General features: G+C 46.8%; 1 protein-coding gene across 3 annotated transcripts; it reads left to right on the forward strand.

The window, feature by feature from the left end:
• Window positions 1-5,628: 5,628 nt before the first annotated feature.
• Window positions 5,629-51,146, forward strand: LOC144764064 (uncharacterized). 3 transcript variants are annotated; one of them, XR_013596305.1, is made up of 3 exons: window positions 5,629-5,753; window positions 45,556-48,157; window positions 49,865-51,146. XR_013596305.1 is itself a non-coding variant. In XM_078650217.1 (2 exons), exon 2 carries the CDS (start codon window positions 46,060-46,062, stop codon window positions 47,782-47,784), a length of 1,725 nt encoding a protein of 574 aa, XP_078506343.1. In that variant the 5' UTR covers window positions 5,629-5,753; window positions 45,556-46,059; the 3' UTR covers window positions 47,785-51,146. The 3 variants fall into 3 exon arrangements, 2 of the variants coding, with proteins under 2 accessions (XP_078506343.1, XP_078506344.1); XM_078650217.1 differs by having other exon boundaries at window positions 45,556-51,146; XM_078650218.1 differs by having other exon boundaries at window positions 5,652-5,725; window positions 45,556-51,146.
• The last annotated feature ends 20,943 nt before the right edge of the window (window positions 51,147-72,089 follow it).

Raw genomic sequence — 72,089 nt, forward strand, 5'->3', positions numbered from 1 at the left:
ATGGAGTAAAAGAGAGAAACAAGTTGTAGGCTTACATCAAACCTCCAGCGAGACATTGCTCATTGGCATTTATTCTAAGTAATCACTCACCCAAAATCTACTTGGGAGTGGCCTCACCTCGCCTGGCACTCGCTCAGGTAATGAGGCCCCGCTCTGAAGAAAAATGGAAACAAGGAGAATACCAAGTATAGTTATATTACCGGTAAACAAATCCATTTTATTAAAATCCCCAAATGTACATAGAGTGGACAACAGCCAAACTGCGGTACTCAGCTGGCAAAGTCAGGTGGTGAAAACAAATGTAAAAAGTCCACATGTGTAGAGTTGTCATAAGATGGCCCTCAGGTCATTACACATGTCTGTTTTCTAAAACAAGGGATGGTGTTTACTAAAGTACTTAGACTTCAACTGCAGTATATAATTTAATAAGTTTGCAGGAATCAGATTGTCCAGTCAAAAAGAAATGGCTGAAAAAACAAGTGCAGTCGAACCACAGGCTGCCGCATCAGCCTCCCTCCCTCCTAATTGCATTTACGGCCGCACAGCACATCAAAGGGCTTCGCCCAGCGTGCGCTCTGCGGCTTCTCCTCCCCTAATTAATCATGGCTGGCCGGCCGTACTTTTTTTTCTATGCACTCTAATGCCGTTCCTTCCTTTAGCCACTTTCTTCCCCATACCACGTCTACCCCATTCCCCGTCTCTCTTCTCTCGACTCTTTCTTCCGGATTCTCCCCCCTTCCTGTGTATCCTCTGCCTGCATTCATCCTCATATGGCATCTCCTTCTGATTGGGTACAGTCCATGGTATGATATCTGGTGTGTATTTACCGTCCCTGGTATGGTAGTTTGCAGCTCTCCTCACTGAGCTGGCCACAGATGGTGTTGTGTTCTATGCCTCATCCGGTTGTTGACTCGAGGCTCCCACGGCTTCTAGGTTACGCACTACCAAGTTTGTTTATGTCGATAGTTGAGTTACAGCCAGTGACACTGACACCTCTTCACACTTGTGTACATCCCCCCTGTCCTGGGTGGCAAAGCCGGAAGTCTCCCGACAGTTTGCGATCTTGAGCACAAACAATAAACATAACTAACAAGTACACAAAACTCAGTGCATTTCCTGCTGGCCTCACTGATCCCAGAGATGCATGTGACCCCTGATTCCCAACGCTCTGAAACAACAGCTACATCAAAATATAAAACGCCAAAAAGGTCGCTCTTTCTGTTGCTCACGAAGTTTGCTATGCAAAAAAGTGCACAGTCCCATAGTAAGGCCAGACTTTCACCGTGCCTTGAACAGAAACCCTCATGTTTGACATTTTGGACACCGTATACCACAACAACACATACTTCAAGTGACAAACATGTTATAGTGATCTTTTGTAATCCCAGAGTTAACATAGACACATTCATTTAGCAAGAAGCATTGCTCTCTTAGTAGCCTGTTCTTAACTTTCACTTTACAAATGCTGTTTACTTTCATTAGGGATAATACAGCACGAGCTACTCTTGATACGTGCGTATGTAAGGCATGGGGACGATATTAGGATTTTTGTTTACCATAGTAGGGTTACCAGACAAGATTAGACATGTTGATCACGTTTTACTTATATAAATTTAAACGTCTGTAAAGCAATAGTTGATAAGTTTAAACAGTAACTCCTTGTTATTAGACAATTGGGTCTCCTAAACAAATACATATGTAACAGAACTAATATATGTAGTTGCGCATGATGCCCTTCATAAACAAGTGTTGCACAATTAAGGAAACATACATATCAATTATACACTCAAATTGTGTATAACATTCAGTAACCTCGGTTGCACTCTTTGCCAATAGGTCTCGCAGTAGGAAAGTTGGAGCTATTGGTTTTGTAAATGACAAAGCCCTTTATGTTTTTAAAATGAAAACAAAAATAAAAGGCATTGTTATTTGCAATTGTAATAGCTCCAACTTTCCTACTGCGAGACCTATTGGCAACGCCAGTGCTTGTTACCTTTGATACTTGCACAAGTGCCACCTTTGCCTACGTAACGCTTGTTTTGGTGCCTGAGTGTCTAGCACCTATTGCAGTATTATACCTCAAATTATACTTTGTTTTCTCTTGTAACTGCACACTTGTCACTTTTTCCTCTTGTGCACTTTTTACTACCTCATGTATTTTTGGTTGCTCACAATTTTTACTACCTCATGTATTTTGTTTGCTCACAATTGTCACTATTACCTTATGTAACGTAACGTATGCTTTTGTAATCTGTTCTTGTGTAATGTTTCTCATTATGTTTCATTTCTGTTCCTATTGTGAAGCGATCTGACGCCTTCGGGTAAAGTCCGCGCTATATAAAAATGCATAAATAAATAAATAAATAATAAAAAAATAAATAAATGATAAAACGGATGGAAAAGTCCTCAAATCTCCCTTTCTGATGCTAGATACGCTAACCGGCTTCTGAGATACTCGAAACCTTAACCTTAACTCTTCTAATTCTCCTTGACCTGTCTGCAGCCTTTGACACTGTCAATCACAATACCCTCCTCAATATTCTTCAACAGAGAATGGGCATGGAGGGCACTGTGCTTAAATGGTTTGCATCGTTCCTCTCGGACAGATCTCATATGATCAAAATAGAGAACAGTCTTTCTTCTCCTGTGGCGGTAGGTCAAGGTGTCCCCCAAGGCTCTATTCTTGCACCCACTTTGTTCAATCTCTATTTAGAACCACTGGGAAATCTCCTAAGCAAATCCGGGATTCACTATCATCTCTATGCAGACAACACTCAACTCTACCTCAAGGTTGCCTCCACTCATGACCTCTCCATCCTAAGTTCGACTCTCGACTCCATTCAAAACTGGGTGTCAACGCATCAACTGATTCTGAATCCCTCCAAAACTGAATTCCTCCTCTTCTCCTCCTCACTCTCTCCTATCGGTTCAATCGTGGATGGATCAGATGAATCTACTAAACAATAAACCCATCATTGTTGACAACGCAAAATCCCTTGGTGTCATACTAGACAAAAAACTCAATCTAACTCCCCACATCAATTCCATTGCAAAATCTGCTCGATACCAACTGCGCCTTCTTTGGGGAATCCGTCGCTTCTTCCAGGAGCAGGACCTTATAACCCTGGTACAATCGCTGGTCCTCTCCAGACTAGACTACTGCAATTCTCTTCTTACTGGCCTCCCCAAATCTCACCTGTCTCCACTTACGTCTGTTTTCCACTCAGCAGCTCGGTTCATCTATGGGGCCAAAAGAAGCGATCACATCACACCGATGTTATCCACCCTCCGCTGGCATCCCTTCGAGGCTAGAGCTTTCTACAAGACCGCTTGTATCACCCACAAAGCCTTGCACTCCTCCTCTCCTCGCTACCTTGCGAATAAACTGAAACTCTCTGGAGGCTCTAGACCTTCACGCAATGCGGAGATCCTACTGCTTGAAACCTCCCACTTTCAAGAAGGAAAGAACGATGGCCCAATCCTTCTCAGGCAACGCAGTGAGAATCTGGAACTCCTTTCTACCTCAGCTCCGGACCACTGCCCCCCTCCCAGGCCTTCAAAAGGGACCTCAAAGTTCTCCTCCTCCAGAGACACCTCCAAAAGTAATTCACGTCCTCTTTGTTATTTGAAGGAAGACTTCCCACTACTGAAAACTCTACTCTCCATGACCATGGAAGTGCCTTCCCAGTGTGTTCTTGTGGTTGGAATGCCTGCCTTTGTTATGCAGTATTTTCCATATACTTGTGTTTGGTGCCCTTGTGTAACATGCACACACCACTTGGCCCTTGTAACACACGGTTTGCTACCTGCCTTAGATACTTGCACAAGGGCCTCCTTTGCCTATTTAACGCCTGTGCTTGTGCCTGAGTGTCTAGCTCATATTGCAGTATTATACCTCTAACTATACCTTGTTTTCTCTTATATCCTGCACACTTGTCACTTTTTCCTCTTGTGCACTCTTTATTACCTCATGTATTCGGTTCCTGTGTAATGTTCTCATGTATCAGTTCTGTTCCTTTTGTGAAGCGCTCTGACGCCTTCGGGTAAAGTCCGCACTATAGAAAAATGCATAAATAAATAAATAAATAAATTAATAATCAAACCCCCGCCCGCCGCAGGAGCATGTGACGTCAAATGAGCTGAACGCCCGGACTACCACGGCCACGGACATTATATCGGATGCGGAAAAGATTACCCGAAGATCCTCGGGTTTGAATGAAGTTGGCCCGCTCCGACTGGGCTCTCACACCCTCTGTGTACGCGACGACGGTCGACCGCTGGGAAAGAAAAACTATAAAGCCAGAAATACGCCCGAACAGTGCCTGTTTTTACTGCATTAACAGCTGGAAGGTGTTATAAGAAATTAGCCCGTGTATCGTAGGGCTCGTAGAGCGTCCATGAATGTGCATTACTGTTCAACTAAATAGACGGTTTTTCACCAAAAGTACGAAGAGTGTTCAGCCGGTGCCACTCAAAATTCAAGAGCTGGCACGGCTCCAATAAATTGAATTGCCCCGTGGTGGCCCCCCCTTCGCATACATGCCCTGATGAAGGTGCCGCCGCAGATCGGGCTTGGCACCGAAACGCGCGTTGGCGTGGTGAATATCTGTCCTGTGAAAAAGACCATATCTCCCCCCAGCAAGCTGCTGAGAGGATATTACAGGACAACCTCAGTGTAATTGTCTGCGATAGGCTGTGAGGTCCTTGGATTGTGCGAATGCGGATGGATGAGCCGAATGTGTGAGTATGGTTTAGTGGAATGAGTCTGTAAATATGAATGATAGATGAGAGGGTGCCCAGGGGCGCTGTATTTTTTTCAATTGTTAGTGTAATTTTGTGTGATATATATTTTCAAACGATGATGTCTCTGAACACGTTTTTCATCACCTTGTTATTTTGAAAAATGAAAATAAACAAAATAAAAAAATATTTATTCTGAAGGTATGTTTTAAAAAAAAATGTTTTATGTGTAGTTCGTGACAAGTGAGCTCTAAGTGGTGCATGCTACTATCACAGGACTCTTTCTGAGCCTACCAATTGAAACATATAGGGCAGACATTTCGTTTTCTATTTTTGGATTGACTTATCCCCTGCTAGTCTGCCCTTCATCTGTCTCAGGGGGCCCATAATTACATTGGTGTCAAATGAGCTGAACAAATAAAAAGGAGTTAAGCGTCCATCAAGAGCCGAGTGTGGCTGCATGTTCAAGTATTAGTATAATTATGCCTTTCCCCGCTCCCCCTCGTGTGTGCGCATGCGTGAGTGACCTCCGTGCACGAGTGCACAGCCAGACGGGGGTGCGCCAATACACAGGCACAAACTGCATGAATCAGCACCCCTCCGACGTAGGGGGTGTACAAAACGACGGGGGTGGAAATCTAGTTAGAACACCGGCTCTGCAGTGTCTGCAGCAAACCCTGGGTCAGCGATCCACGCCACGATCACTCACACTGCGCATGCGCGGCCGCCTCACCTAGTGTTTGGCCCTGTGCGCATGTGCGGTGGACGGCAGCACCCCAGACCCAAACAGGAGCACCGGATCCTCCGCGCATGCGCGGATCCTGCACCTCAGCCCCAAACAAACCGAAGGATCTGAGCGTGGTGACGAGGCTGCCGCGAGGACAGCTGACCCCTGACCCCTGACCCCAGTGACAAGCAGGGCCCCCGGTGCGGGGGTGAGTGCAGCGTCATCACTGTTTGTGTTGATGGGATTTCACGAGCACCAGTGAGTTCTGAACCAGACCCAGACTGAGGTAAGTCACTGGTTACATAGAATGCGTTAAAAAGAAATAATTAAGAGGAGGGGGTGGAGGTGCAGAGGTGAAGCTGTGTGTGGGCTCCTCGGGGAGGGGCAGGGGGTGATGGAGCACCTGGGAGTGATGCAGAGGTGAAGCTGTGTATTGGGCCTTGGGTGGGGGGAGGGCAGGGGTAACTAGAGGAGCAGGCTAGGCCGGTGCAGAGGTGAAGCTGTGTATTGGGCCTTGGGTGTGGGGAGGGCAGGGGTAACTAGAGGAGCAGGCTAGGCCGGTGCAGAGGTGGAGCTGTGTATTGGGCCTTGGGTGTGGGGAGGGCAGGGGTAACTAGAGGAGCAGGCTAGGCTGGTGCAGAGGTGAAGCTGTGTATTGGGCCTTGTGTGCGGGGAGGGCAGGGGTAACTAGAGGAGCAGGCTAGGCCGGTGCAGAGGTGAAGCTGTGTATTGGGCCTTGGGTGTGGGGAGGGCAGGGGTAACTAGAGCAGCAGGCTAGGCTGGTGCAGAGGTGGAGCTGTGTATTGGGCCTTGGGTGTGGGGAGGGCAGGGGTAACTAGAGGAGCAGGCTAGGCCGGTGCAGAGGTGAAGCTGTGTATTGGGCCTTGGGTGTGGGGAGGGCAGGGGTAACTAGAGGAGCAGGCTAGGCCGGTGCAGAGGTGAAGCTGTGTATTGGGCCTTGGGTGTGGGGAGGGCAGGGGTAACTAGAGGAGCAGGCTAGGCCGGTGCAGAGGTGGAGCTGTGTATTGGGCCTTGGGTGTGGGGAGGGCAGGGGTAATTGGAAGAGCAGGCAGGGGTGGTGCAGAGGTGAAGCTGTGTGTGGGCTCCTCGGGGAGGGGCAGGGGGTGATGGAGCACCTGGGAGGGATGCAGAGGTGGAGCTGTGTATTGGGCCTTGGGTGTGGGGAGGGCAGGGGTAACTGGAAGAGCAGGCAGGGGTGGTGCAGAGGTGAAGCTGTGCATGGAGTTCTCAGAGTGGTGAGGGCACGGTGATCAACCGTCCTGAATGTGTGAATGAATACCGCGCTGGGTCCCTGTCATGGGCTTTTGCCCTCTGTGTGTATTGCTTCGTTTAGGCTTGTTGCAAAATGCTGGCGCACTGTGGTATCTGTGAACTGAGGCAGAGGAAGAGCACGAGCTGCACAGGATCACACAGTTTATTACACCTCAGGCTCTCGTCAGGGGTGCTAGTTATACTATTCAAATTACTAGACCTGAGACTATACTACTTGCTGCAAAGGCTACACTTTTACCATTATATTGCATTTTGATGAATATACCACAAGACAGGGCACTTCTCCATTCCACCATGTAACATCGAGTCCATTTTTCATCACATGCCTACTAGTGGTTTTTACTTTGCTTCTAAATACTCTTTATTTTGTCAATAAGGAAGCAGAGAAATATATGCTTAAACATTGCTTATCCTAGAGCATGCCATTTGGCCAAATGGGAGGCCAGGATTTGAACTTTGTCTTCTGGTTCCAACTTTCCAACTAGTCCACTAGCCCACAATTAGAGTGGCAATGATTCTGATTGTAAAGCTAAAGTGCTTCCTTTCCCTAGGGCAGTGTTTCCCAAACTGTAGTCCGCGGACCCCCAGGGGTCCCTGACACATTCCCAGGGGGTCCGCAGGCAGCAGTTTTAAAAGCACTGCAAAGTATCTTGTTTAATTAGCAGTTTTCAAAGAACAATAAAAGTGTCAAGATAACAACAGTGATTAATTTCCCTCTCTGGAGAGACATGAGAGTTGTGTCCAGTGGCAGCTGTGACTGAACTAAATGATGTAGCACAGAGGGTTAAAATGCCTACTGCAAAGAACCTGTACCATGCGTTTTAAAAAACAGTATTTGATATGCATAGGTCAGTGGGTTACTGCTTTCGTCAGAGAGATTATTTTGTTACAGTGCTGTTCATAAGTGACAATCGTAATCTAGCACAGTGATAAAAAAACTGTCATCAAACAGCTGCTTGCAAACTGCAAGGTACAAGTTAGTGACTTATGTTTTTTTCAGTCTTTCAGTATCCTGATGCTTCTAAAAAGGTTTAAATACATTTTTATTGTTAAAGTCAATGCTAATCACTGTGTTATGTCCTGAATCCTGAGTTTGTGCTTCTCCAGACCAGCCTCCTCGGCTTAACAACACACTCCACTACTTCAGAAAAGCAGGGCTGCACCATATTTACAAGAATATGGTGCAGCCCTGCGTTTCCCCTGCGCTGGCGCTACACTTAACAGGGGAAGATTGTTTATGTACAGGAAGATCCCCCTTCCTGCACATAAACAATCTTGAAATGTCATTTTGTCACTTCTATGTGTGCTGCTTAATGCATCACACATGGATGTTACAAAATGCCATTTTTTTAAAGATTGTTGAGGTGCAGGAAGGGTCGCCTTCCTGAACATAAACAATCCAAAGCGTTTTTGCAAAAATGAGGAGAAATGAAGCATTTCTCCTTGTTTCTCCAAGTTAAGACCAGGTTTTCCCTGGTCTTAATTTTGGCGCTGCTTCCCATTTATGCTGCTCTTGTAAATAGGGGGCAGTGTCAAAATCAATGGGTGTTACCGGGGAAACGCCCACCGCAACACCCACTGTCCACCGCTTTCACGCTAAGCATTGTGTAAAAGGGGGTCTTATTTATAAGGAACTGTTAAGCCGCGTTCAGTGGCTTAACGTTGCCTTGTAAATAAGGAAAAGCCTCTATCGCCACGGGAACGTCTCAAAAAGTGATGTTCCCATGGTGATAGGGGTTTGTAAATATGCCCCTAGAATCATTAGTAATTTGAGTATTTGTTTTGTGTGCACATGTGTGTTAATTTTTTTCCGAATTACTGTTTTAATGTTTGAGATGTAATTCCTACAAATTGCTTGGGGGTCCCCGGCTTCCAGTGGTGACTCAATGGGGGTCCTTAGGAGTCAAAAGTTTGGGAACCACTGCCCTAGGGAATGTCAGTGTGGTGGGCCTGGCCAACTTTAGAATACAGTGTTTGTTTCAAGCATAGTTGATGAAATTGGAAAGCTGAGATTACCCCTCGCTGAAACATACTCAGTGGACCAGATCCTGTGGCAGTAAGTGGTTACTGGACAGAATCATAGTACATAATACTTTACATTGGTATTTCGAAGCTTAAGACTATTTTATTCCACTTGGATACCAGAGTTGTCATTTTGTTTATTGTCTCTCGAAATAGCAAACAGCCAAGACTTACTCTAGGAAGTGGTAAATACAGTGCAGAGTAATCAGACTCCATTAACAGCCAAGACTTACTCTAGGAAGTGGTAAATACACTGCAGAGTAATCGGACTCCATTAACAGCCAAGACTTACTCTAGGAAGTGGTAAATAGAGTGCAGAGTAATCAGACTCCATTAACGGCCAAGACTTACTCTAGGAAGTGGTAACTACAGTGCAGAGTAATCAGACTCCATTAACAGCCAAGACTTACTCTAGGAAGTGGTAACTACAGTGCAGAGTAATCAGACTCCATTAACAACCAAGACTTACTCTAGGAAGTGGTAACTACAGTGCAGGGTAATCAGATTCCATTAACAGCCAAGACTTACTCTAGGAAGTGGTAACTACAGTGCAGAGTAATCAGACTCCATTAACAGCCAAGACTTACTCTAGGAAGTGGTAAATACAGTGCAGAGTAATCAGACTCCGTTAACAGCCAAGACTTACTCTAGGAAGTGGTAAATACACTGCAGAGTAATCAGACTCCATTAACAGCCAAGACTTACTCTAGGAAGTGGTAAATACAGTGCAGAGTAATCAGACTCCATTAACAGCCAAGACTTACTCTAGGAAGTGGTAAATACAGTGCAGAGTAATCAGACTCCATTAACAGCCAAGACTTACTCTAGGAAGTGGTAACTACAGTGCAGGGTAATCAGACTCCATTAACAGCCAAGACCTACTGTAGGAAGTGGTAAATAGAGTGCAGAGTAATCAGACTCCATTAACAGCCAAGACTTACTCTAGGAAGTGGTAACTACAGTGCAGAGTAATCAGACTCCATTAACAGCCAATACTTATTCTAGGAAGTGGTAACTACAGTGCAGAGTAATCAGACTCCATTAACAGCCAAGACTTACTCTAGGAAGTGGTAAATACAGTGCAGAGTAATCAGACTCCATTAACAACCAAGACCTACTCTAGGAAGTGGTAAATACACTGCAGAGTAATCAGACTCTATTAACAGCCAAGACTTACTCTAGGAAGTGGTAACTACAGTGCAGAGTAATCAGACTCCATTAACGGCCAAGACTTACTCTAGGAAGTGGTAAATACAGTGCAGAGTAATCAGACTCCATTAACAGCCAAGACTTACTCTAGGAAGTGGTAACTACAGTGCAGGGTAATCAGACTCCATTAACAGCCAAGACTTACTCTAGGAAGTGGTAACTACAGTGCAGGGTAATCAGATTCCATTAACAGCCAAGACTTACTCTAGGAAGTGGTAACTACAGTGCAGAGTAATCAGACTCCATTAACAGCCAAGACTTACTCTAGGAAGTGGTAAATACAGTGCAGAGTAATCAGACTCCATTAACAGCCAAGACTTACTCTAGGAAGTGGTAAATACACTGCAGAGTAATCAGACTCCATTAACAGCCAAGACTTACTCTAGGAAGTGGTAACTACAATGCAGAGTAATCAGACTCCATTAACAGCCAAGACTTACTCTAGGAAGTGGTAACTACAGTGCAGAGTAATCAGACTCCATTAACAGCCAAGACTTACTCTAGGAAGTGGTAAATACAGTGCAGAGTAATCAGACTCCATTAACAGCCAAGACTTACTCTAGGAAGTGGTAACTACAGTGCAGGGTAATCAGACTCCATTAAAAGCCAAGACTTACTCTAGTAAGTGGTAAATACAGTGCAGAGTAATCAGACTCCATTAACGGCCAAGACTTACTCTAGGAAGTGGTAACTACAGTGCAGGGTAATTAGACTCCATTAACAGCCAAGACTTACTCTAGGAAGTGGTAAATACAGTGCAGAGTAATCAGACTCCATTAACAGCCAAGACTTTCTCTAGGAAGTGGTAAATACACTGCAGAGTAATCAGACTCCATTAACAGCCAAGACTTACTCTAGGAAGAGGTAAATACAGTGCAGGGTAATCAGACACCATTAACGGCCAAGACTTACTCTAGGAAGTGGTAAATACAGTGCAGAGTAATCAGACTCCATTAACAGCCAAGACTTACTCTAGGAAGTGGTAACTACAGTGCAGGGTAATCAGACTCCATTAACATCCAAGACTTACTCTAGGAAGTGGTAAATACAGTGCAGAGTAATCAGATTCCATTAACAGCCAAGACTTACTCTAGGAAGTGGTAACTACAGTGCAGAGTAATCAGACTCCATTAACAGCCAAGACTTACTCTAGGAAGTGGTAACTACAGTGCAGAGTAATCAGACTCCATTAACGGCCAAGACTTACTCTAGGAAGTGGTAAATACAGTGCAGAGTAATCAGACTCCATTAACGGCCAAGACTTACTCTAGGAAGTGGTAAATACAGTGCAGAGTAATCAGACTCCATTAACAGCCAAGACTTACTCTAGGAAGTGGTAACTACAGTGCAGGGTAATCAGACTCCATTAACAGCCAAGACTTACTCTAGGAAGTGGTAACTACAGTGCAGAGTAATCAGACTCCATTAACGGCCAAGACTTACTCTAGGAAGTGGTAAATACAGTGCAGAGTAATCAGACTCCATTAACGGCCAAGACTTACTCTAGGAAGTGGTAAATACAGTGCAGAGTAATCAGACTCCATTAACAGCCAAGACTTACTCTAGGAAGTGGTAACTACAGTGCAGAGTAATCAGACTCCATTAACGGCCAAGACTTACTCTAGGAAGTGGTAAATACAGTGCAGAGTAACCAGACTCCATTAACAGCCAAGACTTACTCTAGGAAGTGGTAAATACAGTGCAGAGTAATCAGACTCCATTAACAGCCAAGACTTACTCTAGGAAGTGGTAACTACAGTGCAGGGTAATCAGACTCCATTAACAGCCAAGACTTACTCTAGGAAGTGGTAAATACAGTGCAGAGTAACCAGACTCCATTAACAGCCAAGACTTACTCTAGGAAGTGGTAAATACAGTGCAGAGTAACCAGACTCCATTAACGGCCAAGACTTACTCTAGGAAGTGGTAACTACAGTGCAGAGTAATCAGACTCCATTAACGGCCAAGACTTACTCTAGGAAGTGGTAAATACAGTGCAGAGTAATCAGACTCCATTAACAGCCAAGACTTACTCTAGGAAGTGGTAACTACAGTGCAGGGTAATCAGACTCCATTAACAGCCAAGACTTACTGTAGGAAGTGGTAAATAGAGTGCAGAGTAATCAGACTCCATTAACAGCCAAGACTTACTCTAGGAAGTGGTAACTACAGTGCAGAGTAATCAGACTCCATTAACAGCCAATACTTACTCTAGGAAGTGGTAACTACAGTGCAGAGTAATCAGACTCCATTAACAGCCAAGACTTACTCTAGGAAGTGGTAACTACAGTGCAGGGTAATCAGACTCCATTAACAGCCAAGACTTACTCTAGGAAGTGGTAAATACAGTGCAGAGTAATCAGACTCCATTAACAGCCAAGACCTACTCTAGGAAGTGGTAAATACACTGCAGAGTAATCAGACTCTATTAACGGCCAAGACTTACTCTAGGAAGTGGTAACTACAGTGCAGAGTAATCAGACTCCATTAACGGCCAAGACTTACTCTAGGAAGTGGTAAATACAGTGCAGAGTAATCAGACTCCATTAACAGCCAAGACTTACTCTAGGAAGTGGTAACTACAGTGCAGGGTAATCAGACTCCATTAACAGCCAAGACTTACTCTAGGAAGTGGTAAATACAGTGCAGAGTAATCAGATTCCATTAACAGCCAAGACTTACTCTAGGAAGTGGTAAATACAGTGCAGAGTAATCAGACTCCATTAACAGCCAAGACTTACTCTAGGAAGTGGTAAATAGAGTGCAGAGTAATCAGACTCCATTAACAGCCAAGACTTACTCTAGGAAGTGGTAAATACAGTGCAGGGTAATCAGACTCCATTAACAGCCAAGACTTACTCTAGGAAGTGGTAACTACAGTGCAGGGTAATCAGACTCCATTAACAGCCAAGACTTACTCTAGGAAGTGGTAAATACAGTGCAGAGTAATCAGACTCCATTAACAGCCAAGACGTACTCTAGGAAGTGGTAAATACACTGCAGAGTAATCAGACTCCATTAACAGCCAAGACTTACTCTAGGAAGTGGTAACTACAGTGCAGAGTAATCAGACTCCATTAACGGCCAAGACTTACTCTAGGAAGTGGTAACTACAGTGCAGGGTAATCAGACTCCATTAACAGCCAAGACTTACTCTAGGAAGTGGTAAATACAGTGCAGAGTAATCAGACTCCATTAACAGCCAAGACTTACTCTAGGAAGTGGTAACTACAGTGCAGGGTAATCAAACTCCATTAACATCCAAGACTTACTCTAGGAAGTGGTAAATACAGTGCAGAGTAATCAGATTCCATTAACAGCCAAGACTTACTCTAGGAAGTGGTAATTACAGTGCAGAGTAATCAGACTCCATTAACAGCCAAGACTTACTCTAGGAAGAGGTAAATACAGTGCAGAGTAATCAGACTCCATTAACAGCCAAGACTTACTCTAGGAAGTGGTAAATACAGTGCAGAGTTATCAGACTCCATTAACAGCCAAGACTTACTCTAGGAAGTGGTAAATACAGTGCAGAGTAATCAGACTCCATTAACAGCCAAGACTTACTCTAGGAAGTGGTAAATACAGTGCAGAGTAATCAGACTCCATTAACAGCCAAGACTTACTCTAGGAAGTGGTAAATACACTGCAGAGTAATCAAACTCCATTAACAGCCTAGACTTACTCTAGGAAGTAGTAAATACAGTGCAGAGTAATCAGACTCCATTAACAGCCAAGACGTACTCTAGGAAGTGGTAAATACAGTGCAGAGTAATCAGACTCCATTAACAGCCAAGACTTACTCTAGGAAGTGGTAAATACACTGCAGAGTAATCAGACTCCATTACAGCCAAGACTTACTCTAGGAAGTGGAAAATACAGTGCAGAGTAATCAGACTCCATTAACTCCAGCTGAGCTATGTCTGTTTAATGACTGATTTACAGGAGGGGAAATTTTGAATAAAAAATACTCAAAAATGAGCTCCATGACCGCGGGCCACCCGCTGCGCAACAAACATTTTCTGATGTCTCAGCACATGCAAAGTGCCAATGCATACTCGCTGTGACTGCAGACTCCCAAAGTGTTGTGTGACGTGAGAATGGAAAGTTGGCAATTGCTTGCAGAGGTTTAGCCATGTCGTGTGGCTTCTCTTGCTCTGCGTGTTGTGGGGGCCTAAGCTTCCCTCTCCTCTGCAGTGTTATGAGACAGAAAGGATAGCAATGGAGTGTCTGGGGATTTGGGGAACAGGAACTGGCTGCCCTGGGGTGATCTAGGAATCACTCTTGCCCTCAGTATGTTGTAGATCCTAGTCGCCCTCTCCCCTGCAGTGTTATGGGGCTGGATGGAGACTCTTGGGATTCAGGGGACAGAGGTTGGCTGCTGGGTGATCTGGGGCCCGCTCCTGCTTCACTGAACTGTTCTTGGAGCCTTTCTTGTCACGTTATTTTATTAAAGCTGTCCCAAAAGATAATTTGCACCCAATGAAAATGGATTACAAAGAAAAATACCATCTTGTAGGATTCCTGGGATTTCCAGAGAGAGTCATCTTGTATCACCAACATACTGTATTGTCATCAGAGGACGTTTGTTTCTACACAAAGACAATATATTTGGGGTACAACCATGTACTTTGACATACAATTTATTGTATTTTGACAGTTTTGCAATAGCGGCAATGTTAGCAGACTGTGTTCACACAGATATGAAATGTGAAATGGTATATCCTGTTCATAATTGCACGTTGTGTATTCAAGCAGTGATGGGAGTTATGATATTTGTATTTATCTGCATTTGGTTTTGTTGCAGTATTAATGGCACACTAGCATGGTTGTAGTATTTCTTTTGTGTTTACGTTTGGGTGGGGTACTTAAGGTCACGTGCTACATTAGAAGGTGTGTGGTAAATAAATAAATAATACCTCTATTTTTGACTGGATATACAATAACAGATAGCTCAATAAAATAAGAGTCAAGATTCGAGGTAGCTGGAGTTTGCAGGTTTAATACAGCATAAAGGACAGGAACAGGACAACCTGCACGGGAACAGGATGGCAGGGCCCGGCAGGGGGGCCCGACAGCTGCCGGGCAGGATCTGGGATGAGCGTGCTAACTTTTAATAACAGTACACAAGCATATATAGTTGAACAAAATACATGGTATTCAATACAATATGCGTAGCAGTGGGCAGGGCCTGTAGCAGTCGCGAAAGATAAGGCTGAAAGTAGGTGTAACAAGAGGCGTGTACATAGACATGTGATGCAAACGTAACAGAATATGTCATAAAATGGGGCGGAAACATGGAGGGGGCTACCTGAGGAGCCGGGACCTCTGACCTAGAGGTGCGCGCAAACTGGCAGTGACGTGTTACTAGGAGAAGCTGGGGGCTATGACTTCTGCGCTAGAAGAGGAGACGAAAGTCTGGAGAGTCAGGGCGACATGTACCTAAACACTATCTAGTATCTGATGTTTAGAGAACACGTTGATAGAATCCAAAAGTTATCAGGGCTAAGGCTAACAGACACTAAGACTGGTGCATGCATTATTCTACATGTAGTGTGTGTTGAGGAATATTAAATGACCATTAATACAGTATTTCTCTTACATGGAGACGTAAAGGCTAGACGATGACTGAAACTATTGATGCGATTCAGTAGCTTAGGAATGCAGAGAAGGAGAGCTGGACTGATAACTAGAATCATAACATACTCTTGGCAGACTGGCAGGCAGAGCCAGGCCGTGCCGGGCACTGAGAGGCAGGAAGTAAGTGAAGGGTCATGGATGCAGGTGGGGGCTGTATCGCTCCTCAGCGAGGGTTCAGGAGACAGGAGCTGAATCTGGTGTCCAGGCCCTTTTGAGGCCTAGAAACGGGGACTTTTACTGAATTAACGTGCACACTGTGAAACGTGGCAACATAACTTTACATAGGCCTAATACTCGTAGCTTTCACGAGAAATGGAAACTGGCATACTAGAGTTGGACACAACTAGAATTGCGTCTTTAATCGATCATAAGGGAATACATATGCATATTAATCATGCACATATAACATAAGGTGGGGAACACGTAGGGACACAGAACATGGCAAAATTTACTTTTCCACATTCCCTCCTTGTCACTACGTTTCCATCAGGAAACATCAATATTCATGATACCATCTATCATTTCATACAGTATCATTTGCTCGTCTCGAATTGTCTTGGAACGGGACTTAGGACGGGGACTTGGAATACAGGATGTAGCACAAATGCCGCAAATCGCAGGGCCACATTGTAAACAGAGGCAGCAACTGAAAATGATCATTACTGCTATACCTAGGAATGACAATACTTTCCATCCCCAGGCAGAAATTATACTCCAGAGCCAACCGGACCATGTCCAGGTGCCTGGATTCTGGTGTAACAGATGGGCAATTTTATGAAGTCTGGTTATAGCTGAATAAACAGACGGCGCGTTATTAGGAATGAAAATGCAGCAACTAGATCCGATGACTCTACATGCCCCGCCCCTATCGGCCAGTATGACGTCAAGGACGAGACGATTTTGCAAAACTACAAATCTCATAGCAGATTGCTCTTCGGTTAAGTTACCTAGAGCAGAAGTAGTCTCATTCACTACTGCTTCAAGGGTTCTGGTTAACCTACGGATTAGCTTACTATTCTGGACGGGGCCTAAAAAGAAGAAGAATCCTTTATTAAAATCTTGAGACTGTTCTAGAGTAGTTTCAGTTTGATCGCCAATCGGGGACTCGATCTCCCTTCTATGTCTAATGTGTACTAGATGGGTGTTTCTATGATAATCGGATGGGGCTAGAAAAACTGGTGGCAGTAGGAAGGCAATGTAACAGGTTCCATCCCAATCGAGGGGCAGACGAACATATGCGGTCTGACCACAAACAAAATATGAATGACGTGAAGCTTTGAAAATAGATTCCCTACTGTCACTATACTTGACAATAGTAGTACAATCACTATGTCCTACATGTGCAGAACCATTCTTTCGGACACATAATTCGCCTTTGACTGGTAGTACTGAAATTGCAGGTAAATCTGGAGTAGTATCAGACTGAACATTCAGGACCATAAAATTCGAAGAATAATTACCTAAATTATAAACTTCATTTTCTAGATCTAACCCGGTTCTATGGGAAAGACCTTGCTTGTCTGGAAAACATGTACTGTTTAGAAGGGACATATCAGTTGAGGATGACGTTAACGTGGACCATGCTCCACACGAACCATTATGTGAGAATGGATAAGGAAAGAGTGGCAGAACTCCCTTCGGTGTCTGGAAAGGGGGGAGTCGACCACACACCCAACAATTAGTGGCATTGCTGGTCTGGTGTGAATAGTGCAACATTCTTTTAAATGTAATGTTTCGCATTGCAAGACGATAGGATAGCTTGTGAGGAGGCAGATCACTAAAGGTGTGCTCTACTGTAACATTAGAAGACTTATTTACATGAGAAATTGGAAAACATAAATGCAATGCATAACTAGTGCAGGTAATCATCAAACTCAAAAATAGAAGAAAACATAAAATAATGATACATCTGATAGAGTTTTGACTAACTCTCTCACTATGGGGGTCTATCTTATACATGTCAGAAACCTGTCTAACCGTTTCACCTAGGGGAGGACTTAGACAATTAAACTGGCTGACTTATTTTACTAGACCGGAGCTTCTTTTTATACTCCTGTTGCGGAGTTTCCTCTAACAGGGAGGGCTTGGTATCAATGTCATTTGCGGGACAGTCCTTGAGAATAGTATTTTGGCAGTCTTTAGATAAAATGTAGTCCTTGGCAAAAGTTTTAGGTTTGACTCCATGGAACTTCTTGACGTGAGACAGATGGACCCACCCCTTACGGCCCTCCAACTTCACGGCCGTACGGGTGGTCAGAAGGACTTGCTTCGGTTCCTTCCAACGAGGCTCCAGCGGACTTGAACGATCGAAATTTCTCACAAGGACCAAACTTCCTGGAACGATTTCATGCGGTTTCACCTCGGTATTGTCTGGAAATGCGGCGGCAACCTGTGAACGACAAGAGTGGAGGGCAGACATCAAGGAAGCTAGGTAATCTGTCAGCATATTACTGGAAACATCTGTAATACTTCGGGGTCTAGGTGTACCCCACATATTAGGGGGGCGGCCGAATACGACCTCGTACGGGGACAGACCTGATCTGGAATGTGCAACCATGCGCATATAGAATAGGGCGACCGGCAGAGCTACTAGCCAGTCTACACCTTTCTCTTTACAGACTTTTGCAATGCGGATTTTCAGGGTCTGATTATGTCTCTCTACGAGACCTGCTGCTTCAGGATGGCGTACACAATGAAACTTCCACTGGTACCCTAACAGAAGGGAAACGTGCTTCATTATCTCTGATGAGAACGGCTGGCCGTTGTCTGAATACACGACCCTAGGAAGTCCATAGCGGGGGAAGAATTCACGAACCAGCTGCTTGGCAGTGGTCGCGGCTGTATAATCTGGGACTGGATATGCCTCTGTCCACCTGGACAAAGCGCATACAACTACAAGGACATACTTGAAACCTCGACATCGCTCCATCTGAATGTAATCCATTTGGAGGACTTCAAAAGGGTGGTCAGGAGGCTGGAATCCCCCTTGTTCCACCGGGACACTTTTACCTGGATTGAACTGACAACATATCATACAGGTACGGACTTTCTGCTTGGCTGCAGCTCGTAAATGCTTGTTGAACCAAATGTTCTGGATACTGTCTAACATGGCTTTTTCTCCTAAATGTGCAGGACTATGTGCGGTATTGATAATGACTTGAACAATTGAGTCGGGGAGAAACCATGTGGCTTTTCCCTTCGTCAACCATCCTTGATCTGTCTGGACCCCTCCTTGTTCGGACCATTTCTTAATTTCATCGGGAGTAGCATGTGACTGGATATCTATGACATCTTGAGTGGGGTCCTTAACTGTCATACATTTAGTCTGATCTGGAGTGGATGTCTGTGTCCTGTTAACTGGAATGTCTGGAGTCTGGGCTGTGAGCTTGGCTGTTTGGTCTGCTAGATCATTACCTTGGGAAATAATGTCAGTAACTTTCGTATGGGCTTTGCACTTCATGATAGCGATAGCTGTCGGTAAATGTATTGCATCTAACAGAGCTTGAATGAGGAGACCATGCTGAATCTTGGTTCCATGAGAGGTCATAAAACCTCTTTCCTGCCAGAGCACTCCAAAGTCGTGTACGACTCCGAATGCGTAACGTGAATCTGTGTATATATTAACCTTCAGGTTCTTGGCACGTATGCAGGCTTGGGTCAGAGCGACTAGCTCTGCTGCTTGAGCGGACAGAGTGTCAATACGGTGTGTCTCTACAACTTCAGTGTCAGTAGTCACTGCATACGCGGCTACTAGATCTCCTGTACTTGTTCTCATACATGAACCATCCACATAAAGTGTCAGGTCGGGATCTGGTAATGGAATATCTGTCAAGTCTTGTCTTGGCTTTGTCATGGTGTTAACTACTTCCACACAGTCATGTGTGGCAGGATTTGAAGTAACTGACGGTAACAGTGTAGCAGGATTTAAAACGTTGCAGCGTCTGATTTCTATGTGTGGCTGGAACAGTGTCAATTCATAACCTGTTAAACGTGCAATTGTCAAGTGCTGAGTCTGTGTTCGGTTTAAAAGAACTTCCACGGAGTGTGGAACTTGTACTGTCAGGGAATGTCCTAATACTATGGAATCACTTTGTCTAATAGCTAGTGCTGTGGCTGCAACTGACTTGAGGCACGCAGGCAGAGCCTGGGCTACTGGATCTAGTGTGCTCGAAAAATAAGCACAAGGCTTGTATTGTCCTGCTTGATCTTGTGTGAGAACTGATAATGCTGTACCTTCGCGTTCTGTGACGAAAAGTGTAAAAGGCTTACTGTAGTTCGGTGTAGCTAGAACAGGTGCTTGACATAGGGCTTTCTTTAATTCATTAAAAGCAAGTGTATGTTCAGATGTCCAAGGGAGGACAGTCGATACGGCTGCCTCCTGTGTCGTTAACTGTATCAGTGGCTTGGCTAGAAATGCATACTGGGGAATCCATTGTCTGCAATAAGAAGTGAGGCCGATAAAAGCTCGTACCTCCTTCTGGGTCTTGGGCTGAGGAAGACTCGCTATTAACTGGATACGATCAGGTGTCAACTGCCTACCCCTCTTGGACAGTAAGTGGCCTAAATAGATCACTTGCTGGACACAGAATTGAAGCTTCGAAGGGGACACCTTGTGCCCCATCTCGGCTAGGAAATACAAAACTGTAAGTGACGCTCGCTCGCAGTCACGTTCAGAACGGGCTGTGATCAGTAGATTATCGACATACTGGAGCAGGGCAGTGTCAGTTGGCATGTGAATATTGTCTAGTTGTCTTTTAAGTGCTTGACTGTAAATGCTAGGACTTTCTGTGAAACCTTGAGGAGCTTGTGTGAATTTATAGCTCCTTCCATTTAAACAGAATCCGAAAAGGAACTGGCTGTCTGGATGAATGGGGACACTGAAAAATGCATTTTTAAGGTCTATGACTGTGAAAAACGTAGCTTCAGAATCAATGGCTGTCAATAAGGAAGAAATATCTGGAACAACTGGGTACTGGGGAATGATACATTTATTAAGTTCTCGAAGGTCAATCACTAATCGATATACTGGAGGTGCATTTGGATCAGTACGCTTCATGACTGGAATGATAGGAGAATTACATACATTGGAGTCAGTTTCTACAACCACTCCTTGAGCAATGAGCTCGTCAATAATTTTGGATAAGGCTGCTACAGCCTCGGGTGGCAATCTGTACTGTCTGATTCGTGGTAACATACACCTGGCTTGAGAGTCACACGATGGGGTGTGATTTGCATAAAACCAATATCAGTTGGACCTTGTGCCCATAGGTGCTGCGGGACATTCAATAGTCTTGGATCAAAATCACGTAATACATAGTGACCCTTAAAGTCACGTAAAAACAAACGTATTCCCTCTGGGGAACAACATATGACTGCACCTAATTCTTTCAGTGTCTTAATACCTAACAAATTTTCTGGACATGATTTCGTAAGTAACAGGTCAGTAGTTCGGGACAATGGACCTACTTCTAGAGTAACTGGTTTAGAAATCTCGTTTACAATAGGCTTTCCTGAAAATCCAAGGGAAACATTTCTTGAGCCTGAGAGCGGAGCCCCTGGAACCTCGTCGTGACTTATGGTAGTCCTACTTGCCCCTGTATCAATCAGAAACTTTCTGTCTTTCCCTAGTACTTGACTGTGAACATAGGGACCCTCTTGATCTACAGGTATCTCGATGAGAGGCAAGCCTACCTCCCTCTCTAGGCTGTTTCATGAATACTGCTGGTACTCTGGATACTCGGACTGTGCATACTGGTACATCTGCTGTGTAACATGCTGTGTTGCAGCAATAGGCTGCGGTGCTGTAACTGTCTGTTGTGCATTCTGTGGTGACTGAGAAGTCTGTGAAACTTGTTCTTGTCTAGGCGGACGTGGTCTTTCTTTAGTCTTACCGGTAGCTATGTTGTGTTTCAGAACTGCACACTCGTTTATAAAATGACCTGGTTGCTTACAATAATTGCAGGTCCCTTTAACAGGAACTGCAGGATGACTGGCTTGATTCGTACCCCTCTTCTGACTGTCTTGAGGAACAGATTGTGCAACTAATACTTTCATTTTCGTGTCTTTCATACGTTTCCTTTCATGGTCTTGCTCTTCTCTGATTCTATTCTGGTGATACTGAAGCATCTGAAGCATTTGGGACGGAGTATTAGCTTGCCAGGTACTTTCGACTTTCAAAACTCTGTTTTTAACTTGTGGACTTGAATTCTCGACTAGTTTAGTAACAAAAAGATGAGGGTATGACTCACTACTCGTCTTGAGACCACTGTTAATGCTAAAGCATTTCTCGAACCTAGAATAAAAATCACTAGTATCTTCGTCTGGTTTCTGTTTACAGGCTGAGATTGCATCCCAGTCTTCCTTTTTCGTGGCTAGTAACCTTGGCAAAACTTGAATTAACAGTTCGGGCAATTCCTTACATTTGTCTCCTAGACCGGTACCTGGTACACGTATATTATCTTCAGCTTCTAAAGCTGCCCAATCTATCTTTTTCTCTCCCACCTCCCATTCTTTTTCCTTGAGTTTTTCATATGTGCCCGCAGGCAACAGAACCTTTAACATTTTAATTATATCTGGATACGTGTATTCTCCCATACGGAGCATGTCTTTTAATTCACGGTGGAAGCCTGCTGGATCTTTATCATGACAGGGAATTAATTTCTTCATCTCTAAGAGTTCCATCTTTGTAATCGGGGTGTAAACAAATACTCGTTGCATTTCACCACCCGGTGTCCTGACTGGGTGTACTTCTCGTAACGGATGCTGTCTGTCTATGTAAAACGGTTTACTTTCTGGGGGTGAGACGTGAACAAAATGCGGGTTCAGAAACGTTCTATATTTGTGGCGCTGTTCTAGAATGACACTAACTAAATCGGTACCTAGACCTTTCCATCTATACTGGAGTAACTCGTTCAGGACATCATGTAACGGACCTGGATCGGAATGCTGACCCTCATACAGAGTAATGAGGTGCTGGATCATATACATACCCACCAGTCGCTGCTCGGCTGGGGGTAGTTTCAGAAACATTTGTGCCACTATTTCGTCTGGAAAAGTGGTAGAATCAGTAGCCCATCGGACTGCTGATCGGGCTAGTTCTTGTTCATGCATAGTACTAAGTTCACTATAACCGATTCGTGATTTCAGAATGTGATCGGTAGCTTGAAATACTTGTTCTAGAGAACCTTGTTCTGGTGCTGGAAGAGGAACAGTTTTCTTGTAGTCTAGACGTGAATGTCGGTCGGAAAGTCTAGTTCTACCTACATACGCTATTCTGGTGGGATTCTCGTCGTCTACCTCTTCGGTATCAGAGTTACTTTCTTTCTCGCTTACTAGTGCTTCTTTGCGTTTGTCGTGTAACCTTATTATCTCTTTACGAATTTTCTTGTACATACTCTCTATACTACTGATGGTTCTGTGTTTACCCTCGGCTATATTATCACTCCACCTTGTCAGAACTTTCATTTCGGTCTGATCTTTAGTCGGAGAATCTTGTTCCCTTATTAGACAATTAATTAGAAACTTTAATAACATGAGCTGAATCTCGGCTTTCCTTTGAGACATGGCTTCGCCAATACTTTCTGGATCTGTTCCTGTACGAATAAAACGATACATTCTGTCTAGATCTTCTTTCATATTCGGTAGGGTGACCAAATACTCGGACACCTGCCTTATACGTACGGAATATATAACCATACTATCCTCGCCTGGGACTGGATCATAACAGCATTCGGTAAGAGCACGCCTGATTTCTGCGATGGACTGATATTTGGGCGTACGCTGTAACGCACGTTCATGTAACTCGACTGACGTTACACGTTTGTGTGGCGGCGGGGTTCCCGGGGGTCCTCCTCCCGCGGCCCCTAAACTGGAATCGTCGACTGATACTCTTCGTGCTGGCAGAGTGACCGATGTAGCGGGTACTTGTAATATAGGCTGGAGCGGGGGTACCGTAACGGGTACTGTAACAGGTGCCCCGGTGACTGGAGGAGCAGGAATTGCATTATTTACAGGAGCTGGCGGAACAGGATTTGCATATTCTGGGACTGTGTCGTCCAAGAAGGACGAGAGAAAAATATCAGCTGCGGTTGGTTTGTGACGTAGCTTGGTCGGAACTAATGGTGGCGGAAAATTACTGGATGCCTCCGGGGTTGCTTTTGGCAAGCCCTCGGCAAGAAGAGGGTACATACCCTTGATAAGGGCATTCCTCTGTCTGTCTGACTGTTCGGTTTTAACTCGTTCACCTATTTCAATTAATTCCTTTTCTTGGGCTCTTTCTGAGGATTCTCTACTTAATTCTGACTTTCTGATTTCTTTTTCTGTTCTTTTATGAGATTCTTTGCGCCATAACTCGATGGCATCTTTCTGTGACTGTCTGGCTTTCTTTTTCCATAATACTTCTTCTACTCGCATGATGCACTCGGCATCCCATGTGCCTGATACAGGCCATCTATATTTTTCTTCTAATTCCTTGGTATACTCGACCCATAAATCTAGATACAATATGGCACTTATGCCATGCTTGTGATACATAAAATGACCTGGACTGTCCCTAGGCGGGACAGGAACTGCTTCTTCGAGCAGACCTTTTCTAGTTTTTAACTGACGTAATTTCGAGAACAAAGGCATAACTAGGCTGGAGTTCGGACACAATACAATACACAATGAACACAATAATTACTTGAATACGAAGCATTCATACCACGACACTGAAAAACACATGAAATAACATTTAAAAATAACAGTTCGGACAAGATACTACCTGAAATACTGAGAACAGAACACATGAATTTTCTCGAGAACAGAACTGCCTAGAATTACTAGATGCACTGCTGAAACAGTACGAAACTTACCGGTCTCATAAAGAGACACGTCAGGACCCGCACCCACCTAAGTGGACACTTCGTGTTGGATCTGTGTACCCAAACCCACGGACCAGAGACAATTAAATTGACCCTGTCTAGATACTACCCCAGCAACGGTACTCACCGGGCAGCAAGAACGGAAGGCCTCGGACTGGACTGGACTGCTACGACGACGGACTACGAACTTCGGACTTCAGTTACAGGTGGGCCTCCGGATACCTCGGACCTTGGACTCTCGGCTTGGGCTCTGGTCGGGACTCGCCGCGTTCCTCCACCGCCTCGTCTGGATGCTGGACCGCAACCTCCGTCTCCTCCGTGGGCCTGAGGGATACTTGAAGCAGAAATATCTGCACGTGCATGGTATGGTTCCGTCACGGCTGCAGAGGGTCAGGGGGCTGGCGTGGCTTCTCCGGCGCGTGGGGAAAGGGCAAGTTCCTGTTCGGGCGCCATTATGTGGTAAATAAATAAATAATACCTCTATTTTTGACTGGATATACAATACCAGATAGCTCAATAAAATAAGAGTCAAGATTCGAGGTAGCTGGAGTTTGCAGGTTTAATACAGCATAAAGGACAGGAACAGGACAACCTGCACGGGAACAGGATGGCAGGGCCCGGCAGGGGGGCCCGACAGCTGCCGGGCAGGATCTGGGATGAGCGCGCTAACTTTTAATAACAGTACACAAGCATATATAGTTGAACAAAATACATGGTATTCAATACAATATGCGTAGCAGTGGGCAGGGCCTGTAGCAGTCGCGAAAGATAAGGCTGAAAGTAGGTGTAACAAGAGGCGTGTACATAGACATGTGATGCAAACGTAACAGAATATGTCATAAAATGGGGCGGAAACATGGAGGGGGCTACCTGAGGAGCCGGGACCTCTGACCTAGAGGTGCGCGCAAACTGGCAGTGACGTGTTACTAGGAGAAGCTGGGGGCTATGACTTCTGCGCTAGAAGAGGAGACGAAAGTCTGGAGAGTCAGGGCGACATGTACCTAAACACTATCTAGTATCTGATGTTTAGAGAACACGTTGATAGAATCCAAAAGTTATCAGGGCAAAGGCTAACAGACACTAAGACTGGTGCATGCATTATTCTACATGTAGTGTGTGTTGAGGAATATTAAATGACCATTAATACAGTATTTCTCTTACATGGAGACGTAAAGGCTAGACGATGACTGAAACTATTGATGCGATTCAGTAGCTTAGGAATGCAGAGAAGGAGAGCTGGACTGATAACTAGAATCATAACATACTCTTGGCAGACTGGCAGGCAGAGCCAGGCCGTGCCGGGCACTGAGAGGCAGGAAGTAAGTGAAGGGTCATGGATGCAGGTGGGGGCTGTATCGCTCCTCAGCGAGGGTTCAGGAGACAGGAGCTGAATCTGGTGTCCAGGCCCTTTTGAGGCCTAGAAACGGGGACTTTTACTGAATTAACGTGCACACTGTGAAACGTGGCAACATAACTTTACATAGGCCTAATACTCGTAGCTTTCACGAGAAATGGAAACTGGCATACTAGAGTTGGACACAACTAGAATTGCGTCTTTAATCGATCATAAGGGAATACATATGCATATTAATCATGCACATATAACATAAGGTGGGGAACACGTAGGGACACAGAACATGGCAACATTTACTTTTCCACAGGTGTCGTGCCTTGTGTCGCACGTGCGCAGAGCCGCTAGCGCTGCGCTTGACATAAGGACCCGGGGCACCAATTTGCTGGTCCGCGTGGTCCGAACTAACCTCGGGCCACGCCTCCTTTATTTTTATATGATACGCGGTGTGACGTATCACACCCGCGTATGCGCACGTCTGCGTGCGCGATCAACTGGACTGCTAACCCGCAGTCCACGGACATTACATTCCTTTTAACCTTTATTTGAACAAAATACAAATGTCGCATGAGATTCATTATGCAGAGTTATACTGATAAAATAAACAAGGGCCGTGCGGCCTGTTACCAGTCCGGTGGCTGGTCATCCTGGCCTCAGTCCACAGCAAAGTCCGCCAGTTGTGAAGATGGGGCCGGGTTCCTTCTCAGTCCATAGCCTGCTGCTTCTCCGCGGAATAGTGCTCTCCGCGAGGCCTCTTGTTGTGGTGTTCCAGCAGGCTGGGGCCCCGTAGGGAAGTGGGGGCCGGTGGTTGTTGGTGTCCCCACGGCCAGGGGACCCGCTGGTGGGCTGTTCGCTTGGGTTCCGTGCTCGCTTCCTGGCAGACTGTTGTTTCCTTCCGGTGAATTAGGTAGCTCTTGGTCTTGCTCTTGGTATGGGTGATCCCCTGGTGGAAGGGCGGCTTTCTTGAAGAAAGAGACGTTTCCCGTGACGGTTTCTCCACTCCTTTGAGCTGTCACCATGGCGCCGGTCCGTCGCGTGACTGTCGAGGGCCTCGGTTCGAATGGGAGCCTGAACTTGCTCCCAGGGTATCTTGATCTCTTTCCCGAATGGAGGGTTCTTTGGCTCTGCGTCGGAAGCTGGCGTAGTCATTTAATCGCCTCCTATTGATCAGAGTCCGTCGGGGGCTTACTTTGTTTGGTGTCCAGGTATGATCGTTGGGGAGTGTGTCTCGGACTATCCTTCCCATTGCTGACGGGCCTGGGGCGGCTTCAGTAGTGCGATGAGGCGTGAGCCGGTACTCTCTCAGGAACGTGTAGATAGCCCTCTCCAACGGGGCTTCTTCAGCGTGGGCGATCCGGAGGACTTTATTGAGAGTGCGCATAAACCTCTCGACTTCCCCATTGGCTTGAGGCCACCGGGGGTCACCTTCCGGTGTTGAATTCCCCACTCCTTGAGGTAGTCTGCAAACTCTTGTCCCTGGAATGGCGGTCCATTGTCGGTCTTGACTCGCTCAAAGATGCCGTGTGTGGCGATGATTTTCTCAAAATTTGCTACGACTTCTTTGGCGGTGAGCGTTGTTACAATTTCTACCTCCGGGTACTTGGTGAAGTCGTCAATTATGACGAGCATATATCTACCATCTGGAAGGTGCCCAAAGTCTGCGCTGACTTGTTCCCATGGCCTCTGCGGGTTGTCCTCGGTGATTACTGGGGGCGGGCATTCGGGTTGCCCGGCCGCTTGGCACCATTGGCATTCTTTGACAGTTTGTTCTACCCGGGTGTCCATGTCCGGAAACCACACTTTTGCACGAAGTCTGCTCTTGGTTTTCACCATCCCTTGGTGCCCGCGGTGAGCCAGCTCAATTGCTTGTTGGGTCAGGCTCGTTGGCATCACGATCCGTGGTCCCCTCAGTAGGCACCCTTGGCTGTCCACGGACAGTTCCTCCCGTACCTTTAGAAGGGTCTCTAGGGCACTCTTCGCCTGGGGTGTTCTCTTACTTAACGATGCCTGGAGAGCTTTCCACTCGCTGGCCTGTACCGCGTGTAGCACTAGTTGGAGGACTTCATCGCTGCGGGTTGCTTCGATGATCATGTCTATGCTCATGGGTAGGGGCCTTGATCTTTCCAGTACCACCTGTACGTATTCCTCCGTCTCTTCAGCGTCTTCCTTTTCCTTGCTAGTTGCTGCTGTGGGATGCCTCGAGAGGTAGTCTGCCGGGTTCGTCGCTCCCGGTTTGAATTCCAGCTGGTAGTCGAACTCCTGGAGTTGCAAGATCCATTTCTCTATTCTGGGTGATGGTTTGGAGACAGACCCTCGGATTAGAGGGATTAGAGGCTTGTGATCTGTGGAAACGGTGAATGGATGTCCATACACGTATACATGAAAGTGCCTGCAGGCCCAATGTATTGCAATCGCCTCTCTCTCGATCTGGGAGTACCGTTGTTCAGTCTCTGTCAGTGACCAGCTGGCATAGGCAATGGGTGCCCAGTCTTCATCTCCTTGGCGCTGTGTCAGTACCGCTCCCAGGCCGTACGGGCTGGCATCCACGGCTATGTTGGTCGGTTTAGCTGGGTTGAAGTACGACAGGGTCTTATCCGCCGACAGTGCTGCCTTGGTGTTCTGGAATGCAATGTTTTGTTCTTCTCCCCACTGCCAGGGGGTGGTGGACTTGGTGAGTTCCCGGAGGGGCCTGGTGAGGTTGGACAAGTCTGGGATGAATCTCCCGCAGAAGTTTACCATGCCGAGGAAGCTTCGTACCTCCGATATGTTTGTCGGCGCTGGGGTCGCTTGCACGTCCTTCACTTTGTCCGGGTCCAGAGCGATCCCCTGGTCTGAGAAGGTGTATCCAAAGAAACTGATTTTATTTTGGAGGAATTGGCACTTCTCGCAGTGTAACGTTAGGCCTGATTCCTTGATTCTCTGCAGCACGCCCCTCAGTCTTTGGTGATGTTCCTCGACTGTGTTCGCGTAGATGAGCAGGTCATCTCTGACGTTTAGGACTCCGGGGAGCCCGCTCAGGACTTCCCTGATGGTGTTTTGGAAGACTTCAGCGGCGCTCGAGATCCCGAAGTTGAGTCGTCGGTATCGTCGGAGACTCACATGGGTGGAGAAGGTGGTTATGTATCGGGAGTCCGAGTGCAGGGGCAGCTGATGATACCCTGACCGGAGGTCCATTTTGGAGAACCACTTCGCTTCCTTCAACTCTCCCAGAATGTCGTCGATGGTGGGCGTCAAATGTCGTTCCCTCTTTACTGCTGCTTTGGTCAGGCGCATATCGACACAGATGCGGACCTGTCCCGGCTGTTTGGGTTTTCGCGCCACCACTATTGGCGATACCCACGGGGTGGGCCCGCTGACCTTCTCGTTGATGCCCTGTCGCTCGAGAGCTTCGAGTTCTTGTTCCACCTTCTTCCTCAGGTGGAACGCTATTCTCCGGTGCCTGAGGGCTACCGGTTGGATGGATGGGTCAATATGGAGAGTCACCTCTTTGCCTTTTAGACACCCAATACCTTGGAACGTGTCTCCGAATTCTTCGAGAATTGTGTCCAATTCCTCTTCCAGCACGACCATCGCGAATGATATCAGTTGTAGATCTTCAGCAGCCTGTCCACTGAGGAGCATGCCGCTGCCCTCTGTGGTTACGTAGACGGTTGTGGGGACCTTCCGGTCCTGGTGCTGTAGTTCAGTTTGGAAGCATCCGATTAGAGGAATTGGGGTATTTTGTCCGTATGCGAAGACTCGGATCTTGGCCGTCTTCAGAGCCGGCTTTTCTCGCAGTTGGTTGTAGACATTTGCCGCCATGAGCTCAATCGAGGCTCCTGTTTCGATCGTGGCCCTCACCTCTTGGTTGTGTATTCTTATGCGGCACTTTGGGAGACGCCTCTTTTTCCTCAGTAGCTGGTCGATGGCAAATACGTAGTGGACTGGGTAGTCATTGGAGTCGTCGTCCATATCTTCACTGTCTGGGCTTTCTCTGATGGCATGGGCTGCTTCGGGTTTCTGCTTGGATGACCTGCAAACTGTTGCAAAATGGTTCATTCGCCCACACGAGCCGCATTTCCTCCCCCGCGCTGGACAGTCTTGAGCATGATGGGGCGTGCCTCCGCAGTATCCTCATTCTTTTCGGCGCTCTTGTGGTTTTCTTCCTCCAAACTGGCGTTGTTTCGGTCGGACAACGTTGATCTGTTCGGCCGTGTTTACTTGCTCCGCTTTGACTGGTCTATGGAGTGCCGCTTCCATGTGTGACGCTCTCGCTTGTGACAGTTCTTTGGATCGCCCTAGTTTCAAAATGTCCGCTAACGGTTTTCCGTCTTCTTGGAGGATCTTTACCCTCAGGTTGGAGGAGTAGCATCCCTGTATTATCTGGCCACGTATCTCCTCTTGCTCGTCGCGGAAACCACAGGTGCTGGCGAGTTCCTTGAGCCTGCCGTGGAATGCGTCAAGCGATTCTTCAGCTTTTTGTCGCGCCTGCTTGAAGATGAAACGCTCATAATCCTTACTGGCCATCGGTTCGAAGTGCGCGTTGAGCACGTTGAGGAGCGTGACGTAGGTATGTGGAGTGGCCTCTACCAGGGTCTTGTAAATTCTGTGTATGTCCTTCCCACCGAGATGAAGGAGAAGTGCCCTGCGCCTTTCTCTCGCCGTTCCAGCGCCCTCGAAATAGAATTGCAACCGCTCCGTCCAGTCCTTCCATCGTGGCGCCAGGGACGCCGGTGCGCCGTCAACCATAAATGGCTCGATGGGGGGAATTGCCGCCATTTTCAGCACGTGGGGTCTTCCTGCACCTCAATGGGGATGCTGGAGCAGTGGCGCTGGTGGCGGAGCCTTTCTGACTCCCCTCACCGATGGGTCGCTTAAACGCTCTGGAGCAAGAGCAGGCCGGCGATGACTCGGCCACAGATAGGGTGATGCGCTCTCTGAAATGGGCGGACGGGGTGCGGGGGCTTCTCAGGCCAGCTGTCGGCCGCGCTTGCCCTTACCCTGTTTAGCTTGTTGAGAGCCCAGACTCTGTCCTCCCCGCCTTCCGAGGGCTTCACTCGCCGCCACTCTCCCATGTCCGGGCACTGCTGCGGGGGCTGCCGGTAAAATGCGCCGCCATGCGCTGACTCTCGCGATCGGGACAGACAGTCCTGATCAGGCCCACAGCACACAGGGCCTCCAACGATGTATGCGCATCAGCGCGCCGCCGTAGGGCAGACTGGAGCGGCAGGCGGGGTTGAGCATGGGTCCGTTCAGACCCTCGTCGCCATTGTCGTGCCTTGTGTCGCACGTGCGCAGGGTCGCTAGCGCTGCGCTTGACATAAGGACCCGGGACACCAATTTGCTGGTCCGCGTGGTCCGAACTAACCTTGGGCCATGCCTCCTTTATTTTTATATGATACGCGGTGTGACGTATCACACCCGCATATGCGCACGTCTGCGTGCGCGATCAACTGGACTGCTAACCCGCAGTGCACGGACATTACAGAAGGCACTGGTTCACTTATGGCGTCTTTCCAGGTTTATTTTCCGATAAGTTCGCTGTGAGCACAAGTTCATTGACTTCACGGGAGCTGATAACAGCAGCCATGGGGCTGCCATCGGCACAGATACATTTGAAATATGCAGGCACACGGAGAGCAAAGAGTTACATTTAAGTTTGTTCAAGCAAACTGATCTTTTTCTTTTTGAGCATGATTCACCAGACGTGATTTGGGGCCCTGTTTGACACGAAGTCGCAGTATTTTAGGCACTTACTCATAGAGCACTAGTGAGTTTGATTTTTCATTTCCGTTTTTTACTTCCACTTTTTATTCCTTTATCTGTTTCTGTCTCATGGTTTCTTGATTTATTCCCAGAGCACAATTTGAATGAATGGAGCATGTGTTTAGGATTCGAAAAATTTACAGCAATGTGGACACTGAGTCAGGCAATCACTTTTTCGTAGTTTTACCAATTTGTAACGTGAGTCATGGTCTTGTTGCATGTAGTCTCTTACAACTTTTGATGGGCTCTCCTTCCGTTTTACCTACCCCTGACAAAGGGCCAAACATGCCCAAAATGCATTGGGTTACCCAGGATGTACAGTGCATTCCAATATGCCATGAAAAACTGCCTGGATTGGCATTTCTTGACATGTAAAGATAGGAGTTATGCTGTTCCTACTATGAATGGTAAAACACATGGAGAAAACTGATTATCAAAGACTATGGAGTAAAAATATTGGTTTCTTGTTTGTTGTAATTTTTTGCAAAACTCTGCAGCTTGACCATGGGGCGTGACAACGCACCAGATACTTTTGTGATCTTACAACTTTCCCACACAGAAAAGTGAGGAAAACATGATTTATTTTAGCTAAATTTGAGGTTTGCAGGGGATTCTAGGAAGGAAAATGTAGAAAGATCCAGGTGAGCTGCACCTCCCTGGACTCCACTCGGTTTCTAGTTTTCAGAAATGTTTGGGTTTGCTAGGTTTCCCAAGATGGCCAAAACGCAGATGACTCCCTCGCAAAACCAGGTAGTTTTGTGATAGATATGTGGATACCTGTGTTTTTGGTCCCGGGCTTGAAGACATCTAGGGGAATCTAACAAACCCAGACATTTCTGAAAACTAGATACCCGTGGGGGTCCAGGGAGGTGTGGTTTGCGTTGATCCCTCAACATTTTCCCTCCCAGATTCCATTGCAAACCTCAAATTTAGCTAAAAAGTCACATTTTCCTCTAATACCTGTGTGGGAAAGTTGTGGGGTCACTGCACAGCACACATTTCCTACCACTCAGCGTTTCCCTCATTCTCCCGATAAAAATAATACCATACTTGTGTAGCTGGGCCAAGTGAGGTATAATTTTTCTCGCCAGACCTCGGGGGAAGGCTGGGTGGGAGGAAAGTTGTGCGTGTGCTGTGATTCTACAACTTACCCACACAGAAATGTGAGGAAAATGTGACTTTGTAAGTAAATTGGAGGTTTGTGGAAGATTCTGGGTAAGAAAATGCTGGGGGATCCGTGCAAGCCACACCGCCAGCCAAGAGTCAGTACACGTACACCACCATCCACACACACTGCCAGCCAAGCGCCATCCATGCACACCGCCAGCCAAGCACCAATACCTGACTCCTCCAGCCAAGCGCCATTCCCTGACTCCTCCAGACAAGCGCCATTCTCTGACTCCTTCTGCCAAGCGCCATCCATGCACACCACCAGCCAAGCACCATCCATGCACACCGCCAGCCAAGCGCCATCCATGCACACCGCCAGCCAAGCACCATCCATGCACACCGCCAGCCAAGCAACATCCATGCACACCGCCAGCCAAGCGCCATCCATGCACACTGCCAGCCAAGCACCATCCACGCACACTGCCAGCCAAGCGCCATCCATGCACACCGCCAGCCAAGCACCATCCATGCACACCGCCAGCCAAGCGCCAATCCCTGACTCCTCCAGACAAGCGCCAATCCCTGACTCCTCCAGCCAAGTGCCATTCCCTGACTCCTCCAGCCAAGCCCCATCCCCGCACTCCTCCAGCCAAGCGCCATCCCCGCACTCCTCCAGCCAAGCGCCATCCCCGCACTCTGCCAGCCAAGTGCCAATCCCTCACTCCGCCAGCCAAGCGCCATCCCTGCACTCCACCAGCCAAGCGCCATCTCCGCACTCCGCCCGCCAAGCGCCATACATGCACACTGTCGGCCAAACAGCAGTCCACGTTAACTGCCAGCCAAGTGCCACACCACCAGGCAAGCGCCAATCTACACACACCGTCATCAAGTGCAAGTCCACACACACACACACCATTAGCCAAGTGCAAGCCACACACACCGCAAGTAAAATGCCAGCCAAAGGTCAGTACACGCAGACCGTAAGCCAAACTCCAGTTCATACACACCAACTCTCCCTGTTTCCTAGTGGTTTTGAGACCTCCTCTTGGGGGTAGATGAGACTAAAAATATAATTGAAACAACCAAAATGTGTGTCTAAAAAAAGGGGAGCAACCCGTGCCTACTGGGCTCCTCCCCGACATGCCCATAAATATATCTCTGGTTCCTAGTGGGCTTTCTGCCCTGCCCGGAGGGGCAGAAAAGGGGCTATTGCTCCGATCTGCCTTCTGGGGGTGGGCAGTAAGACTGTGGCATTTTGGGGGGGGGGCATTGGCATGCCCATTTTGGGCAGTCCCCACCCCATACATATATTTTTAAAAAGACAATCCCTGGTGCATAGTGGGCTTTCTGCCCTCCTGGGGGGGGGGGGGAGGGCAGAAATACTGTGGAATGTTTTTTGAGGGGTGGAGGCATTAGCATGCCTATTTTGGGCAGCTTCCACCCCTATATTCACTATAAAAAAATCCCTGGTTCCCAGTGTGCTTTGATCGGGGCTAATGCCCCATATGCCTCCCGGGAAGGGGGGTGCAGAAAGACTGTGGAATTTGGGGAGGAGGGCATTGCCATGCCCATTTTGGGCAGCCCCCAACCCTATATACATAAAAATAAAACATCCCTGGTGCCTAGTGCGCTTCCTGCCGCCCGGAGGGCAGCTTGGGTGCTACTGCTCCTATCTGCCTCCTGGGGGAGGGCAAAAAACTGGAATTCGGAGGGGGGGCATGGGCAGTGCCATGCCCATTTTGGGCAGCTCCCAACCCTATATACATAAAAATAAAACATCCCTGGTGCCTAGTGTGCTTTCTGCCCCTCTGGGGGGGGAGGGGCAGATTGGAGGCTATTGCCCACCTATGCCTCCTGGGGGAGGGCAGAAAGACTGAATGTGCCCAAAATAATGGGGGGAGCAAAAGCCCTTGCCCAAGGGGCACCTCACCCCTTCCTGGTGCCTAGTGGGTGGACCCCTGCTTGGGGATAACCCTCCTGAGGCGATCCCCAAGAAGGGATCCACTAGGGATGGGTACCTTTGGAAAGGGGAGAGTCTCCCCTTTCTAATGGTACCCCCTCCCATCTGCCTCGGTGCTCAGGGTGCTGAGATAGCCCCCTGAGCACAGAGGCACTGAAACTGATTTTCTGTTTCTCCGAAATGTCGTTGATCGTCATTTCAGAGAAGTTGTCAGAACACACTTGGTAGCCGGGGAAGCTCTTCCCCAGCTCCGAAGGGTGTTTTGGCCTTTCCTGTGCCATGTGCGCAGACAGCCGGGAGCCGTCTGATGGGCATAAGCACTGGTGCGGCAGACAGTTCCGGACGTCCGACGCACCGAAAAAAAATGGACAACATGTCATGGTGTATTTGCATGTATATGTACCGCAAATACACGCTGATGCCTGACACTTTCCTGGAGTTTGCAGGTTTCACAGTCTAAGTGTGTTTTTTTGTCTATGTATTTTTATTAAATAGTAGGTAGTCCCTGTCACCTGCTATACATTCCATCCTGCATTTTAACATCTTTTTTTGTATTTTCATTCATACCCCTTTATGTTAACATAGCTATAGATTTACTGTAGTGTTGCGATAAAAGCTTATATGGTATAGCATTCATTTTTTCAGTAAATCACTCCATTGCAAACAAAAAAACAAAAATAAAAACATTGCCATTTACAATGCCAATAGCTCCAACTACAACAAATGTGAGACCTATTATGTTGCAAATGCTTGTTTTAAAGTGTATATTAAGTGAATCCTTGTGTTTTTTTTACAACATGCCCTCTTTGCTGGCACCTGTCCACAGCGTAGCTTCTGAGTGTAGAAGACTTTAGTGAGGTACCACCCCTCTAGAAACACCTTTTGTCTGGGTGAACATGGTGTGTGAATGGGCTAATGAATAGCAAATGCCATAATAACATGTCTGAACAGCGTAAAGGGCTGTGTACAAGATTTCAGAAAAACACATAGCCCTGTGCCACCACAATTTAACTACATGCACAATGTGAATGGTACAGTTTAATGAAACACCTCCCCTTGTTATATCTAAGTGCATGGAGTATATGAATACATTTCGTGACAGCATGCTCTATAGTAAAACCTGTTCAATCACATATCCACAAGGTGCAGAATCTCTATGTATGGTAGAGTTTGGTAGGAAAGCTTTCTCTTATAAGTAGAATCACATTGAATATTTCAGTTGTCAGTGTTCTGTGCATTAGCAGTGGTAGAGATGGATGAACCAGTGATTCTATCTGACAGTACTCTATAACTGCACCTTCACTACTCACCCCTCACCACAGTTAAAGCTCTCTGTGCAAGATTTTACAGAAATATTAAGACTTGTGTTATTGCATTAGAACAGCTTGAAGATTCTCTATGGTATAAATTCATGAGAGACTTTCTCCTTTCCTTACATCTCTATGTTGAGTAAATGCTTCTGTTTTCTGGCAATATGGCTTCTTCACTGACATCCCTCTACAGCGTCCACGTTGGCTGGGAAAGGCTTTACTGACAAACTCACCCCTGTGCAACAATCTTTTCTCTGAGTGTACAGAGTATATGGTTTACTTTCCTAGCTGCACCCTCTCTAGTGACACCCCAGCACAGTGCTATTTTGTTCAGTAATTTATTTGTATAGAATGTATTAGTTAATCTAGGAGGGAAACATGGGATTGGGCAGTACAAGACACTCCTAAAGGGAATTAGATTCGGGAGGAGAACAACTGTGTGTTTTGTTTGTGTGTTGTATTTGACTTTGTTCATTTATTATTTATTATTTATTTATTTATTTATTAATACAATTTATAGAGCGCATACGTTTGCCCGTGGGGGTCTTGGCGCTAAGATTACTATAAAGAGTCTCTGAGTGATGAAAGCGTTTAGGCCAAGGAGTGTTACTGGTTAAACAGCCATGTCTTCACCAGTTTCCAGGACTGGAGCAGAGAGCGCGCCGATCGAATGGTTAACGGGAGCGAGTTCCAGAGTCTGGCTGCAGACACTGTGAAACGCCTGTCTCCCCAAGTGACCGTTCTGGTAAGGGGTACTGCTAACTGTCGTAACTGCATCGATCTCAGTTGTCTGGACGGGCAGTAGATGGAAAGCTGCTCTTGCAGAAACCTTGGGCCTAGGTTATGAGTAGCCTTAAAAGTTAAACAGAGTGATTTGAATCTGATGCGGTTTTTAATTGTCAGCCAGTGGTAGTTCCTAATTATGTGACTGACTGATTTAAATTTTGGAGTCCTTGATAGTAATCTGGCAGCCGCATTTTGGATCATTTGGAGTTTGGAAATTACCCGGGATTGTGCATTGGCAAATAAACCATTACAGTAGTCCAGGGAGGAGAGCACAAGTGTGCTCACTACTGTTTTGCCTGCACTATCAGAGAGAAATGGGATAATTTTCCTTATGAGTCTGAGTTTGTGGTGGGCATTTGCTACTGTCTGGTTGGCATGTGCTGCAAAGTTAAGTTTTTCATCAAAAACTATACCCAAGTTTCTGACCTTAACTGACGGTGTAGGTAGAGTTCCCAACGATGGAGGCCACCACTCGGGGGACCATTGCGGGGTGATCTTACCAAAAATGACTACCTCCGTCTTTTCAGAGTTCAACCTCAAGCAGTTGGCCTGCATCCATTCTTTGATGGCCAACATACCCTCTTGAAACAATGCCGCTACCTGCTCCCCATCATTGTTGATAGCGAGCACCAGCTGGGTATCGTCAGCGTAGGAGGTAAGGCTCATGTGATAGGATTTAATCACTCTCGCCAAGTCCAACACGTAGATATTAAACAGTGTTGGACTTAGCGATGAGCCCTGGGGAACTCCACAAGGTAAGGCAAGCTCTGGTGTCTTGAAAGGTCCTAGCGTAACTGCTTGAGTTCTGCTCGAAAGGAACAAGGTGAGCAGTTCCTTAGCGCTGGATCGGATGTCCAAATTTCCGACACGGTCAATCAGGATGGAATGATTGACCGTGTCGAAGGCGGCCGATAAATCCAGCATTATAAGGATAGCTGTCCCTCCATGATCTCTGATTGATCTAATGTCATCTGCAGCTTTAATGAGAGCCGTCTCAGTGCCGTGGAGCTTACGAAACCCGAACTGCGTGTCATCCAGCAGTTTGTTTTGCTCGAGATAATCAGCCATCTGGGTGTTCATTACCCTTTCAAGCACTTTGGCGAGAAATGGGAGGTTGAAAGTATTTGTTTTACAATGTTCAGTATTTGATGGAAGAAATGCAAGACATGGTCTTTGGCGTGTCTTATAATGAGGTCCTACAGATCCTAAGCATTGTGTGGATCCTTATGTCGATATTCAGCTAGGAGGCAAAGTTGTTAGTAGACTCCGGTGCCAAAATGACTATGCCCACACAAGAATCATTTCAACAGAAGTGGGGTGAGCGTAAATTGTTGCCACCAAATAGGTATCATATGGCGGAAGAAAGATTGAGTTGCAAGGTTATTTTGAAGATATCAAGGAAGGAAGATCTATGGTAAAGTGTATGTGGCAGTTAAAGACCTAAACATTTTGAGATGGTTTCATCAAGGACTGTTTGGCATGATCTTATGTACAGGAACCACTGAACAGCTAACTGTAGCATGAGATAACAGTGGGGTAGAGGAGTTATTAAACCAGGTCCCTAAAGTCATTTCAGACAAACTTGATATTCAATTTATTAAGGTATGGAACTCAAAAAGAGGTCCACTTAAAAATTACAATTGAATCACACGATAAGAATACAATTTGCATTGTGCAAATAAAGACCTTTACCATAAAATAGTATTTGTATAAGTCAAAAGAAAAAAAGTCACTCACTTTTAGAGTGATAAAAAGTATAGCAGCATTTCATGAGTACAAATTTGTACAGATTAAATCACAACCATATAATCAACAGAAGATATAGCTAGAAAAAGAGAGAAAAAAGAGCTTATATTGTTATACAGAAGAACATCCTTCGACCAAGCAGCAATAATTAAGTGCACAGTTTTGCAGTTAATAAAAAGATACTAGTAAAACGACATTAGAGAAGAAGACAAATATCACAATGAGATTGGTTTATAAAATACAGTTATAGTTCCTTTACCACATCGAATATGTGGACTAATTATGCACACTATACAAACAATACAAGAAAAAAAAAATGAAAAGTATGTAATTAGTCAAGCCAGCAATAGAAAAACTTTATTCAATCTGGCAGCAACAGTTCAGAGTTCCAGAATTAATTTAGGAACACTTTAGAAATGAAGGGGAAATAACGAACAATAATATAATGAATTGGATACAGTATAGTTCCTTTACTGCAACAAATGAATAGAATTATTTGAGTACACAATTTAATTGAGTACCAAAATAGAATAAGTGGCATATAATCTAGTAGTTGGACCCGGAGGTAGGAGGCAATATGATTAAATATGAATAAAACGATTGCTCCCATACCCCTTGTCAAAAGCAACAAGTTTTAAAACACCGTAAACTTGAAGATTTTCTTAGGGAAAAGGAGAAACTCATGGGCTGTAGCTACAGTTTTAATACTATTCTGTATGAACAAAGGACGTAATTAGCATAGGTGATAAGGTAGTAGGACTGGGCATACAAACTAAATATGATCAATAGTCTGAGGGCCCAGATAACATAAGACACAATATCTTCCTGTGCTCGCATGGGAAGACCAACTTGCCGTTAAGTCATTTAAGGTAAGCGGTTCAAACAGAATAAAATAAGAAAATGGCGGACCCTATGATCTAATTCCAGGATAAATATTTCTGGGCAACCCCTTATACTAACTAGGACTCCAACCACTATGTAGATAGACACATCCTGGAAGAATCCCCCCCAGCGATGGAGCAGGAGGGCAATATCGATGCTCTTAGTGGACAACTTCAGCAGAGACTGGGGAGAGCCATTGATTTGGTGGCACCCCTTCGGAGGATGAAGAAGGTGGAGAGAGGAGCTGGTGCTCCGTGGTATAATGATACCTTACGGGATTTGAAACGTGCGGTGAGAAGGAAGGAACGAGCATGGCGGAAGGAGTATGACAAGAAACCTGTAAGTCGAAAAGTACAGAGAAAGATACGCTGGCATTGGAAGAATTGCACAGAGAGAGTAATTAAACTAGCTATCAACAAAAGCTGTTAAAGTCCTATCAGACCACCCAAATGGCGGAGCCTCATCACGTAGGACTCCTAGACCTTGGTTTGTGTGCAAGTGCCCAGACGTATTTTGGCATTGCATCACTCAGCCATGGTCTAGTCACCAAAGTTGTTCATGTGGATGGTGTGTCTGACATGTGCAGTGCAAAAAATCAAGTGGTGTGTATAAAATGGCTGAACAAGCAAACAAATAAACTTTAATGGCGTTTGCCTGAACGTCAGGTTAAAAATTAGTGAGGTGACAGTGTGACAAAATCACTGTCTAACTTGCTTGGTAAAGATCAAAAATTAGGGCCAACATGTTTCTGCCATAACGTGAAAGTCCACTGGCATTCTTCAGGGCCAAGCTGGAATGCTACTGCAAGTACACTACTAATTGTGTTCTAATTAATTGTGGGAAAGAAAATTTTTCTACCAAAATTTTTCTACCATTCTTCAGGGCCAAGCTGGAATGCTACTGCAAGTACACTACTAATTGTGTTCTAATTAATTGTGGGAAAGAACATTTTTCTACCAAAATCAAATCAAATTGGTCATACAAGACCGTCCTACCGCATCTTCTTATGTAGTCCACAAGATGCAGTTGGTCTTCCCCATCAATTTTTGGGAAGTGAGCCTCACCTCACCCGGCAACTGCTCGGAATGATAAGGCCCCGCTCTGTCCGTCGGTACCTTCGGCTCGAGTTCCCGCCGTGAGGTACCGACGGACAGAGCGGGGCCTTATCATTCCGAGCAGTTGCCGGGTGAGGTGAGGCTCACTTCCCAAAAATTGATGGGGAAGACCAACTGCATCTTGTGGACTACATAAGAAGATGCGGTAGGACGGTCTTGTATGACCAATTTGATTTGATTTTGGTAGAAAAATTTTCTTTCCCACAATTAATTAGAACACAATTAGTAGTGTACTTGCAGTAGCATTCCAGCTTGGCCCTGAAGAATGCCAGTGGACTTTCACGTTATGGCAGAAACATGTTGGCCCTAATTTTTGATCTTTACCAAGCAAGTTAGACAGTGATTTTGTCACACTGTCACCTCACTAATTTTTAACCTGACGTTCAGGCAAACGCCATTAAAGTTTATTTGTTTGCTTGTTCAGCCATTTTATACACACCACTTGATTTTTTGCACTGCACATGTCAGACACACCATCCACATGAACAACTTTGGTGACTAGACCATGGCTGAGTGATGCAATGCCAAAATACGTCTGGGCACTTGCACACAAACCAAGGTCTAGGAGTCCTACGTGATGAGGCTCCGCCATTTGGGTGGTCTGATAGGACTTTAACAGCTTTTGTTGATAGCTAGTTTAATTACTCTCTCTGTGCAATTCTTCCAATGCCAGCGTATCTTTCTCTGTACTTTTCGACTTACAGGTTTCTTGTTGTTTGTGCATTCATACTGGGGGTATTTACCTGTTTTGTCGTTAAATAATTTCCCTCTGACCCTCCCCTACGAGTAGTTGTTATAATGGAAGGAGTATGACGCCATTGCCAAGAAAGAATATATTTCTTCCTTGTCGACGTATAAATTAGCCATTCAATCTAGGAAGGCTGTGTTCTTTGAGGAAAGAATAGTTGCGGCTAGAAATCCGCAGAAGGAAATCTTTCGGGTCCTTGCTGAGCTCAGGACAAATGAAGGGCAAAGCACTGAGTTCACCCAGGTGGACTGTCAGAGGTTCCAGGACTTTTTTGTGAATAAGATCTCCAACATCCTGGGAGAAATTGCCGCAACTATACCCCTCGATTGTCCTTGTCCACCCGTTCCCCCCATCCCATTGGACACCTTACCGTTGGTTGAGTTCCTCCCAATGGCAAAACAGGAGCTACGTACGATCATGGATCGGGTTAAATCTGGCTCTAAGGTCGATCTTTGCCCTCCGGATGTGTTCAAATTGGCACTGCCAGGCATTGAGAATGAAGTTCTACATCTGCTGAATGCCTCTCTTCTCACAGGACAGGTGCCTTTAGCTTTCAAAGAGGCTCGCCTGATCCCTTTAATAAAGAAACCTGGATCAGACACGAAGTGTTTAAAGAATTTCCGTCCTATCTCCCAGCTGCCTTTTCTGGCTAAAGTTATTGAGCAGCATGTGCTGGCCCAGCTCTCGGGACATCTGGAGAGCAACAACCTGCTGGAGTCCAACCAGGCAGGGTTCCGTGCTGATCATAGCACGGAACTAGTTATGCTCTCTATTTTGGATGAACTGAGGAGTCGCGCCGATATAAAAACATCGAGTGCCCTGGTACTATTGGATCTCTCCGCGGCATTTGATACCGTGTGTCACGAACAACTACTGTCGCGGTTGAGGTCCTTTGGTATCAGGGGTACAGCGCATGCATGGCTCACTTCATTCCTGCAGGGCAGGACACAGAGAGTACAGTTGGGGGATTTGCTTTCCACTTCCTCCTCTATTACTTGTGGGGTTCCACAGGGCTCCGCCCTGTCACCCCTACTCTTTAATGTATACCTGCAGCCTCTAATAGCACTCCTGAATAGGATGGATTGCTTAGTGTACAACTATGCTGATGACACCCAGATAATCATCCGGCTGTTGACCTTTTTTTTGTATTAGCAACCACTAAACATCATGTCCGTGGGGTGTGAACCCTGATTTTAACTGAACTAGTAGACCCACAGATTAAAACTACAAACTACTTCATCTCCTTTTTTATTTTCCTTAACCCATTCACACACTTGATACACTCATCTTCACTCCACGGCCCTACACTCGCATTTCACATTACTGCTTGGAAACAAAAGATCTCTGGTAAAGAGCCTCTTAAAGCATGTCCATCAGGCATAGCAGCAACGGCTCGACGAGGAGCAAGCCCTATGACGAAGCATGACACCCAGCCAGGTGTGTGAGGGACCTAGTTCAAAAAGGAGGAGACTCCGGCACCAACCTTTGGACATGTATATCTACCGACTGATCCTCCAATTCTCTCTTCCTGTATCCTTAGGAACTGCCTACTGTTTTGATGGAAATGGCATATGACCTGCCACTGGGGACTACTTGCCCCTAAGGCCTATTGGCCACTCCTGTAGAGGGCCCACCAGTGTGTGCTTTCCTTGGGCAAGCAGTCACCCAAACTGGGATCACTCAAGGCAGTAGAATTGAAAATGGGGTGCCCTGAGTGACTGTTCACCAGAACCACCCCATTTCTCAGATGGGGCATGGGTACCCTTTCCTTTCTCCTTACTCTGGGACTTGTCTGGGTCATCTTTAACCTCCCCCAAACTCTGCTGGAGGGAACCCGCAACACCCTTCTTGGGGTCACTACCAGGTACCTTCTTGGACACTCTGGTACTGGCCCAGAGGTCCATCGCCCCAGCAAGCTTCCAGAGGTCAGTCAACTTACTGTCAACTAGGTTCTGGGACAACACTTCTGGGGAGATGAGGCATCAGGTCTTGGATGCTTGCGCAGGCAGGGGAGGCGTCGGTTCCGGACCGGAGAGGAGATGACATCACAATGGCGCCGAAACCACGGTTCTGTACGATGTCACAATGTTGATGGATTCTTGACTACCCACGACGACGATCGGCTCCGCGATGATGTTGTGTTCGGAGTCGCTGTGGCACAGCAACAGGCATTAGGCCGGCGTCGCAAGTCTGAGCAGCGCTCACGGCTATGGCAGGCTTATGAAGTCGTCTCTGGCATCGATGTGGCACGGCGACTGGGGTTGGGTCCACGTCGCAAGTCGGAGCAGCTCTCACGACGTTGTTGCAGATAACGGCGTCTTTCGCCGGCGTCGGTGTTGCAGATTCCCTATGTAGCACTAGAACAGCAAGTTTCAGATGCAGGCAAACAGAAGGGGGTGAAGTCTGGTATCCCTGAGACTTCGGTCAGGAGGCAAGCTCAAATCAAGCCCTTGGAGTAATATTCTGCAAGATGATGAAGTCCTTAAAAAGTTCCTTCTCCTTTCCTTGGTAATGAAGAGACTACGGCAGGCCAACTCAGCAAACAGCACACTGGCAGAGGGGCAGTCCAAACTCCAGCAGCTTCCTTGGTTCTCCTTGGCAAAAGGTTTGTCTTGTTCCCAGAAGTGATCTAAAGTCTTGGGGTCTGGATCCCCATATTTATACTACTTTTCTCTTTGTTCTCTGAACGCAGAGAGGCCAAACCAGTTCTGGTCTGTCCTGGAGCACTTGTTGACAAGACTGCTTCTTTATTTCCACAGTGTAGTCTAGGGACAATAGACACACCACAGGAGGTGGAGCCAGCATTGTAGAGGGAAGGCCCAGCCCTTTTCAGGTCCCAGGTGCAACTCTTCTCTCCCATCTAGAAGCAGATCTCTCTATTCAGCGCTGGACTGACTCACCCTGTCTCCTGGAATCCTCCAGCCCCTGTCACTCAAACTTCAGACACGGAATACACAACCTAGCAGAGGCAGGCTTGGATAGTTAGGCAAGAAAATACCAACTTCACTAAAAGATGTATTTTTTCATTCTGAGTTCAGGCATACTAAACTCGAATTTCTACCATTTTTCCTGGGTCAGTTAGGATTATAAGTTCTAATAATCAAACTGCCCATTGTGGCCTATGGGAACACATAGCCTTGCAATAGTGAAAAACAAAAATGGCTGTAATTCACTATTAGGACATGCCTCACACACCAGGGCATGTTCTACCTCATACTTACAATGCACCCACCTTACAATGCAGGCCTACCATAGGGGTGTCTGACATGACAAAAAGGGAAGGTTTAGGGCCTGGCAAGTGGGTGCACTTGCCAATTCGACATGGCAGTCACAGACTGCACACAGGCTCTGCAATGGCAGGCCTGAGACACACTTTACAAGCTGCTTCGGTGGGTGGCACAACCAGTGCTGCAAGCCCACCAGCAGCATTTGATTTACAAGCCCTGGGCACACATGGCGCACTGTACTAGGGTCTGACACGTGAAACCAAATAACCCAATCATGGAGACACCAATTAGTACAACAATTTAACATAGGGAGCACTTGCACTGTGGCACTGAATAGCAGTTGCACAGTGCCCGAAGCATCTAACCAGCAAAACATATCAAAAATAGAGGAGGCAATCAGAAAAAATGGAAGGGAGACTCACGCCAATGATACCAGGTCTAACAAACTCCCTTGTCGCAATTGCTTATGTTTTCCCCAATTATTTTGATGCCCTGTGTTGCATGGTTCAGTCACAGAAAAAGGCTCCATCTTGTATTATTTGTTAGACTGTATGATAATGGGAAGCATGCCCTGGATAAGAAGGGAGGCTTCTTGTCACTGTCGATTTAACAATGTGTGTCACTGGGAGAGGGTCTCACTCACTGAACAAGGAACCTTCTCTGGTGTTTTGGTTACTCTTTGAGTCCACACTCCTTGATAAAAAGGGATCACGTAAGGATCATATGCCCTTACTCTGCCTATTGCATCTTTATACTGAAAGTGTAATCTAGAATCTCTTCAGCACACTTGTCTATATGAACAATGAAATGTCTCATTAAATGACACTAGATCCCTTTTAGATCTTTATTGCAAAGCAGATGCATTTTCAACTTGCCTATTATAAACTGTGGTGGCTGTGCTTTAGACCTTCTTATAGTTTTCTGTTTGTACAGTTTTATTGTGCATAATTTTGTGATTTTCTTGAAACATCGAACAACGTTTTCTTCTATCTCTCTCTCTCTCTCTCTCTCTCAAATACCAATAGATTTTTGTGATGAACTCTACATTTCACTTATTTAGTGTTTTTTTCCTTAATCCAACAGGTGAAATAAATGCAGGGTTGAATGAAAAAGGTGAAGCCATTAAACATCACTTGTGTAGGAGGTGATGTATAAACAGTATACCTCCAATTCTGTTCCTGTGCAGGCTAATGCCTCTCCAAAGTCTTTTTCTACAGCAAAAAACCCATACTGTCCAATGACGTCTGTACTTTGCTCTTAGGCATCAGCTGATATATATTGAAGATATAACACACTGACATACCGAAGCAAGTCTGATGAGGTGCTCATTACGAAGGAAGAGCTATACCCTAGTATCAGAAAGAACACACAGGAGAGAAACTGTATAAGTATCTAGAATGTGACAAAACATTTATTAGGCGGAGAAAGAGGGAGTGTGACATCAGAAACTTCATACTGGAGAAAAAAGACATATTGATGGACTGACTGTGAAAAAGTGTGCTTCGCAATGAAAGACCTGACGCTGCATCAGACTATCCACATAGAGAAGAAAACATATCAATGTATCAAATGTACTAAAGTGTTCGGATGGAAGCAAAACCTAAAGCTGCATCAACAAATCCCCACTGGGGAAAACCGTATGAATGTTTAGAATGCAACAAGACATTTATTACCAATGGAAACCTAAGAAAACATCAGAAGATCCACACTGGGGAGAAACCATATGAATGCACTGAATGTGACAAAGCATTTATAACCAATGCAAAGCTAAAACAGCATCAGAAAATCCACACTGGTGAAAAACGTTATGAATGTACAGAATGTGGCAAAGCATTTATAGCAAATGGAGATTTAAAGCGACATCAGAAAATCCACACTAGGGAGAAATCATATAAATGTACAGAATGTGACAATGCATTTATAACATATAGAGATTTAAAGCGACATCAAAAAATCCACATTGAGGAAAGACCATATAAATGTACAGAATGTAATAAAGTGTTCCAAAGGAAGAAAAATCTAAAGCAGCATCAACAAATTCATACTGGTGAGAAACCGTATGAATGTACAGAATGTGAAAAGGGATTTATTACCAGTGGAGACCTAATGAAACATCAGAAAGTCCACACTGGGGAGAAACCATATGAATGCACTGAATGTGACAAAGCATTTATAACAAACGGAGACCTAAAACGGCATCAGAAAATCCACACTGGTGAGAAACCATATCAATGTACAGAGTGTGACAAAGCATTTATAAGAAATGGAGAACTGAAGCAACATCGGAGAATCCACACTGGGGAGAAACCATTTCACTGTACTGAATGTGACAAAGCATTTATAACAAATAGAGAGCTGAAACAACATCAGAATAGCCACACTGGGGAGAAGCCATATCAGTGTACAGAATGTGACAAGGCATTTATTGTAAGGCAAAATTTAGTTCGACATTGGAAAGTTCACACGGGAGAGAAACCATATCAATGTATTGAATGTCACAGAGCATTTCTAACAAATGGAGAGCTAAAGCAACATAAGAATATCCACACTGGGAAGAAGCCATATCAATGTACAGAGTGTGACAAAGCATTCATAACAAATAGAGAGCTGAAGAACCATCATAAGATCCACACTGGGGATAAACCATATAAATGTTCTGAATGTGACAAAGCATTTATAACAAATGGAGACCTTAAGCAACATCAAAAAGTCCACACCGGGGTGAAACCCTATGAATGCATAGAATGCAACAAGGCATTTATTACAGGGCAAAGGTTAATACGACATCAGAGAGTCCACACTGGGGAGAGACCATATCAATGTACAGAGTGTGACAAAGCATTTATAACAAATGGAGAGCTAAAGCAACATCAGAAAATTCATACTGGGGAGAAACCATATCAATGTTCAGAATGTGACAAGGCATTTCTTAAAAAGTCACATCTAATGAAACATCAGATAAGCCACTCTGGTGAGAAGCCATATAAATGTACAGAGTGTGACAAAGCATTTATAACAAATACAGTGCTAAAGCAACATCAGAGAATCCACACTGGGGAGAAACCATTTCAATGTACAGAATGTGACAAAGCATTTATAAGAAATAGAGAGCTGATGCAACATCTAAAAGTCCATACTGGAGAGAGACCATTCAACTGCACTGAATGTGACAAGGGATTTATTAGAAAGTCACGTCTAATACAACATCAGAAAGTCCACTCTGGGGCGAAACTGTATAAATGTAATTCATGTGACAAGGCATCTATTACAAATAGAAATGTAACGCAACATCAGAAATTCCACAAAACATGAATATACAGAAAGTGACAAGACATTTATTGCAAATTAAAGTTTAAAAATACATCAGCAAGTTCACACAGGAGAGAAATCATATACATTTACAGAATGTGGCAAAGCATTTAAAAAAAATGGAGAGGTAAAGAAACATCAGAAAGTCCACACTGGAGAGAAACAATATGAATGTACCGAAGGTGACAGATTTATTACAAAGCAACATTTAATACAACATCAGAAAGTATGTACAGGAGAGAGACAGTTCTCACTGTAATAAATGTCACAAAGCATTCATGGCAAATGAAGAGCTGAAGCAACATCAGAAAATCCATGTGGAGAGAAATCCTATGTATGTACAGAACATAATAAAGTCTTCTGCAGGAAGAATAAGGTAATGCAGCATCAACAAACCTACCGTAGGGAGAAACCTTATTAATGTACAGAATACAACAAGGGATGTATTACTAAACAAAATTTTATAGGACATCAAAATGTTCACACAGGCAAGAAACTATATAAATGTATTGAATGTGAAAATGTATTCATAAAAAATGGAGAGCTAATGTAACATCAAATATCTACACTGAAAATAGTACTGAATGTGGCAAGGCATGTATTAGCAATGGAGAGTTAAAACAACATCAAAGTTACCATTTTTTAAAATTATATTTTTATTGAGAGTTCATTGACTTAATAACATACAATATTATCACATTCAGATACATATTCCAAAATATTGAGAGATGAAGGGATTGCTTAGACTCCAAAATACAAAATATTACAATCTTATAAATGAACGTTTCAAAATACACAGTGGTGCAATCGTAAAACATCCATAATACAGAGAAAGATCCTAGTAAGTTAAAGTGAAAAGTACTAAATCAGGGCATATATTTACAAATATGTTCTACCTTTTTATACCAAATGAGAGAAAAAATAAAAACAATTTAAGTTAAAGTGCGAAGTGCTAAATCCGACCAGATACCTATACATATATGTTATCCTTTTAAATCATCAACAAGATGTTATCTTATGTTTCAAACGCACTCCAATACTTCTCATACTTTCTTATTGCTCCTGATCTTATTGCATATTTCTTTTCCAATTCCTGTATTCTGAACAATTTTGCCTTTCACGCATAAAAGGTAGGTACCTTCTCTGACCTCCACAATTGCAGAATTAAAGATCTTGCTATTAAAGCTGCAATAAACAAGCCTTCCTCGTGTGTAGAGGTAGCCGGAGAGCAGCCAAAGACTGCCGTAGATTTATCAAATGAGATAAGGGGATCAATTATAAATTTAAGATATTTCTCGATCTCCACCCAGAAGCTCTGGATATTTGGGCACTCCCAAATGATATGCGACCAGGTTCCTTTGTCTGCACAGCGAAAACATTTGTCTTCTATTTGCGGATATATATTGTGAAGAAAAGAGGGTGTTCTATATATCAACCATTTCGAATAGTATTGCATGCGTTTGAAGTTTCCCCCTCTGAAAACAACTGCATTGAGTTTATTAAGCCTATTCCAGGTTGGTTTAAGAATCTGCATAAAGTTATCATTGAGGAAAATATGTATGAATGTACAGAATGTGATGAAGTGTTCCTAATTAGGTAACTCTATTGTCCTTTGCCTTCTTTCTTGTTGATGCATAGCCAGACAGACTTTTGTGTGTGTAGTAATTCTCTAGTGGGATCAGTACCCTCTGGCTTTCGCAGATCCCCCTTTGAACCCAAGAACCTTTTTGATTTAATAGAAGGGCACAGGACAGTCCCTTCAGAAAGTCCACACATTGTAGATACCATATCAGTGCACTTACTGTGCCAAGCCATGTTCTAAAAAAAGCTAGCTAAGAAGACATCAGAAAGTTCACACAGGAAATAAATTATACGAATGCATGAACTGAATGTAACAAAGCATTTATTTACAAAGGCATACCTAGTGTATCACACAGGGTAGAAAGACATGACATGAACAACCATATCACAACAACTGTGTCCATGCATTTGTCAAAAAAGAAAGACCTAATGCAACATCAAACAGTCCACCCTCGGAAGAAACCATATAAATATATTGAAGTGACAATTCATTTTTTTGCAGGGCACAGATAATACAATAACAGTACTTCAACACAGAGGAGAAAGTTGTGATGGTGGAGAATGCTTATCACTGCACTCACTGTGGCAAGGCATCCTTTACAAAGGCAAAACTAATGCAACATCAGAAAGTCATTACTAGTGGGACACCTGTCCTCCACTCAGGAGCGACACCGTAGGAATATAACAAATGTGACAAAGCAATTATTACAAAGGGACTATTAACGCAACATCTCAAAATTCACACTGGAAATTAATGAAAGCAGGTGCTGATCCAAGAGTCCATATTGGCAGAAACAACGTTTTGTTGCAAAGCGTTTTTCACAACAGGAAACTAATGTGTCATCATGCCTTCAAGGGAGAAACTCTGTCTTCAGTATGACAAGGCCCTCATTACAAAGGAATAGCTAACTCATGATCAGAAATTATACACGGCTGGAGAAGCCATTTGAGTATTATAAACGTGAAAGAACATTTGCTACCAAACGCTCTCTGATGATTCAGCAAAAAGGCCACCCGGATTTAAGATGTACTGATTGTGAAGTCTTTCATTTGAAACAGTCACCTGCTCACTGATATAGAAGGACACAATACATGAACAAAATAAGGAACAAAGGAACAGAAACAGTGGCAAGCATCGTAAGCGCAGAAGGATTAGTCTAGAAAAGATCCCAACTTATCCCTTTCCCACAAAGGTGACAATATGCAGACTCCAGCAAGCATCAAACTTCGACAGAATGCAAATGTTACAGGAAGGCAATACATAGATGTATTTCCCTGTTCCCAGCCTACTCTGGTATTAGGACTGTTTTGGCTACCTAGTGCTAAGACCTGGCTCTGCCTATTTACTCATGTGAGATTTGATTAGTATGGCTATCCAGGGTTCTTATCCACAGTTACGGGAGTATTTGTGGTAATAACATTCAGAGTTTATCATTATCGTTTATCTTTGACATTTGTTTGTTTCATTAACACTGCTGCCCGGGAGAGGACAAGTGGAGTTTTCTGGTCAGATAGAAGTCAGATGCCACTGGCCTTAGAGGTTTGCAGCCCCCGGAGGACGTGTGGATCAGGTTTATGGTATTATGTGGGACCAGAGCTGCCATTATTTGTACAGACATTACAGGACCGTTTTCTGGACAACCTGTGAATAGGAGGCCTCTACTTAGAGCAGTGCTTACAATCTCCTATGTCACGTGTAGGCAACAATTGTATTCTTTCTACTTCTGTACAGCGTATTTTTTTAACAAGCTCATCTGTAATAAAATGAACATCTGCTGAAAGTACCTACTGCAATCCTAGATGTTTTAACACTAAACTTTCTCACACTGTAGAGGGTACATAGTTATTTACTTTTCTAAAGCGTTCTAATGTCCATTGAGGTTTTGCCCGTGCAATATGAAAAAACAAATAAATTAATCTGTTTTCCTGAATTGGGGAAGACAAAGCAAAGGTCTTATCTCTCCTTGAGCCTTATCCCAAAAGGATAAGCTTCATGGCCACCATTGGGGAGAAAAATGGGACAGGGAATCAAATGGATGATTATGTTTAGAGGCCATGGAGAGGGACTAGAGATGTCAGCAATGTTTACCCAACCCTTAGTCACATAAAATGTGAGCACCTAGAAAATAAACACCCTTAGTTTCTTCCAATGTGAGTAAATGGCCTAGTACCCCCTCAGTGTCTTCCAATGAAGTGAATGTGAAAGAAATTCATTAAATCCTGATCGTGTCTTTAATTAATTTTATTTAGAGGTTTTTATAAAGCACAAACATGACCCTGAAGAATCAGAGCACTGTACATAGGAAAAGATCGTGTTGGTTACATATATAAACACAATAGCACTTTCAACCCAACGCAAAAGAGACATTGTATCAATTTTAGCAGCTCTATGCCCACATGCTTGGATTGAGGTAATCTACAATGTCACTACTGGTTATGGTGACTGGATGAGACATACAGTAAGGTGTGCTATTTACAAAGCTGGCTTATGGTCACTAAGCAGTTTGACAAAGACCTGATTTCTGTTCCAGAGCCAAATATAATAAACTGTAATAACAAATGCAACGGAGCAGTACCACACTCCCGTCTGACCTTGTCTCCCGCTGGGCTCCCATGTAGCAACAATAATAAAAAGCATAATATTACTGAACCGTATGGGCCTATATGGTGACCGAAGAGGCACTGTGGGAAGAATTTGAACATTAATCCTCAGTCTTCTAATGGACAGAAGCGGAAGTTGATAGGTCGTTGTTTCACCATCTTGAAGACTTTGATACTTGGATAGAGACTCAAAAAAACTGGAAACTTCTCTTCACTTGTTTATGAAAGGTGAACTGTTGTTAATTCCACAGTAAACAAGGCTTGCTCTCGTGCTTAAAGATTGTAAAAGAGGGAAGACACTCTAAACAGTGAGTGAGCTAGAAAAGGTCCCCACTCGCCTACAATTTGCCAACTACTAATCCTCAATTAACCACTTACAGTCTCAAGACAAGTTACATCTCATTGATATGCAAGAAAGACAGGTTTCTAACAATACTGTTATATCTAACACTTCGGAGCATCGCATGAGTCGGGGCAACAATGTGATTGACGCCAGTTTAGGCACCCCAAGACTAGACTGTAATGTTCTGCTAAGGTTACTCATGCAATGTGGTTAGGGGTTTGTTGGGTGGGCTCTTTGGGTGACTATTACTAGAACAAAGGTGGCACTGAGTTTTGATGGCAGAAAGCAGGGGGTCAAAACTGCAGACACAACACATAAGCGTGGGGCAAGCCCCGGATGTAAAATTAGGCTGCTCGCCTATAATGGGAGAGGGGTGAATGACCACCACAAGGTCTGATTGGTGACTGCATTCCTCAATAGGCCTAAGGTGGCTGTTGCTTTTGTTCAGGAGATGCATGCTACTTCTGTTAATCATTTTTTCAAAATCTGGAGCCCATCCCTCTATTTCTATTCCTCAGCCGTCAGTGAAGTATCCCTATTGGTTAAACCAGGCTTAAGGTTCAGGCCTCTGTGATGGAGAGGGCCGGTGCGTGGATGGGTTGGGCATACATTACATTGATCAATACATATGGACCGAACTTTGATGATCCTGCTTTTTTTTTCTTTCACTAAAGTTAGAAACAAGCTTGTGACCTCTTTCCCTCACTTTGTAATATGTGGAGAATATTTTATTGCTGCAAGCTGAGTTGGATAGCTTTGACAGCCTGTCCAGCTGACACACCCAAGCACAGGAAGATCTATGGGATAATATGCAACAGTTCAAACTGCTAGACTTGTGCCATGATGAATGCCTCAATTCCATAGTGCATACATTCCATTCAATGGTACATGGAAAATGTTCCAGGATCGATTACTGGTAAGAATCTAGTGATGAGATGGACTGGATTAAAACTATAACACATTTTCAAAGAACTCTGATCATTCTCCAGTGCTGATGGCTTTGACCATTGCAAGGTAGGTGGGGGATACGCTACCCTCAACCATGTGAGAAGCCATTATGAATACATTACTAAAACCTGATAAGCCACTGCACATCATCCCCCCCATTGTCACAAAACTCTTGACAATAAAATACTAGTTAAAATTATTGCTAACAGGTTACTTTCCCTTTGGCCTTGCCTGGTGCTGCCAGAACAGTCATGTTTCATTCTGGGGCGATCAAACGCACATAACCTGAGCACACTTTTTGCGGGTGCATACCAAATCAACTCCGATATTGAGGTAGTCGCAGTGTTTTTAGACACAGCCAAGGCTTTTGATTCCATAGACTGACTCTTTTTACTCACACTGGCAACATCAGAGCGCCGTCCTGGCCCAGAGCACACAGCTTAGCTCCCACCCGAGCTCCAGACCTCCAACAGACTGGAGAACACACATTCAGACGCTGGAGAGTGCAGCCTCACAAAGGAAAAGAAAAAACTGCTTACCTGAGCAGTGCACGAAGGAGACGTAATGGCCACCATGCTGCCCAGTGAGCTATTCCTAGTAGCGTGAGCCCCGTCAGCACAAGTGCCTAGATGGAATGAATGGGTAGAGAGACTTCTTCTATTCCATGAAGCCACCAAGGTAGTCCGCGATCAGAGGAGAGCCATGCTCCTACACCTAGGGAGAAAGGACATGTATAAGATTTTTAAGTCCATCACTGAAGCAGCCCCAAGGCACGTTGTACACTTATAACCGCTCTCTCGGCACACTTCGAGCCCATGGCAAATCAAGACTATGAACGCTTTGTGTTTCGTCAGGCACGTCAACACTCTGATGAGTCCATTGACGCTTTCCTTGTTCACTTTTAAGATCTAGCAATCACCTGTGGATTTCACAATGAAATGGAAGAGATATAAGGACAAATCATCCAAGGGTGTGCCTCGGCCAAGTTCCGAGAGAGAATACTGGAAGAGTCCGGAAAACTACTGGCAGACATTCTGATGGTAGGTCGGACTAAGGAGCTGTCACGAGCCAGAGCTGCCCAAATGGAGGTGGCTCTACAGGTTCCAGTGAAGACGGAACCAGTCAACGCCGTCATGACAGGCCCATGACCAAACCAAGCCGGAAGGACAACGTAAACACCCGGATGTATGGATATTGCAGAGGAAACCCTCACGGTTCCACGGAATGACCAGCGCACGGGAGGAGATGCACGGATGCGGCAAGCCAAACCACTTTGTGCGAGTATGCCGATCCCAAAGTTATCATGCCACGGCCCACAGTAAACATGATCTCTGAAGTCAGGAGTGAAAACAGTGACATGAATGATGATGAAGCAGAAGAGCACACTGTCCATTTGGTGTTCACCATAAGCAGCACTGCCCAATCCTCGCGTCGACTCACACAATGGCAAGTGCGATTTGGAGAACAAGACACCACCGCCGTCATTGACACCGGAGCGACCCTCAACATCATGTCAGCAGAAGCGTATGAGAATCTGAAGCAAGATCCACCCTTGAACGCTGCAAACATTAAAGTATTTGCATATGGCCTAGATCAGCCACTGGTAATGTGAGGAAAATTCAGAACCCCTCTCGTTTGGCTCTCGCCCCATAGTGACACAGATCTACATTGCGGAGGAAGGACTAAAGGGGAAGGAAATACATCTGCACATAGACCCCACCGTGCAGACCGTAGCCCTGTGACACCGGTGCATTGCTTTTCATCTAAGACCCTTGGTCGAAAAGGAGTTGGCCAAGTTGGAAGCCACCAGAATTATCGACAAGGACTCTCTACCTCCAACCTCCCTCTTCTCTCTCTCTCCCTTAGTTCTTTCTCTCATCTGTCTCTCTTTCTCTCTCCCCTTTGGTACTTCCTCTCTCTGTCTCTCTCACTCTTGCACTACCTCCCCCTCCCCCTTTGGTACTTCCTCTCTCTCCTCTGTCTCCTCTGTCAGACACAGGGACACAACAGATGAAGAACTTTGTTAAGGACGATAGGTAGCCCATATTTCTGAACCACTGATCCTTATCGCTGTACAGGACCAGGACCCGCCTGTCAGACGTTACACCCAAGTCTGCTGTACCTCGAAGGGTTGTCGGAGTGCAACTTGGTTGCTCAGAAGGAAAGCTACTGCCCAGAGAAGGTTTTGGCTGTGACTGTCACATCAGACGACTGGTAGTTCAGTGGCAGCTAAACTTCTGCCAGACCCAAGAAGACGTTGAGGGACTGCGAACCCTGTATCCAGGATCACCTAACTAGGCCAGTGGACCGAAGAGCAGCTGCAGTAAGACCTCCTTCAACCACTTTGCATCAACACCACCTCTCAGCATCTTCAGCATCAGGACCACTTCCATAGGAATCCATTGCAATGAGGGTAAAGCGGCTGGAACTGTAGAAAGACTGCTTCTTCTGTGCAGGTAACTGTGTCTTAGAGCCTTGCCGGTCCCCCTTACTGGCTCCCTGCCGGAGTTAGTTGCCCGAAGTAACTAAATAACTGCATTACAACTAGTCCAACTTGTTGGTGAAAAGGTTTCTAAGTGCCAAATTTGTTAAATTTGCCAGTGCTTTTTTGCAGTTGAGTGAAATGTTCTGATTTACTAATAACTTGCAAATTCCAGAAGTCTGGAACCCTCTGGTGGATCTTTTTCATTGTGGTGTCTAGAAATATATAAAATCTGTTTTATTTTTATAAATTGATGTCAGATTTCTTGAGTGTCCAAGTTATTTCTTCCCTTTTTTAAATCCATTAAATTTGTTCATTTGTGTAAATCTTGGTGCTCAGAGCCACAGCTACACAGGGTTGAGTTAATGTTGTACAAACAAAACCTACTAATCCTAAAAAAATTGGCAAGTGTATTGCACGGTGAAGTCGCACAACCACAACATATAAGGCACCCCATTTCCTCACAACAACGTTTTATTACATTCTTCACTCTCAGCATTTCAGACATCTGTTCAGACATACTGGGAATGGGAGCATAGGATACAACATTCATTCCAAACACCAGTTCAGAGATGCAGGGAATGGGAGCACAGGAGATGACAGACAGTCCAGACACCGGGTCAAACTTGCAGGGAATGGGCTCACTGGATACAGCACGCATTCCAGTCACTAGCTCAGACATACTCATGCACAGCATTCATGTGCTATACTCGGCACTCATGCAAACACACTTAACACACACTCAGGATGTTAGAGAGAAGGACTGGGTAAGCACACAGATGAGGAACTACATTGGCCCACTCATGTAAAGTTTAGTAATCCCTCCTGTATTTGGATAAAGCCGAACAGTTCAGGTATTCCCCCATGAAGGAGGCGCTCATTAAAGATTTTGGCCTCAACCCCGAAAGGTACCGCCAGAGGTTCCGTGGCAGCCATAAGCTGTCCACGCAGAATTGGGTGGATTTTTTTGAGTATGCCCGTAAGGCTCTGGAAGGTTGGGTGCGTGGCAGCGAGGTGCGTGAATATGAGGGCCTGTACAATCTTTTTTTGAGAGAGCACCTCTTGGATAAGTGTTTTCCGGAGCTGCGCCAACATCTAGTGGACCGCAAGCTTACTGACCCCCGTGAGCTTGCGGAGGAGGCGGATACCTGGGTTAGCACCCGGGTGTCGCACAAGGGCCCCGGGGGAGATGGCCCGAAAGGCGGACAGGGCGCCCCCCAGAAGAAAGAGGGTGGAGATAAAAGAACGGAGTTCTCACGAGGCCCACAAACTAGACAGTTTGGGAGAGGAGTAGGTACCCCACCTCAATCTCGTTCCCCAAAACCCACTTACCCTGACAAGAGTCAGCAGCCAAAAGTGGTCCGGTGCTATGAGTGCGGAGAGGTCGGACACTACAAGGGAGATGCCCAGTGTCGCAAACGACCCCCAGCCCCCACTTGTGGCAAGAGTCCCGGGGTGGCTAGTGTAGCGCTTGGGTTGGAGCTGCCCCTAGATAGGGAAGGGGAGTGGCAGGCCTGACCCTGGTTTCACTTGGGAATAGAGAGATGGTCCCAGTGACGCCCTTACCATTGAATACTGCTAAGTACCAGCAGAGGGTGAAGGTCAATGGGGAGGAGGTGGACGCTCTGAGGGACACAGGAGCCAGCATGACCACCATAGTGAGGCAGCTGGTGTCCCCTGAGCAGGTAGTACCTGATGTGTTCCATCCGGCCGTGTTGGCTGACGGCAGTATGAGCTACTATCCCGTGGCTCAAGTTCCCTTTGAGTGGGGAGGAGTGTCAGGCCCGTTGAGAGTTGCGATAAGCCCTGCCTTGCCTGTGGACTGTCTGCTAGGTAATGACCTGGAACATACCGCCTGGAAGGAAGTGGAGTTTAAGGCCCACACTGAGATGCTGGGGTTACCAGGGTGGACTTGCGTGGTCACGCGGTCCATGGCTGCCCGGCAGGAAGCTCAACCCGGGTTGGAGACTGAGACAACGGCCCAACCCAATGCTGGTCCTGGAGAGGAGAGTGTTGTGGAGGACACACCCCGTGTGATGGATGGGGAGCCCGCGGAGGTACCCCCGGAGTCCATGGAGGTGGATGTCGTTCCCGTGGGGGAGGATGTCGTTCCCGTGGGGGACTTGCCGACCCTTGCCGAGTGGCATGTGGAAGGAGCGCCTACCCTGGAGGAATTCTGTCGGGCGCAGAAGGAATGCCCCACGCTTGAAGGCATGCGGCGACAGGCCGAAGCCCAAGCGGTCAACCAAGAGACCGGCAGTTATCACGTGTATTGGGAGGATGGCCTCCTGTACAGTGAGCCAAAGGTTCCGGTGCATGGATCCTCGAGGGCCTTAGTGGTCCCCCAGTGCTACCGGGCCTTTTTGTTGGAATTGGCGCATGAGATACCCTTAGCCGGACACCTGGGTCAGGACAAGACCTTTGCGAGGCTAGTCCCACATTTTTATTGGCCCAGGATGAGAGTTGCCTCTGACACATATTGCAAGACCTGCAAGACTTGCCAGGCAAGTGGCAAGACGGGGACCAAAGTGAAGGCCCCATTGGAACCGCTCCCGGTTGTCGGGACCCCTTTTGAGCGGGTCGGTATCGACATCGTTGGGCCGTTGGACCCTCCGACCTCTGCGGGACACCGGTTCATTTTGGTGTTAGTGGACCACGCCACTCGGTACTCAGAGGCTATTCCTCTGAGGATCGTGACTGCACCTGTGGTGGCGCGGGCCCTGATGGGGATATTTACCCGAGTGGGATTGCCCAAGGTCGTGGTGTCGGACAGGGGCACAAATTTCATGTCGGCCTACATGCAGGCCATGTGGAAGGAGTGCGGAGTGACCTATCGGTTCTCTACTCCTTACCACCCCCAGACTAACGGGCTCGTAGAGCGCTTCAACAAGACCTTGAAGGGGATGATCCGGAGCCTGCCAGAAGACTTGAGGCGGAAATGGGACATCCTCCTCCCTTGCTTGCTGTTTCCGTACCGCGAGGTACCCCAGAAGGGAGTTGGGTTCAGCCCTTCGAACTGCTCTATGGCCACCCCGTTAGGGGACCCCTCAGTCTTGTCAAAGAGGGGTGGGAGAAGACTTCGAAGAAGCTTCCCCGTGATGTTGTCAGCTACATGCTGGCATTCCGCAGCCAGATGGCCAAGCTGTGGAAGGAAGCCTCAGACAACTTAGAGGCTAGCCAAGCCGTCATGAAGGAGTGGTATGACCGCAACGCTCAGACGCTGGAGTTGGACGCTGGACAGAAGGTGTGGGTCATGGAGCCTGGGGAGCTTAGCGCCCTCCAGGACCGGTGGACTGGTCCGTACGAGATTGTGGAGCGTCAAGGCCAGACCACCTACGTCGTTGACTTGAAGACCCCCGTCAGCCCCATCGGGTGCTCCACGTCAACCGCGTGAAGCCTCACCATGAGCGATCGGAGCTTGCTCTCCTTATGGTGACGGATGGGAGCGAGGAGGAGGAGAGTGAGCCTCTTCCTGACCTTCTTGCGGCTCAGGAGAAGGATGGTTCAGTGGAGGGAGTTGTCCTCTCCCCATCCTTGACCCCAGAACAACAGAGGGACTGCCGCCAGGTATTGGCGCAGCACGCCTCGTTGTTCTCCCTCACGCCTGCAATTACACATCTGTGTACCCATGATGTGGACACAGGGGACAGTCCGCCAGTAAAAACCAAGTCTTACCGGCTGTCCGAGAAAGTGAAAAACAGCATCCAGGGTGAGGTGACCAAAATGCTGGAGCTGGGGGTGATCGAACCCTCCAGCAGCCGTGGGCAAGTCCGGTCGTGCTGGTGCCGAAAGCGGCCCCACCGGGCACCACACCAGAACTTCGGTTCTGTGTGGACTATCGGGGGTTGAACTCTGTCACCTAGACAGATGCTCACCCGATCCCATGGGCAGACGAGCTGATTGACCGGCTGGGAGCAGCCAAGTACCTCAGTACCATCGACTTGACATCCGGGTACTGGCAGATTGCCATGGCCGATGGAGCGAAGGAGAAAACAGCGTTCTCCACCCCCGAGGGCCACTTCCAATTTCGAGTGATGCCCTTTGGGCTCAAGAATGCTCCAGCCACCTTCCAGCGGTTGGTGAACCAGGTGCTATCTGGCCTGGAGTCCTTCTCAGCGGCGTACCTGGATGACATAGCTGTCTTTAGTAGCACCTGGGAGGACCATCTGCAGTATCTCCAGGAGGTGCTGCAGGCTTTGCAACGTGCTGGCCTCACCATCAAGGCTAGCAAGGGCCAGATTGGACAGGGATCTGTCGTCTACCTGGGACACCTGGTGGGCGGGGGTAAGGTGCAGCCCTTCCAGGCCAAAATTGAGACCATCATGGCCTGGGAGCCCCCCAAGACTCAGACTGAGGTCCGAGCTTTCCTCGGCCTCACTGGCTACTACCGCAGGTTCGTCAAGGGATATGGCACCATCGTGGCCCCCTTAACCGAGTTGACGTCCAAAAAGCAGCCACACAAGGTGATCTGGACGGCTGCTTGCCAGGAGGCATTTGAAACACTGAAGCGCGCGATATGCACCGCTCTGGTGCTGGCCACTCCGGACTTCCAAAAAGAATTCATCGTGCAGACAGATGCCTCACAGCATGGCGTAGGCGCCGTGCTATCGCAACTCAACGATGATGGCCAAGACCAACCTGTGGCCTTCATCTCCCGAAGACTCCTCCCTCGGGAACAGCGATGGAGTACCATCGAGCGAGAAGCCTTCGCTGTGGTCTGGGCCTTGAAGAAGCTGAGGCCATACCTTTTTGGCTCTCACTTCCTAATTCAAACCGGCCACTGTCCCCTTCGCTGGCTCATGCAGATGAGAGGCGAAAATCCCAAGTTGCTAAGGTGGTCCATTTCCCTATAGGGGATGGACTTTAGGGTGGAACATCGGCCCGGAGCTGACCACGCCAATGCTGACGGTCTCTCCCGGTTTTTCCGCCTTAGCGACGAGAACTCCCTAGAGGTTGGGTAGCTCTCCCCTCTTTCGGCTGGGGGGGACGCATGTTAGGCCTGTCAGCCCTAGGGTGGTCTTTCCCTATTTTTTTCGCCCTTGCCTCATTTTTCCCATCTTTTGTTGTTGGCCCTTAGGTCTTCGGGCACCTTTTCATGGCTAATCCATGTTAGGGTGCAGGTGCTCTCTACTACAAACATGGCTGCCACTGGCCCCTGCTACTGCAGCGTGGTCTTTTAGTGTAGCACCCTAGTTGCCAGGAGCTGGCTGGGACCCCATACATTGTTGCAATGCCAGCCTGCCATCCCCTGTCCATAGGCAGAGTGGGGATGCTCCTGGTACCTTCCAGGAGAAAGGCGGAGCCTATTTTTGCCGCCTTAGAGAGTGGTCACCTGACCTGGGCATACTTAAGCAAGGGAGGGAACTTATTTTAGTCAGTTGGGGGATCACTGGCCTGGGGAACCCACGCAGGAGATTTAGGCGGGAGGGCCTAGTCAGGAACTTATGCCACTGGGAGTGACAGGATTTAGGTGCCGCCTCTTAAGCTGAGTGAGGTATCCTAGACTAGCCCCCTGATCTGGCCCAGCGGTAGGGGACCCCAGGGTCCATCATCAGTGACCTGAGGAAACTTAACCAGCCTCCAACTCAAGCCCCCCCCCTCTTCAAGAAATCACCTCATAAGGGCGCAGACCCATCCAAGCGCCGAGAAGACTACTTGCCCTTCAACCAGAGACTACTGGGGGATCGACCAGGTACTGGACTGTGCTGCCCTGCGCACTCCCTGCCTCCATCTGGGCCTATTTTGCCCTGCCTGTCTCCCCCTGACTGACTTGCTCTGCTTTCCATCCTGCCTGCACTACTTGCTGCATAGCTTGAAAAGCACTGTAACTTGTCCCCTTGTCTAGCGCTGTATCAGAGACTACCTGCCCTGTCAAGAACTGCTGTAAAGTGCCCCTCAAGCGCTTGACTGCCCTCACGCTGATGCCCCGTGGGAACGCTGACTAAAACTGCCCCAGTAGCGCTTTGAAAACCCCTGACGCTAGACCCCTTGGGAGAGCGCTGTAACGCCCACCTCGAGCGCTCACCTGACTGGGCACGGTGGGTGCGGTACTTTGCCCCCGGGCGGCCCCCAGTGCCAGGAGAGGGCCGCCCTTGCATCTGGAGGAGTGAGGACGAGAAGGCGCTGTTTTCCGGCGTATCCTGGGCCTTGGCGCTCCAGTGAAGCCTACGCCATCATCTTGCCCCCCACGGCGGCCCCCGTATGCCAGGAGAGGGCCGCCGCACCAAGCACACTAGGCCGTGCTGGGCCTGAAGCCATCCCCTGCCCGTATCACGTGACGGGGAGCGCCGCCGCGTCACCGGCCACGCCCCCGCCAAAGCCGCGCAGCCAATGGCCGCCCACACCGTGCCTTCTGCATCGAGGCCCGGCACCCGGGGAAGCCTCGACTCGTCGCGGAGGGGGCCGCGGAGCACAAGAGCCCCCTCCGATCTGCCCCCAAACGCTGGTCCTGCCTCGCCCCTGGCGCCGGTGCTCCACAGCCGTTCCTGCACCGCGCTAGGCCGAGTGAGGCCCCGGGAGGGCTGGAGCCCCTACCCCCGCCCCAGAGTCCACACAAGGGCCCCGGAGGGCTGAAGACAGCAGGTAACCCCCGGGGAGGAGGGCGGAAGGCCGGACAAGGCCCAGAGTTCGCCCCTTCCCTGGGGAGAACTGAGACTGGGCCCCGTTGGCCCCAATGTGCCTCTCATGACTGTGAGGCCTCGGTTAAACTTCAAGCTTACTCAGTGCAGATTGACTGTGCATGCCTGAAGTCAGGCTCATTCTAGATTAACGGTGCACGTCTGTTTACCTGCTTTAAGCCTGCTAATTGAGCTGTGGATTATTGCCCTGTACTGAATTTCTTGCAGGGGCGGGCTTCTGTGAGTATCTATGGGGATGTGCTATGTTACTGATTGGTTTACCCCTTCGCTATTTCAATGAAATGGTTACCTGTATAGAACGGTTTATATTTGCAAGATGAAATGTTCATGACTGCTTCCTGAAATGCCCGCTCATGGTTCATGAAAGTACCTCTTTGCCTGCTGAATGGTTTATTGCCGCAGGCTGTGTTATTTGATGATTTGCTACGGTTGCTCACATGATGAAAATGCTTTAATGAAATATTCTAGGAAATGTTGATGAATTGATTACCCTGACTTGAATTCTATATAAAAGATATTGATTTTTGATCAAAAGTAATGGTGTGGTCTCCATTATTGCACCCACTTATTGTCTCAGTGGTGAAGAACTGGGCTTTTTAGTACCCAGCGGCGCCAGGGGCACGCCCAAAGTCTTCGGGTTCACCTGTCTTAGAATACAGAGACACGAGATACTTCTTGGTGGCGTCAAAGATCGAATTTATTGGCTGCAACCAGAAACAGAGGTCCATGAAGGACAACACCGCGTATATTCGTAGGAGACTGCTCAAATTTGCAAAAACGAGTCATCCCTTTTATGCCAAAAACCCACATTCTGGACAAACACCCATTATTTTCAATTTGTCCAATCATAGGCATTATTACAGAAGGTATCACAAACCCACTTTTCAGTTGTTCAGCCCACCATCAAATATACAGAAATGCCCAACTTCCTTCTTACATAAGTCGGACAGTACCCATAATAAAAGGACCACAACCCATGTCATAAAAGAGGCCATAAAGGAAGAAACAGATACAGAGCAAGATAAGGGATGCATGTGTATTTATCAAACTGTACAATGTCCTGTGCTCTGATCCTTAATCTTGATCAGCTAAAGGGCAAGGAACTGGTTCAGCAAGGTCAGCTTCAGGCAACGAGGTCAGTTCACTTGGTTCATCCAAAAGTCAGCACGAACTCGGGCCGACGTGTACGTGTACCAAGGACTCGTTTGGCTGCAGTCGACGGCCTATGTGAGGGCAACCAAAAAATGGCTGCCATGCACAAAATGGAACCCATGGTCCGGAACGAAATCTCCAAATACATAGTGAATCTGTAGGTCTAGCATGACGAGATAACTCGTACTTGCCGAACTCACTAGTTACGGTTTGCTACTATCAAATTCGTAACGAAACCATGCTATTTATAAAACAGGTTCAGAATTCACGGAACCACAGTGGATGAGTGTGTTGAGTAGCTACTTTACACGTAAGCCCCTGGTTGCCTTCCTGCTTGAGCCAAGCTACCCCCCCGAGTACTGGCGGTCCCAGTTCTTACAGACCGCAAGACCCGGACATTAGGTAGAAAGTAGACAATGACCTTGATCGATATTCCTTAATTACAGTTAGACATACGTCCAAATATCTTAAATATGGCGAGTTCCTTGTTTGGGAATGTTTCCTGCATTGTCCAACTCAGTTATGATGGCAATACGGTTCTATGCTAGATGACCAGTTCACTGAGATGAACAAAACCTAGCTAACGAAGGCCCCGTGAACGCCCACATTCAATTACAGGTCAGGAGGCTTCAGATTATGCTTCTCTTATCTTTACTGCAAAACACAGCAGCCAATGAAAACACATATTTTCTTGTATAAACAACTACATTGCCCATGATGCACACATATAAGCCACGCCTCCATAGTCCATAAGAACCCTCTGCATGGTCCCATCACCCTCTTAAGTGCACCTTTAATGTACTCTCACTCTGCTATGTATTTATTGGAGTTTGACTGATTTTCCCTTTGGGCCGAGTCCTGTTGTTATTATTGTGTATTGACATGTGTAGTCGCTTGGTTGCAGGCAGGGACTTGTGTTTTTGTAGGGGAGAGCGCTCCGACTTTGGCGCGTTGCACGGCCCCGTGTTGGGGTTTAAATGAGCTTTTGTTGGTTCCCGATTCCTACCTCTAGACGCAACGCTGCAGGTCGCTGGTATCAACGGTCTTTGGCCGGGCAGATCGGTAACCGGCTTCCACAGAGAGCCTTCGTCCCCGGTTTTTCCTTCTCCCCGATCGGCGCGCTCAATGCGCAGGCGCCTGGGCTTACCTGATCACCCTTCTTGACGCCGCAAGCGCCGGGTGGCTCTCGGCCGACGTGCGCTCCCCAACGCACGCATTTGGGCCGCTCTTGGGCTCCTCTTGGGTGCGTTTGGGCGGCGCGCCTCGTTGCGAATTCCCAGGCTCAACTGACACTCACTCATAGCGGTTTTACCGGTCTGTTCAGAATCGCCTGCGAGGTTGTTAAAATCGGAGCCATTGGAGTGCGCACACGCTCCTGGAATACATTATATTGGCACAGGTCACTGACCTCTTGATTACAGCTTTGCTGAGGGGGTTTATTTGGCAAACTTTATTTGGCAAACTTTATATTTTATTGATTGGTGTGCAGGTGGGCTGACCCCCACCCCCCCATTACTCCTTCTGGTGGTAGTATTTCCAGTTTGTACAAGTGTTTAGTAGTACTCCACCTGTAGTTATGGATGACTGGGTGAAATATCCCAATGAGGATGAGGAGGAGGTATATGAAGAGCAGCAGGAGGCTGTTATGGAGGATTCCCTTGTAAAGGCTCTGGACGCCTTGGTCCAATCCTCTGTCAATAGGTCAATAGAGAGTACGGTTCCCCAGACCGTCCATCAAGCTCTGACGGCAGCCCTTCGTCCTATTAAAAAACAATTGGAGAGTTTCGCCAAGCATCATGGCTATGGCAGAGAGCCGCAGAGGAAGAAGTCTGAAGCTTCGGCTTCTGGTGAGGGCACGGTTACCACAAAGCAATGTCCACATGCACAGGCACTGTCAACCCTACCCAGCAGTGCAGCAGGTGACCATTCTTATTCAGGTGCGAAGGCCAAGGCTAAACAAAAAGTGCACACTGATACAGACACCACCACGACGGGCACTGATACAAATACCGATACTTCCGAGGAGCCTCCTCCTCTAAAGAAGGCGAAGATCTCTCTCCCGTCGACTTCGGATCTTCCGAATACCCCCTTCACGTTTGATCCTTCAGAGATCATGCACCCCCGGTCCTCGGATTGGACCCCGCCTCCCGCGGTCTCTGACTACTTGCATGAGAATATCAGGAAAGGGTTTTCCAGAGAAGTTCACAACCGGCTGAGGTCGGAATCCCCACGCCCGGATCTGCCGGACAAAGTGGCGGAAACACCTGAAATAGATGCAAGTCTCCTCACCTTCTTAAAAAAGTTCTCTAAGGACCCCAAACGAGGCATAGACCGCGCCTGGCGCAGCTGTCAAGATTAAATGCTGGACGTTGTGGGCTCCTTAGCTAAGATCTTAGAGATGGCTCTGGCAGCCAAGGAGAGTGCTACTCCGGTAGACCCTGATACCCTGGCGGGCTAGACCTAGCGGGCCATATGCCTGATTGGTAATGCCAATTGCGCGATTTCAGCGGAACGACGCAAATCGCTGCTCATCCGTATGAATAGCAACCTCACTGAACTGGCGGACGCCAAACCTGGCACCCTGGCGGGCGGACAGCTCTTCGGAGAGCGTTTCGTAAAGGATGTTTCGAAATATATTGGCACCTTTACATCCTTGGATAAGGCGCAGACTGGCATAAAGCGAGTTTTTCAACAAGGTGTTTTTAACCGGGCTGGACGAGGCGGGGGCCGCTCGTCAAGCCGCGGTTTCCAACAAGGCTCCCAAAGAGGCGACTTCGGTCGCGGCAGAGGGGAGCGGGACTCCACACGTGGCGGTACATTCTACCCTTTGCGCCGAAGATTCAACAAGGGACGATTCCAGGATGGCAACAACAGGGCAAACTTCAAAGCCCAGCATTCCACAGGTGAGTGTTACAGATCACTCTCATCTTCCTTTGGGGGGGTCGTACTCAACACTGCCTTCTGCAGTGGCAGCAACTGACTCAGGATACGTGGGTGTTGCAAACCGTCAAAGGATTTCACTTAGAATTTTATTCTCCTCCTTTTCAAGCGCGATCTTCCCGCAGATCTCCATTTTTCCCTACAAGATCGCAGTTTTATAACCAAAGAAATTACAGAGTTGCTGCAGAAACACGCGATAGCGCCGTGCAACGAGGGGCCTCACGGTTTTTGCAGCAACGTCTTTATTGTGCAGAAGAAAGGGGGTGGGAACAGACTTGTTCTGAATCTCAAAGACTTCAATCAATTTCTCACCATCAACCATTTCAAGATGGAAGGGATCCATCTGTTAGTGGACTTGTTGCAAGAAGGGGATTGGCTGGTCAGGTTAGACCTCAAGGACGCCTATCTCTCAATTCCAATCTTCCTGCAGCACCGTCGTTTCTTACAATACCAGTGGGACGGTCAGTGGTACGAATATTTGGCCCTTCCTTTTGGACTCTCATCAGCTCCTTGGTGTTTCACCAAGGTGATGAAACCAGTGGTCGCACATCTTCGGGAGCGAGGGGTAAGACTAATAATCTATTAGGACGATATTCTGATCATAGCACAGAATCCAACGACGATCCTTCAGCATCTGCGTCTTACAACGAACCTGCTCCAGAGCTTGGGGTTTGTGATCAACCTCGCGAAGTCAGTGGTTTCCACGACGCAATTAATAGACTTTCTCGGTTTCACGATAGACTCCAGGGCGGCTCAGCTCTGCCTTCCAAAGGCGAAGTTGAGGGACCTCAAAAAGGAGATCCTTGCCTTAATGAGCAAGCAGACGGTCTCACTCAGGGCTATTGCCAGAGTAGTGGGGATTCTTGCCTCATCGATTCAGGCAATATTTCCGGGTCCTCTGCATTACAGGGCCCTTCAACGTCTGAAGATCAAACACATTCAGAGAGGGTTGTCTTACGCAGACAACATCCCACTATCTCAGGAAGTCAGGACCGAACTACAGTGGTGGCTGGGCCACGTAGACGCCTGAAATGGCAGGGCCATCTTCGGTTCCCAACCAGAAGTGGTTATCGAGTCCGACGCCAGCCGCTGGGGCTGGGGCGCGCGCTGCGGCGACATCTCCACTGGCGGAAGATGGTCTCCGCAAGAGTTGTCATTGCACATAAACTGCCTAGAACTGCTTGCCTGGTCTTTCGCAATTCGGATACTATCCCGGGGGCAGACCTCCTGTTGCATTCTTCTCCGCATGGACGTGTCCGCAGTGTGGTATGTCAACAAGTTGGGCGGCACGAGATCGTCTCTTCTAGTCGAAATAGCCAAGGACTTTTGGCATTACTGCCTCACACACCAGATTGCGGAGTACATACCGGGCCAGTCCAATCAGGTAGCGGACTGGAATTCCAGACACCTCAGGGACTACAGCGACTGAAAGTTGCTTCCCAAAGTGTTTCGGTGGCTTCAGAGAATTTGGGGTCCATTTCAGACGGACCTCTTCGCATCCAGGCTCACGTGCCAGATTCCTCCGTTTTTCAGCTGGAGGCCGGATCCGATGGCACGGGAGCCCGATGCTTTCCTTCAGGATTGGTCGGGCGCGACTCAGTATGCGTTTCCCCTATTCTTGCTGATCCCCAGGGTGATGACACAGGTGATCAGGCAACGGGCAGAGATAGTCCTAGTGACACCGTGGTGGACGTCTCAGCCGTGGTTTCCGAAGTTGATACAATGGAGTTGCGACCTTCCCAGGTTGCTCCCCGAGTCGATCTCGTTTTTGTTGGGCCCTCTTCAGGACCGGCATCCCATGAATATGGAAGGGCGACTAACGCTGATGTCATGGAGGCTTTCAGGGAACAGTGGCACTTGCCAGGAGTTTCAGACAAGGCTTCTGAGTTTATCAAGCAAGCCTGGGTACCTTCCACCCTGAAGTGCTATTCCTCAGCCTGGAAAAGCTGGGTGGATTGGTGCTTGGAACGACATTTGGATCCCGTGGGGGCAGAATTACCCCACGTGTTAAATTTCCTGTCAGACAAAGCAGCGGAAGGCCTGGCTTACCGCTCAGTCAACAATTTTCGATCGGCCATTTCGGCGGGGCATGCGCTGGTGGATGGCAAACCATTGGGTATGTACCCGGTTGTATGCACACTGCTCAAAGGAATTAGGGTCGCTAACCCACCTAAACCCAAGTATTCGGGTCTGTGGGACGTTTCCTTAGTTATATCCTTGTTCAATCGCTGGCCTGTTAATGCCCTCCTCTCTAAGAAGCAGTTTTCCGCCAAGTTGGCTATGTTGCTGTGCCTGTCGTCGTGCAGACGTTCATCGGATGTGAGAACCCTCGACGTTACAGGTAGAGTATTTACCCCAGAAGGGGTTTCTTTTACTTTTACTGGACGTACCAAAACATTGTCTCGTCATATTGATTTCAATGCTTTCCCAGAAAATGAGAAATTATGTGTGGTACAATGTTTAAAAACGTATGAAGAATGTACAAAAGTCTTGAGACCACAAGGTTGTTCTCAGCTGCTGATTGTGCTGCAGAAACTGTTTAAACCAGTAACAGCTGCCACCATTGCCAGATGGCTTCGATTTATAATGCAAGAGGCTGGTATTGATATCCAGATGTTTGGTGCTCATTCTGTAAGGGGCGCTATGGCGTCAAAATCATACATGTTGGGTTCTAACATTTAGGACATTATGCGTTGTGCAGTTTGGTCTTCTGAATCAACTTTTAAAACATTTTATTATAAGCCGGTGGGTGACATTACTTCTGTGGTTTGTGGTGAGCGTTAAACTACCATAATCTGAAGCCTCGGGTCCTGTAATAGAATCAAAAATTTGCTAGCATTTGCGCCAAGAATTTTCAATTCTATTAAGGACACGGAGGCGAGGATTATCCCACCCGGCTTTATTAACAGTAAAAAAGCTTTCCCGCCCATGTTCACTGTGATGACATTTTGGATTATACAGTGGTTACGGTTGTCTCATTTCCTTTATTTCAGGATCAGACAAGAAGTCTGAATAGAAGACGATGGATGGCATGAGCTTGCGCTTGAAGTCTTGTTTATTCTTCCACGTTGGAGGAGGTTTTGGACTTATTCATGTTGATGTTTGGACTTGCGTTCTCTGCAAAGAAAGAGGATGATGGGACCATGCAGAGGGTTCTTATGGACTATGGAGGCGTGGCTTATATGTGTGCATCATGGGCAATGTAGTTGTTTATACAAGAAAATATGTGTTTTCATTGGCTGCTGTGATGTTTTGCAGTAAAGATAAGAGAAGCATAATCCTCGCCTCCGTGTCCTTAATAGAATTGAAAATTCTTGGCACGAATGCTAGCAAATTTTTGATCCCCGCACTCTCACGAAGCCTTTGGCGCCCACACAGCCAACCACTACACCTGAAACTGGCTCCAGTACCCTGCAGCGACACCAAGACAATACAAACATCGCTTTCCCAGCCCTCAGCCACATGAGGCCAGTGACTCACTTAGGCCAATCATGAAGTTCCCAGGCACGGTTCTCAGGCAGAAAATCTCAAATTCTGCCAAACGCCGCAGCGATTTGCTATTTATAAATCGTTCACCCTACAATGCATCGTATGAATGAATACAATTACCACAATGCCAACTGCTTATGAGACTAATCAACACCAAAACCGTTAGCAGAAAACGGAAGGCGTGCGTTAGGCTGCATGAACAATGATTTCTTAATTCCTTCGTGAGCCAACACTGCAACATTTTTTACGTAGTTGGTTGCACTTAAGCCTCAGTACAAACGGAATACACATTTGCAAATTTCTCGGCATATTAGAATGTCAATAATTGAATAGAAACTGACACGTGTGAAGAGAAGAGACTCTTTCCTGACAGTCGCTCACAATCTCTTTTTGACTGCGAGAGCAAAGGTAGAGTTGCCTGTGATGTGAATCTAACTCCCGACCTCTCTCTTTTGCTGCTATTTCTGGTAAGGAAAAAGAATTAAACGCCCATTTAAAAGACAAGAACATAAATACAGTCATCATTTAGTTCTTTGAGATGTGCTTCCCTGTGTTTTCCTTACACGGCTCCCAGCACCCAGTGCCACCGCAGTATCAAAGACGACACACCTGAACGCGGCGGCGGCCGTGGATCACCGACAGTGCAACCAGAACGCACCTTGCAGCCGCACAAAAACACCTGAGGCCCTGCCTGTTCCCTGTCATCACTGAAATTACTCTATATATGAAAAACAGTAACATACATGGAGGAAATCGAATGAAAAAAAAACACCGGACCGGGGAGCTGCACCCCTCCCCCACCGCGGACCCCAGCCCAGGAATGGCCATGCAGTGGCCGAGTTGAACGTTGAGGGAGGGGTGGCAGTAAATGGACTACCCTAACCCAGAGATACAGCTCCTGGACCCGACACGACGGCGTGGATGAATGCAGCTACAAGAGTACATTGGCCCGTATAAGGATCGAACCCACGACCTTGGTGTGACTAGCCCACGCTCTATCAGCGGAGCTAACCAACCTCGACTGCGACCCCCCCGCCCCCGTTTCTCCCAAGGCCGCTTCTTCGCGGTACAAGCGAATGCGACAGCTGTAGAGCTGTTGAAGCGTACACATTTATTGACTGCCCCAAACCAGGTACCCAACTGATGACAGCGGGTGCGCAAGGAGAGGAGGAATTGCACCGGCCAACTGCGTGTGATTTTAAACAACGCGCATCACCTGCCCTGTTCGCCAATGCCGTCTCTTCTCTGCCTCAATGCACGCAAACTGCTGCAAAGCTGTTGCGGGGGACAGATATACTGCCTTAAGTAGGGGATGGGAGTGCACAGACTGACTCACCTCCCTCTCCCCTAACACAATTGCCCCACGCGGCTCCTGACGCGACTCCAGACGCCAAATTTTAGAAATTGTTTCCCAAGACGGCGTGCCTAGCTCTGGGCATAAGATCCTTGTATGCCGTTGTGACTCCCCCCATGCTACCAAAAGCATGGGGGGGTTACCAGACACGGCCCCGTGGAGCGGGCACCCCGGCCTGTTGACTCGCCCATCTCGCGCCTACCAGCCGAGCCAACACAGATGTAAGCGATTGCGGGGCTCCCGTCCCAGTAGCTAGTGGAGGCACCCGACATCTAGGCCCGCTCCACAAACCCCTTGCGTGATGCCGGGCAGTGCTTTAAGTAGAAAATTAAAAGTGCCGGTACTCACTAATTTAGAGTGACCGAACGTCCCGGATTTGCCAGGACAGTCCCGATTTTCCGGGAAATGTCCCGGTGTCTGCCACTTATTGCAAAAATGATCAAATGTCCCGGTTTTGAGAGAGGGTCGGGTGAGCACGAACATTTACACTTTGCTGTGAATGCTCACCTTCACACCGGCACTCTCAAGATACCAGGGACAGAGAACAGTTTGAAAGATTCTCTTACTGTGCTGACTGACTTAATTCAGGCAACACAGCAGGGTTTAATGAAGGGTGAATCAACCCCCTGCAAAGCACATTACCGGAGGCCAGAATCAAAACGCTCCCCGTGCAACACACCCCAGTTTGGCACTTTCATGGCTGCACAACATATTGACAGAGCAGGGTCTGTCTAGAGACCCTGCCCTGTTAATCACTGTGTGACGAGCACCCACTCAAAC

The sequence above is a fragment of the Lissotriton helveticus genome, chromosome 6 (assembly GCF_964261635.1).
Source record: "Lissotriton helveticus chromosome 6, aLisHel1.1, whole genome shotgun sequence".
Lineage (NCBI taxonomy): Eukaryota > Metazoa > Chordata > Amphibia > Caudata > Salamandridae > Lissotriton > Lissotriton helveticus.

What these genes read in the sequence shown, in the direction of transcription:
- LOC144764064 (XM_078650217.1), top strand. Translation starts at nt 46,060, where the DNA reads ATGGAAGCAAAACCTAAAGCTGCATCAACAAATCCCCACTGGGGAAAA.